Below are 60,948 nucleotides of genomic sequence, written 5' to 3' on the forward strand. Positions count from 1 at the left end.
CTGCCTTCTGGAACGGCCTAGCCGGCCGCATCAAGGACGAGTTAGCAACTCGCGATTCTCCTTCCACCCTGGCTGAACTCATTTCATTATGTAACAAGGTCGATCTGCGACTCCAAGAACGCCAACTTGAGAGGAATCGCTCTGATCGCCTTCGCCCTAGATTCCCTTCCAATGTCGCACCCGCTTCCAGACCAACCCCGCCTCCTGCGGTGTCAACAGATGAGCCCATGCAAATCAACCGCTCCCGTCTTTCTCTCGAAGAGAAGTCCTGAAGACGGCGAGAGAATCTGTGCATGTACTGTGGCTCCTCAGCTCACCTGTTGGCTTCCTGCCCGCTGCGGCCGGGAAACGACCACTCCAAATCTCCACGAGGGAGGTCCGATTAGGAGTCTTGCTTCCATCTCCCTCTTCTGATTCCACCATTCCGGTTACCCTTCTGTGTCCCCAAGGGAGAAAAAGAGTTCAGGCCCTATTGGACTCTGGGGCAGCGGGAAACTTCCTTTCGTCTTCTTTTGTCACCCAACATGCCCTGCCAGTGCAACCCCTGGATCATTCGCTGGTCCTCACTACAGTGGATGGGAGTCGAATTCGTAGTGGACAAATCACCCATCCATCAGACCACCCCGGTGACACTGCTCATAGGAGCTCTACATCAAGAGACCCTCGAATTCTTCATTCTTCCACAGTCCTCACATCCAATGGTCCTGGGCCTTCCCTGGCTCTCTAAACATAACCCACACATCGATTGGACCAATATGGAGTTTAAGGCCTGGGGAACAGATTGCCAGTCTACCTGCATTCCTCAGATCCTTCCGGTCTACCAGACCCATCCACAACGTGAGGATAACTGTCCTTCATCCTCTTCAGCTCCACCCTTGTCTATACCCGCACCATACCGTTCATTTACAGATGTCTTCAGTAAAGGAGGTGCCGACACCCTGCCTCCTCACCGTCCTTGGGACTGCCCGATAGAACTGGTGGCCGGGAAATTCCCTCCTCGTGGCCGCATCTATCCTCTGTCGCTACCCGAGACTGAGGCCATGTCCTCGTACATTCAAGAGAACTTAAACAAAGGTTTCATTCGACCATCTACTTCTCCGGCCGGGGCCGGGTTTTTCTTTGTGAAAAAGAAGGATGGCGGTCTTCGGCCATGTACCGACTATAGGGGCCTGAACGACATCACCATTAAAAACCGCTATCCCTTACCCCTTATCGCAGAACTATTCGACAAGATCAGAGGGGCGGCAATCTTTACTAAATTGGACCTGCGAGGGGCCTACAATTTGATCCGGATCCGTCCAGGTGACGAGTGGAAGACGGCTTTTAATACGCGCGACGGTCACTACGAATACCTGGTGATGCCCTTCGGCCTTTGTAACGCCCCCGCTGTCTTCCAACAGTTTGTAAATGATATCTTTCGGGACTTGCTGTACCACTCCATCGTAGTCTATCTAGACGATATACTCATCTTCTCTTCAAATCTTCAACTTCACAGACAGACAGTGTCCGAAGTCCTACGACGTCTTCGCCAAAATCAACTGTTCTGCAAGTTGGAGAAGTGCGTTTTTGAGGTCACGTCCATTCCATTCTTGGGTCACATTCTCTCCGCCACTGGGATAGAGATGGACCCAGAGAAGGTGAGAGCCATCCAAGACTGGGCAGCCCCCACAACGCTCAAAGGAATTCAGAGATTCCTAGGGTTCTCAAACTATTACCGGCGATTTATCCGGAACTTCTCTACTATCGCTGCTCCCCTCACTGCTCTCACTTGCAAAGGAGCTGATCCAAGCCGATGGTCGCCAGAAGCATCCTCTGCCTTCCAGCAGTTAAAAAGAGCATTCGTGACGGCACCAATCCTCCTCCAACCAGACCTCGACAGGCCCTTCATTCTCGAGGTGGACGCATCCTCGGAAGGGATCGGGGCCATCTTGTCACAAAAAGGTGAGGATCAAGAATTACACCCTTGTGCCTTCCTCTCCAAAAAATTCCTTCCGGCAGAGAAGAATTACCCCATCGGGGAACAGGAGTTGCTTGCAGTCAAAACTGCGTTAGAGGAGTGGCGATACCTTCTGGAGGGGGCACGGCATAAGATCACTGTGTATTCAGACCACAAAAATCTGTCCTTTCTTAAACAGGCTCAATGCCTTACTGCCCGCCAAGCCCGTTGGGCCATGTTTTTTGAACGCTTTGATTTCCAAATTAAATTCCGACCTGGAACCACGAATACTAAGGCGGACGCTCTATCCCGCTCCTTTGAGACGACCTCTGACCTAGAGACACCTCCTCGTCCAATCCTCGATCCGGTGGTCTTCGCCCAAGTAACCATACAGCCATCTCCTCCTCCAGGTAAAACGTTTGTTCCCCCCGAACTCCGCAAGAAAATATTGACATGGGCACATTCTTCCCGCTTCGCAGGGCACGCAGGAGCACAAAAGACCTTGATGTTCCTGTCACGTTCTTATTGGTGGCCAACCATCCGCCACGACGTAACCAACTTCGTCGCCTCTTGTGTGAGATGTGCTCAGCATAAGGTGCCCAGAACAACTCCCGCTGGTCCTCTCCACCCTCTAACCATTCCCACAGAACCATGGACCCATCTGTCAATGGACTTCATTTGTGAACTACCTCCCTCAAAAGGTCATACTGCAATCTGGGTAGTGGTTGACCGATTCTCTAAAATGGTCCATTTTTTCCCACTAAAAGGTCTCCCCTCTGCTCCAGTACTGGCCCAGCTATTTATCTCAACCATTTTTAAACTCCACGGACTGCCCAAAGAGATTGTATCCGACCGCGGAGTACAGTTCGTTGCAAAGTTCTGGAGAGCTCTCTGTGCCGCGGTACAGGTCAAACTCAAGTTTTCCACTGCCTTTCACCCCCAGACCAACGGCCAGACAGAACGGGTGAATCAAGACTTGGAGGCCTTTATCCGACTGTTTGTCTCGTCTTCCCAAGATGACTGGGTGGATCGTCTCCCGTGGGCAGAATATATGCATAACAACTCCTATCACTCCTCCTCCGGAACCACTCCCTTCTTTACAGTATTCGGCAAACATCCACGGTCTCCGGATTTCTCAGAATTATCCTCTTCCGAAGTTCCTGCAGCAACCACTTCATTACAACGCTTTGCTAAAATCTGGTCGGATGTCCACACCGCTCTTCTTAAATCTTCCGCCCGATACAAGAGGATGGCAGACAGAAAAAGAAGGGCCGCGCCCCGATTGAAAGTCGGAGACCGGGTATGGCTGTCTACCCGCCATATACGCCTCCGTCTGCCCTCTATGAAGCTGGCTCCTCGGTTCATTGGGCCATACCCTATCATCCAAGTCATTAATCCGGTCGCTTATAGACTTCAACTTCCTCCTTCCCTAAGGATTTTGAATTCCTTCCATGTGTCCCTCCTCAAGCCTTTAAGGTTGAACTCTTATCAAAATAGGATTCCCAAACCACCCAAGATTAACTCCGAGAGTGGGGCTGAATTCGAGGTAAGACGCATTATAGACTCTCGCTGCCGCAAATCTCGTACCCAGTATCTGGTGGAATGGGTTGGGTTTGGTCCCGAAGAGAACTCTTGGGTAGATTCCATTGATCTACACGCTCCGAAGCTGATAAAGCAATTTCTTCAGAGAAATCCTCACAAGGCCCATAGGCGCCCTGGGGTCACCCTGAAAAGGGGGGGTACTGTCACACGTAGCCGCGATGGAGCGCGGCGGGTACAGTACTCACCCGTCCGCGCCCGCCGCCGGCTAGCGTGTGCAGGTCCCAGGCTGCGGCGTGCGGGTAGGGGCAGCTCCAGGTAGGGATGGCAGCAGGGGAGCGTCGGGTAGCGGCGTCCTTGCAGATAGCGACGCCGGGAGGCCGGCGTCGCCATCTTGGTTGAGGGCAGGAGACAGATTGGTCCAGAGTGGAGGTTCCCTCCTCTTCCTGCGCTGACAGCCAATGGCAGCCGCCCCCTGGGGATATAGGGGATCTGCCTAGGCTGTTCAGTGTCAGTGCAATGAGTCTTTGGAGTCATTCACAACTCCTAGCTGATTCCTGGACGCCGCTACCCGACGCTCCCCTGCTGCCATCCCTACCTGGAGCTGCCCCTACCCGCACGCCGCAGCCTGGGACCTGACTCTGGTGCCTTGCTCCCTGCATCTTTCTACAAGGAAGTTTTCTCCTGACACCAATGCTGCAAGTCCTACCTAGTGCTTGTTCCTGCTTGTGTCCCAGAATTACCCTGCTCAGCTTTCCGCTGTCCTCCTTCATTCAACTCATTCATTCCATCATCTTTCAGTCACCCGGATCCATTTCTTCTATCATCAAATCAACCTCTTTCCGGATCTTCCTCTATGTACTCTGGCTCATCAAGTATACATTTCCAGATTTACCTGCCCGTTATTAGTATTGTGCTGGACTCTATTTAAGTTATCCAACTGTCACTTAAAGAAGTATTTGAGTGAAGTTTATCATTTATGAAATCCATTATTAAACCGGCACGTTTCAATCCTACTCCTCCTGGTCCGTCTCCAGTTCCTGTGCACCACACGACTCCATCCAGCCCTTTATCCGTGACAAGTCCATTGAAATGTGTGTTCCGGGGTGAAGCTTACCAGCTGGGGTTTGACGTGGTACTTTGGGGGTTATTCTAGTTCATTCTTTCTGACAAAATCCTTCTTAGATGGACAAAACCATGTGCACTGCGGGTGGGGCAGATGTAACTTGTGCAGAGAGAATTAGATTTGGGTGGGGTTTTTCTTCAAAGTGAGATCTATATTGCAGTGTAAAATAAAGCAGTCAGTATTTTCCCTGCACAGGAACAAAATAACTCACCCACATCTAATTCTATCTGCACATGTTACATCTGCCCCCCCTGCAGTGCACATGGTTTTGTCCATCTAAGAAGGATTTTGTCAGAAAGAATGATCTAGAATAAACCCCTTTATGTTGAGCACATACAGGACAGGATGCCACAACTTCTTTGACGTCTTTTCTGATTTGTGGCCACCAGTAAGATCGTTGAAGAATCTCGAGAGTACTCTGGACACCGGGATGTCCAGAAAATAATGACTTGTGGGCCCACGACAGTAACTTTGGGCGGAGCTCAGGGGGCACCAGGGTTTTGACAGGAGGAGGCACAGAGGTACTTCGCGGAGAGGACACTAGGGACACTTGTGTAGGAGCGAACGTGATGGGGTCAATGATGGGATGACTCTCTTGTGTTGACTGATCTTCCTCCATGGATCGTGACAAGGCGTCAGCCTTCACATTTTGTGTACCTGGGCGGTACAGGATCTTGAAAGAGAATCTGGAAAAGAATAAAGACCAACGAGCCTGCCGAGGATTCATACACTGGGCTGATTGAAGATACAACAGATTTTTATGATCAGTGAATATTGTCACTGGGAATTTAGCTCCTTCCAAGAGATACCTCCATTCCTCGAGGGCTAATTTTATGGCAAGTAACTCCTGGTCACCTATGGAGTAATTTCTTTCTGCAGGCAGAAACTTGCGGGAGAAGAATTCACAGGGGTGTTTTCCATCACTGGACATCTGGGACAGTACAGCTCCTACCCCGATGTTGGAGGCATCTACCTCTAAGAGGAATGGCAGATCCATATCAGGTTGAAGTAAGATAGGATAGGTGATAAAAGACTGCTTCAGAAACTGGAAGGCTGACGTAGCCTCTGCAGACCAGACGAATGGATTAGCTCCCTTTCGGGTGAGAGCAGTGATTGGAGCAATCAGTGTGGAGAAACCTCGGATAAATTTTCGATAATAGTTGGCGAAGCCAATAAAGCGTTGGACTGCTTTTAGTGTAGTGGGTTGCGACCACCCATTTATGGTTTCTAATTTCTCAGGATCCATGGCTAACTCGGAGCCAGAGATTATGTACCCCAGAAAGGGAACTGAGGGTACCTCGAATGTACACTTGGAAATTTTGCCATAAAGTCTATTCTGCCTGAGGAGGGATAGGACCTCCTTAACTTGAGAACGATGAGAATGCAAATCTTTGGAGAAGATTAAAATGTCGTCTAAATAGACCACGAGACAGACGTACAACATATCTCTGAAGATCTCGGTCACAAATTGTTGAAACACAGCTGGAGCATTGCAGAGGCCGAATTGCATTACTAAATACTCGTAGTGGCCATCTCGTGTATTGAATGCTGTCTTCCACTCATCTCCTTCTCGGATTCTTATCAGGTTGTATGCCCCACGGAGATCCAATTTGGAAAAGACCTTGGCACCTTTTACCCGATTGAACAAATCAGTGATTAACGGGAGTGGATAGCTGTTTTTAACTGTGATGTTATTCAAGCCTCGGTAATCAATACATGGGCGCAGGCCTCCATCTTTTTTCTTCACAAAAAAGAAACCTGCGCCGGCTGGAAATTTTGAGGGTCGAATGAATCCCTTTTGCAGATTTTCCTTAATATAAGCAGACATACCTTGAGTCTTGGGGACTGATAACGGATAAGTTTGACCTTTAGGGGGGGACTTCCCTGGGAGCAGATCAATAGGACAATCCCATTTACGATGGGGCGGCAGGGTATCCGCAGATTGTTCACAGAACACATCCATAAAGTCTTTGTAGACCTCCGGCAAGCCGGGCAAGGACGTAGCATTGGCAGAGCGCATGGGTAGAACAGGACTGTTACAATACTGATGGCAATGGGGACTCCATTGCTCCAATTGCAGAACTGCCCAGTTGATGCTGGGGTTATGGAGCTTCAACCAGGGGAGTCCTAGTACAATGTCATAGGATGCCTTGGGAATGACAAGGAATTCAATCAGTTCCTGATGTAATGTACCCACTCTCAGGTGAATGGGTTTGGTGCGAAAATTAACTTCACTGCCTGGAATCTTGCTGCCATCCACTGCTGTGACAGAAAGATGAGGACTAATGGAGGTCACTGGAATTTGCAGTTTGGTAACAAAACATTGAGAGATGAAGTTTCCTGCTGATCCGGAATCCACCAGGGCCGAACTTGGGTTAGACCCAACAGAGGCCTCCAGGGACACTGGGAGGACAAAATCAGTGCTGGGAGGAGATTTTGCTACACAACCTAACCTAACTCCTCCGTTGCAGGTTAGGCCTTGAAGTTTCCCGACCGCTCGAGACATTCATTAATGAAATGACTGGAAGCAGCACAGTAAAGACACAGTCGATTGCGCTGCCGACGGGTGCGTTCCTCAGGAGTCAGACGTGATCTACCGACTTGCATTGGTTCTTCACGAGCAGGAGACTCTGAACGTACTCTGGGAGTAACCTTGGGAATTAACTTCTTTTGTTTCTCTAGACCTCTCTCTCGGAGGCATAAATCAATCTTGACACACAGGGAGATCAGGTCTTCTAGACCATCTGGGAGATCACGGGTTGCCAATTCATCTTTTATGCGATCTGAGATGCCTAGCCAGAATGCAGCTGTCAGAGCTTCATTGTTCCACTGTAGCTCAGAGGCTAGAGTTTGAAAGTGGATCATGTACTGTCCCATGGATCGGGACCCTTGCTTGATCCGTAATATATCTGTGGATGCTGAAGCTGAGTGTCCTGGTGCATCAAATATGCGACAAAAGGTTTGAATGAATTTGTCATAGTCTGCCAGTAGGGGGTCAGATTTCTCCCACAGAGGGGATACCCAATTGAGGGCGGAGCCAGTCAGTAAAGATATGATGTAGGCTATCTTGATTCTGGCGGTGGGGAAATTGTGAGGTAAAAGTTCAAACTGTATCTGGCACTGATTGACGAATCCTCTACAATTCTTAGGATCACCGTCATATTTTCTGGGCACCGGCAGTTGGAGATGGGAAGGGGAAGCCGGCGGTGAAGTGTTCCTTTGAGTAGTTGACACAGATGTCGACAAGGATTGCTGCAAGGTATCCAATCGATTGGACACATCTTGGAGGAACTTGATCACCTGCTGCTGGGTGGCTTCTTGGTTCTCCATCCTGGCGGTGACATTCTGGATGACTGCTGGTCCCACACTGGGGTCTTGAGCCGAGTCCATCGGTCTTGTACAAACTGTCAGCTCTGGGTTTTTTTGTGTTCCCGGCTGTGACCGTGCTGGACCAGTGGAGGGCGCTGTGTAGCAGAATGCCGGGGGTTTAATGTATGAAATGCACAAGGGGACGAGAGCACAACGTACCAGAGTGTTGGCGGAGACCAGGAACAGGGGCACGGAGTCTAACCTGCCAGCGGTGTTCACCAGGGAGTCCCGCAAGGGACTTTGGACTTAGCTGCGTCTGACAGGCAGGTCGCGGCCCCCTGCCCTGGTCCTCTGGACGCAGGCTGGGACTAGGGATACGGAACCCTGGAATGGCCTTGAGAGACCAGGGTAAGAGATGAGCAGTCTGGGAACTGCAGGACTGACGACTTGGGATGTCGACGGAGATGTTGACGTACTGTATACTCAGGTGTATTGGCTGGATAGGACGGAGGTGTAATAGTCTCTATAGAGCACAATAACTGTGAGTCAACCCAGGTGTTGACGGGGACTGACGACAGGATCAGGATCAGGACCAGCAAGGTGCTCAGCGAGACACCTGATTCTCGACTGCAGGGATGGTATCGCAGGAGTCTTCTGGAGATGGTATGAACCAGGTAAGTATAGCAGATTGGAGAAATGCTGGAGACAAGGACACAGGGGAGCCTGGAATCCTGTAGTCTTGGGAACTTTCACTGAACGCAGGAGAACTCTGGAGCAGGTAAAGCAATTGTATAAGACAACGAGGTAATGCTCAGGCCTGAGCTATATCCCCCTCGCCTGTGTGTGATTGGCTGCCGGGCGTGGCACCAATCAATGCTGGGGAAAGGACAGACACACCTTGATTACTGCACAGGTGTGTAGGTCAGGAGTCAGGCTGATGGTCAGCGAGATTGGTGAAACTGGTCAGGTGAGCAGAAGTGTCATGGCGGTGCCCATGCCGCCCGGAGCCGGCATGTCAGCGTGTCGGCGACAAGGTACAACACCGGCTACCCGGGGGGCATGCAATGGACATCGCGCCAGACAGAAGCGCCAACCAGAGACCTTAACCGCAGTGCGGACCATTGGGAAGGTAAAGACCGCGGTCTTAAACGGGGATGTTTACTGGGGTTTGTGACACAGCCCTTCCTGCCGCTATTCCACCTACACCATCCCCTGCTGCCACAAGCCAACAACCACCTTCATTAGCAGCTTCACCCCTAAACCCACCACCCCGTCGAGGCCGAAGAGCCGCCACCCAGGCCAAAAGAAGCTGCACAAAGTGATGTGGTGACACCTTATTGTTTTTCTCCGTTATTTTAGTCCTATTCTTCTCCTTTTTGGGGGGCTCATCTTTTCTGGCCCAAACTCAATCTGTGCCTGTGTGGAGGGTATCAAGATTTGAAGGACCTTCTCTGTAAATGCCAATTCTTGATTTTGTATTGATGACTCTGGCTGCCATGATTAGTGGGCGCTGCCGGCCTGTCACTTCAGCACCCAGCTATTGTGGGCCAGATAATTCTGATTATGTTATATTTTGTCATGCCTGGGTTGTTGTTGTTGTTTTTTTAAACACTATTATTTTATACAAAAATACTGACTGGTGTGAGATGTAACACCTGAAAATACACAAAATAAACAATGTGTGTCATGTTCAATGTTTTCTATGCAGTTTAGCATATTCATTTAATAATAATGTGTGGGTGAGTACCATATTGTGTAAGGTTTGTAGGGTGATTAAGTTATGGTTTGCTATACTTGTTACAGGAGTAAACACGTGTTCAATTTATCCAAACCTCATTGATGGATGGCGACAGTGAGTGTCATAATGTCCAGGACTCCCTACATGAAATAATTTTCAAGGAAATGTACTGGCAGTCACATGTTTGCAAACACATCAGTGGTATTTGAATACATGATAAGATAGATGTGTGTAATGTAATGACATCATGGTTGTGTTTGCATGCAAGTATGAGAGTTGACACATGTCAAATTCTTCTAATTGTGTGTAATATTGTCCGAACATGACAGGCACACTTGTGTATTAAGGTTGTAGATTTTGAAATGACACATAGGGGGAATTTACTAAAGGAAATTTGTAAAAAATAGGTGTATTTGTATCCAGAAATACACTTATTTTTGACATTTACTATCCCGAAAATACGGCAATTCGTATTCGTATTGATAGCACATCAATACGAAAACGAATTGCCGTATTTTCGGGATAGTAAATGTCAAAAATAAGTGTATTTCTGGATACAAATACACCTATTTTTTTTACAAATTTCCTTTAGTAAATTTCCCCCATAATAGCAGGTATGATTCCTGATGAATCTGGGGGCAAAAACAATTAAATAAATAAGAGCTATGACAATTGAAAATGTTTGAAGTGGAAATGTGTGGTTCCTGTGTGTGTGGCTTGTAGTTAGGTAATTGGTTAATGAGAGAAAATGGACTAGTGCATGGGTTAATATTGTGTACAGGTGCATCTATTTTATCTATTGTGTGTGCTGATTGCCCGAGCGAATGTGGAGCCGCTAAGCTGGCTGGTCTGCGAGGTGTGAAACCTGCTTTTTCAGACCGAAGGGTTTTCAGCTCTAGCGTCCCGTGCGATCGCTCAGTCCCTTGTTGCCACCGCCCAGCACTTGCTGACAACAACCATGTATACACCCTGGTTGAGGCCCAGTTTTAACCAAATTTGTAACCACGCCCTTCCATACACCCACCTTCTTAGCAGCCAAATGACTGTTGAGGTGCTCCCAGAACTCTAGGAAATCCTCCTGGAGCCTGTTGATCCAGTACAGCCTGTGGAGAACATGCCTATAACAACGTTCAAGTCATCATGCCACACTAGCACTTTGCTGGTACACAACAGCAAGCCCCTACAGCTGATGAGCTGGCCCTGTCGCTGGATACTTTCCTTGAAACGCAGGTGACATTCATGCATATACAAACCCAGCAGCTACAAAGTAAGTGCCACCAGTTGTGGAAGATTGCGATTGCACCTACAGTAGTCCAACTGCTGAAATGTCTCCAAAGTCACCATAGCCTTGGGCCAGTGCAATGTTGTGAAGCATGCAGCACGACTGGACTATCTCCCCCACTTTATTGGGATTGTAAAGCAGGATGCCAGCCACCGGTCCAAACAACTAGGTCTGCTTGATTACATTGAGGGTGTCAATATGTGCGTTGTTGTACTGGTACTGTGTAGGGCCATGGGGTCTTAACAAAGGTATCATGAGCCAAGTTTGACACCCATATCCAGAATCACCTGAAAAAGAAAAAGATTTGGTGGTAAGACAGTAGAAACATTCATTCTGGGCCTCTAAAACGTATTTACGATTGGTGAAAAACATGCGATTTTGTACCCCCCCCAAAAAAAAATAATAATAATCACACATTATCATCAATAACCGCACCCTATTACATATGGCCCCATATCTCATGTGGTTTGAGTTTTCACATTCCATAGTACAGATTTAAACTGTGATGATTTGCACTATGCCAAATACATTAGTAAATGTATCTCCAAGAGGCATATTTATCACAAATGCAGACTTTAAGTGAAAATTACACCTCAGTGTACACAGTGCATGTGTTTGTGTTGGGGTGCCTGGCAAAGTTTCTGAGAAAGGCTTGCCTTGGCAAGTATAATGCACATGTGTGGCCCTACTAGTAAGAGCCAAAGCATTTCCTCTATAAACAAAAATGTAGAAGAGTAGTTCTAATGCCATGTAGCTGAGGCTGATCAGGATCAGAGACCAGTTCCTCATATTATTATTTTGGCCACTGTGTAGAATCATTTTAAAGATTAACATATGGTAAGCTTTGATGTATAAGATTTCATCAGGCACACAATGATACAGGAGCCAGCCACATATCAGGCTTTTCAGCATGCCAACAAACTAGTATGTATCAGGTCACACCTCTAGGATTATTGGTGGTACATTTATTTTTAATCTTTATCATTAATCTATCCCATTTAATACATGGTGATGTACCCCGTTTAATGCTTTGTCTGAATAATGTTTAATTGACTCTGATCATAGATTCATGCTTGTAGGATCTATGCCCGACTAATCATAAGACAACTTTGTCCAGAATATAGTAGACTTTTTACCATTGGGCCTAATTCAGACCTGATCGCTGCTGTACGAATTTGCAGAGGTCTGCGGTCAGATAGCTGCCGCCCAGACATAGGGAAATCCTGCCCCGTGCAAGTCTAAGAATTACTTGCTAATGGATTGCAGAGCAGCATATCAATTTGCAATTCACTTACTGTGACTGTTTAGTGTGGTGAATGCGGGCTGCAATCCATACAGTATGATAACAGTTCACTGTGCGTCCTTGTAGAATTCCATAGGAGGCTAACATTAGGGAAGTCAATCGGGATTCCTAATTTTTTTTTAAACGCCCCTGCCCCCTCAAACTGCCTGCCCTGCACATTTACTTACATGGGCGGTACGGCCAGTGTGGGTGGGGCGGGCAGGAGCAGCAGGGCATCTGGGAGCCACTGTACATCGGAGAGGGTCCATTAATCCCCAGCGGTGAGGCTGAATCTGGAGAGCAGCAGTGCCGGGATGCAGATGGTGGGCTGTGCAGCGTGACCTCTGCACATTATGTATATACTCAGCCGCGCCTGATGATAGTGCGGGAATGTTCCTGGTTGTTATGCACTGTTGTTGTTATTGATGTTTCTATAGAGATGACCCGAGTGGGAATGCCTCATTTGAATGTCTACTCGGCTGCATGTGGTGGCTGCACCCGGCACAGGAATATTCTCGCTTTTTGTCACTATGTTTTGGTATATAAGATATGTGGATTTCATGTTTCTTAAGCCTGACGAATATACACAAAGTATTGAAACGCTGCTGTTACTGCTAAAATAAAATAAAAAAACTATTCTCTCAAATGGATGGAGTACTGAGTTTTCGGTTTCTGTATGCCTGATAATTCAGGCATCCTCCCTCATAGCCCCACCGGGATGGCTGATTATTTTGGCAATGGGTCAGTTTTACAACCTTTGGCGGTGTTTGTTGATAATTTTCTGCAGCCGATTGTAAGCAACATGCCAAGCTTCTTACGTGATACATCAGATTTTCTACACAAAATCAATGAGATAGGGCCATTACAAGAAGACGTTTGGCTTGTCTTAATGGATGTAAATTCCCTTTATACTGTCATTACCCATGAAGGAGGCTTAGAGGCAATGCAATTGGCATTGCAGGTTGAAATCCATGGGGGTCCTCTGTCCACTTTTTTGCTGGAATAAGCAACCCTTATACTAGGTCAAAATCACTTTAAGTATAGTAAAGAATACTACCTACTGCAGACTGGGACCACCATGGGTTCAAACCTGGCACCATTATATGCTAATATTTATATGGGCCAATATGAAAACACCCATATATTGCCCATCTTTGGTGACAATATAACATTCTACAAACGATTTATCGACAACATATTTTTATTACGGCGAGGCACTGAGTCTGAATTTGCTGGGATGGTACAACACCTCAATCAGTTGGATAATCCAATACGGTTTAACATCGATAAGAACAAGATGTCAAGAAAATATCATGTGTTCCACACTATACCGCAAAAAAACTGATCGTAATACATTGCTTTATGCCCTATTCATCGCCCTAATTTGCTTAAAGAAAGCTTGCCAATCTCCCAATTTTTAAGGGTACTAAGAAACAATAGCTCTGCTATACTCGCAGAAGAACAATTAGTGGAGATGGAGTCTCATTTTTTGGAACGGGGGTACTAACCAACAGTCATCAAAAGATGTCTATCAAAGGCCAGAGCGCATTACATTAACCCACATGAGGAGAAGAGAAATGATTTGACCCACACCGAATGATCTATACCAGTGGTCACCAACCTTTTTTGGGGTGTGAGCTACTCGAGAAAAATTAAACTGCTTGAAGAGCTACTAAAAATTTTTCTAATTTCTCATGTAGTCCCTGTACCTGTCTGGCCAACTTCCAATTGATCCCCTCTCCATCTCGCAGTGACTCCCTACTAATTTCCCATTTATCTCTGTGGGAGTGTAGGCTGTTCTGCTGTCTCCCACCAGTGGCTGCTGATGGTGTGCATCTTCGTGGGTCCCAGGGGCAGCCTCCAGTCTGCTATGGGACAATGACACTGGATCCCTCTGCAGCTGCCAATGGCTTCCGGGTTCTCTCTTCCTGCCTTGTGGTGGCTTCTGGATTCAGGTCCTGATTTCACTTAACCCCAGTGACAGCAGTAATGAAGGTAGGCAAGCTACCCAAACTATGACCGTAAGTGGTAGCTCGCCAGCTATAGGTTGGAGACCACTGATCTATACCACTACTTATAACACCGAATCACATCACCTTGAGAAGGCAATTAAATGCCATCGGTCGATTATTGCCTCAGATACCAAGCTTAATGACGTTGGGTCTAAACTACCTATGTTGTCTTATCGCCGAGGACATAACTTGAAGCAGCTCTTGATGAGGCAGACATTACAGCCTTTGACTAAGATGTCCACATGGATAACAAGACAGAAAAGGTTGTTTCCGCTGCCCTGATTGTGCTACGTGTAGATCGATTACATCAGGCTCCTCATTTCAACATCCACATAGTGGACGAGTGATACATATCCAGCATCAACTCACATGCTCCTCGAAATTCATCATCTACACTTTGACTTGCCCTTGTGGGCTCGTGTACGTTTGGATGACGACTACTAGCTTCAAAGAATGCATGGCAAATCACTGATGTTCAATACAAGCTGCCGTGGAAACACAGCAAAGCGACAAACCCGTGGCCCTGCATTTTATGCAAAAACATCATTCTGTCGCGAGTGTAAAATGCATGGTGATTGATCAGGTGCCATTGCCAAGGGGAGGCGACAGGACACGTCTGTTAAGACAACTTGAGGCGAGGTGGATCTCTGAATTAGGGACAACCACCCCTCGGGGGTTAAATGAATACAACACATTGGCTGCATTTTTATAAACATTGTTTAACTGGTTTAGTAGAGTCATGAGGGTGATCAAGATTCCCCCTCAATTTTTTAATTATTTTTCAGAAATTCTTGCTCCGAATTTCTCACACAAGGGAGCAGTCATATATGACTGCGACCCTTGGAAATGTTTTAATATATTCACATTATGTTTGTTATGATTATTTTGTGTGTTTATTATTTCTTGTCTTTATATTCTTTGTTTATTTTTTGTCTGTTTTTTTGCTGACAATGCACACTAATTGTGTCTTGATTATGTAAATATATTAGTGCTTTGATGAATGGAAGTGGTTTCCTGACCAGCTATACAGGTTGAGTATCCGGTATCCGGACATCCCTTATCCGAATTATTCCAAAAACCGTGGTTTTTGGAATCATTCAATTTTGCTTTAAAATATATTCCAAAAACCGAAAAATTCCCCTATCCGGAATGCTCGTGGTCCCGAGCATTTCGGATAGGGGATACTCAACCTGTATAATTGAGTAAGTAAAACAAGACATAGTTCCCCCAGCTCACTGAATGGTATTAGTAACCAATCTTGAACACTACATGATAATAGAATTCAGAGATATTGGTTACATATACCTGCGCAGGTGTATGATATGCCCCCAAGCCACGTCAAGGCTTCTCTGTATATTGGGGGTCCCTAGCGCTATATCAAGATGTAGGGTGCGGCACCCCAAAGAACTAGCATGAGCTAGAAAGTCCAGTGCGGCACACCAGTGAAAAACTGTAGTGTTAAATAAATATTAGTGGTAAGAAGCCGAAGCAAAAAAAAAAGAAAGAAAATGAAATGTAATTAAAATATTAAAGAAATAGTGTTAGTGAGGAAAATAAAAAAAAGTGTTAATAGAATGTAAGGGTGTGCTGCACTAGAGCCACCCAGCCCAACCAGTTCAGGGGCACAGCACCCCACACCTGTGTTTTTCTCCAACCCCAACATCGTCCAACATCTCACAATGTTTTGTCATTATATTGACGATATTTGTATATTGTGTTCTGGGGATCGGATATCATTGGAAAATATGCTGTTCAGTATATAAGGACGTGGACACTAAGGTAACTTAAAAGTGAAAGATATGTCACATTCAAGCCCGTCCAGTCAGAATCAACAGGATAGGTTAAAGAACAAAATTATCTTTCCTGCTAATTTTGCCACTGATTGATCAGTTGATAAATAAAGCCAAATATATGGCCTGTAGTTAGCACCGATTCTTCTCTCAAAATCTTCAAAGATAAACAAATAATGCCAGGATATCGCAGAGGTAAAAACTTAAAACAATGGTTGGTGCATAATGATGGGCCTTATTCTAGTTCACTCTTTCTGACAAAATCCTTCTTAGATGGACAAAACCATGTGCACTGCAGGGGGGGCAGATGTAAAATGTGCAGAGAGAATTAGATTTGGGTGAGTTATTTTGTTTTTGTGAAGGGTAAATACTGGCTGCTTTATTTTTACACTGCAATATAGATCTCACTTTGAAGTAAAACCCCACCCAAATCTAATTGTCTCTGCACAAGTAATATCTGCCCCACCTGCAGTGCACATGGTTTTGTCCATCTAAGAAGGAATTTGTCAGAAAGAGTGAACCAAAATAACCCCCGATATCTCTAATTTCAAGAATAAGTAAACTGCCCACTTCCTCTCTCGCAAACCAGGTAACTATCGTTGCCTGGAATGTATCACCTGCAATGCTATGGAAATAGGTAATACCTTTTCTCATCCCTTTTCTTGCAAGAAGTATGAAATTAGTTACCCACTTACTTGTAACAGCACCCATGTGGTTTATTATATTAAGTGCCCATGTGGTAAGTTGTATGTGGGCAAGACCATACGAATGTTCAAAGAACGTTTTGCTTTGCATAGGTCCAACATCAGAAAAGCCTTTGAGGGTACTCTCAATGATCATCCTGTGGCCCGTCATTGCAGGGAATTGAATCATTCCATTTCCTCACTTAGATGTAAAATAATTGATTGGGTCTCCCCATCTATACGTGGTGGTGACCGCAACAAAGCTTTGCTCCACAAAGAAGCACAGTGGATAGACAGATTACAAACTGTCTACCCAGGGGGTATGGAGGAGATCCTTAGCCTGCGCTGTTTCTCCTATGGTACATATCTGTTAAAGGCAATTCTTTTTCAGCAGTAACAGCCCCCGAAACGTTGACACACCTTTTGGCTCACTAAAATTCTTTACTAAAGTCTGCTGAGTGCCGCCTCTTTACGCTGAATATATTATATATATATATATATATATATACACACATATACACACACACACACTTTTGGAGTCCATACTCACATCCAGAAGTGAGTAAAGTAGTGGGGTGCACCATTTAGAGAGATCCCAAGGGGGATAGCCAAATATAACTGAAAAGTCCAGCATTAATAAAACACTGAAGAGGACACTCACCGATCGATGCAAAAAAATTGTGGTTTATTCATATAAAATCCATACTCATAGGTCAAAGGTGACCTATGAGTATGGATTTTATATGAATAAACCACAATTTCTTTGCATCGATCGGTGAGTGCCCTCTTCAGTGTTTTATTAATGCTGGACTGTTCAGTATATATATATATATATATATATATATATATATATATATATATATATATATATATATATATATATCTTCAATTAAGGAGATCCAGGCGGTGCTCAACCCCAAGGTACTGGGTCCAATGTATAAAACAAAAAAAGAGGGCACTCACCATTCAACAGAAAAAAATTTTTTTTACATTTATTGCACCATCTTAAGGTACATCAGTAGTTTGTCAACATTTCGGTCTGCATCTCAGACCTTTTTTAAGACATTAGGCTATGTATTAGCATGAAGTCTCTCAGGGAGTAGGATCTCATACTAATACATGGCCTGATATCTTGCTTCAGGTCTGCTTTCAAAACACCAAACACAGCACAGAAAGAACATCATTTTGAATAGTTTGAATTGGCAGTTGATTGTGATTAAGCTATTTAAAAAAACAAACAAACAAAAAAAAAAAACAGTGAATATTATTTTATTTTAGTATTAGGGACCCACCAGAGATACAAGATAATCTTGATGCTGGTTGGTTGGTAAATATTTCTTGGACAACGAATATACCAAGAACATCGATTATTGAACAATAATGTGAAGAATGCATCTGAACCGTGTCTTTTTATTATTATTATTATTTAGTAATATTATTTAGTCAATTTTATTTGTAACACAAATATATTTTTAATGAACAAAAAGTTTCAATAAATTATTTACTTTACACTATTAACTGCAGATGTTCACATCTCTAACAAGTTCTAATACACATATAGTGCCCTCTACTGTTAGAAGCATTAATTTCACTGTTCACATTGCACTCTTTTTAACTGTTGGTAAGGGAAACAGGTCCTCTGTTCAGAATGTTTAAAATTCCAGAATCAGTGCATTCATTCCCACTAAGGACTAAGAAGAAATATAAAAATACAAAAAAATGCAATAGGGGTGCAGTCAATCCAATAAGAACACTATGAACCCTTGAACCACCATAAGTATCTTTAGGTGACCCGCAGTCCCAGTAAAAGGGGGATTCAAAGGGTACACTGAAGCTGGACCCCGAGGTTCAGAGCGGCCCAGAGGTGCAGTATCAGAAAATGAGTCTGTAGCACTTAATAAGTTATTTATAAACCGAATCTACACCTGGCACCGTACAAATAGGCATTCAAATGATTATCAAGCCCCCCCCACGTTAACCTGTAATTTGGTCTAGCCCATGCTGCTTTTTCTACAAAATAAATTACACTGTGACATTATTATGCATGGTGCTGTGCAAGCTCTTACCTGCTGCTGTGGTTTTGGCTACATAACAGGCATTGGACTCACCACCCACTGTCCTAAGTTAACATTAAACAGCAAGCTGCAGGCCCACAGCACCACCACTGTCCGACTACACTCCCTCTGGTGTCGTCTGTAGATTTTTTCAAATTCCTTTGCTGCAAAATCTCCCGAGACCTAAAATGGGGCGCCAACTCTACCGTCATCATTAGATAGGCACAGCAGAGCCCGTTCTTTCTGAGGCTTCCTGTTGCTCCTCTTTTACTCTGTGATTGTCGAGTCTGTGCTAAGATCCTTTAATCATAGTCTGGTATGGATCCACTCTATCTGAGAATGGCCAATGTCCAACACAGACATTGGACAGAGGAAGATTGGGGAAAAAAGTGTTATAGACAGACAAATCGAAGTTTGAGGTGTTTGGCTCAAACAGAAGAACATTTGTGAGATACAGAAAAGGTAAAAGAGTGCCTGTATATATCAAGAAAAAAGACAGAAACAGTAGCGCTAGGAACAGATATAATGAAAAATTTAAGATAATACTAAATTAATTTTAAAAAGAAAAACAATAATTGATCAACAGTAGAAAGAAATTAGTAATGCCAGTCATAAAAGATATAAGAAAATGAATTTATAATGAATTCTCAATGTATATAAAAACATAATAAATACATATATAAACACATAAGTATAATTACAAATACAAAAAATGTGTTTACCGGCCGATACAATAGATAGGGTATTAAAGAAAATAAGAAAAATACTTAAAAATTGTGGATAAGATGATTTTCCTGATTATTATAGAGCATTAAATGGCTTCTCAGGTGGGAGACAGTGTTGATTTTCTATATAAAATCCCAGCAGTGCAGTGCACTAGTTGTTCCAATGCTTATGCATATTAAAGCAAAGTCCAGATGAAGGAGAGATATGTGTGCAGCTGTAACAGCTGATGAGCAGCCAGAGTACCTTGGTCTGTCGATCGCTCCGGTCAAAGTGTGCTAATCCAGGCTCCCGTGTGCCGGCCGGACACTTGGATGGATAAGTAGGTGAGATCTGACGCGTTTCCCCGCCTACGTCTGTCGGCGGCTTTTTCAAAGATCAAGTACTGGGTCTGGTTGTCTATATGGAATCTGCTGAAAAAGTTCCTCCAAAAATGGCTGCCGCCTTGGGGCTAGAGGTCCTACTGGACAGATGGATAGATGCTAGAGGTCCTATCGCTACCTGGAAGTTACAGATTGCAGGTAGTGACAGATTATATATTGCCCCTGGCATGGGGACCCAAGAAAATCCTCGGTGTCCTCATGCGAATGCAGGAGTGCAGCTGCCTGCCAGGGGCGGATGGCTGACATCACAGGTCAGCTGCCCACCCTGTTCTCGGACCAGATGGAGCAACTATAGATCAATCAAGGGGAAAAGGGGAAAAATCATTCGCCCAACAAAGGATTTTGCCCCCGTACGCTACCCTGCAAATGGATGTTTATGCTAAACATCTATTCGCAAAGCGTCGGGGATGTTCATACTGTGGTGGGGAGGCGGCATTCACTTGCCTGGTGGGCGGCGTTAGATGGTTTGCTAAGCAGCGATTTTGCGCTGCATAGCGAGTCAACCAGAATCACCCCCAATATGTAGAAGCCTCTCATAAGTCTTCTCATGCTTCTTAGGCGGTTTAAGATTTTGTTGAAAAGTCCCTATACTGTAGCACTCCTCTGAAATATACATGGAGCAAGAATGGAATTTATATATCATTATATAATAAAATACAATAGCAGTCCTGTGCAGCCTATTACAAATTAATTGACACTCCATACTCGATTGAGTAAGGCACCTGGCCAATTCTAGTCTATGAAAGTATATATATTTTTCCCTTCCTATAAATAAGTGGTACCAGTACTCACCTTAGCCTTTCTCTTTCTCTTCGTAACAAGTACGTTCTATTACCTCCTTAAGGGTCATTTTACACGATTTGATCAGATTTTGATGTTTTAGGCCGATACATATCTTTTGAAAAGGGTCAAATAGTTTATATTTTTCACCCAATCCAATCCGCGGCCCAGTGAGTATCGGATAGGAGCCCCTACATTGGTCGTACTGCACCAGTGATTTATCGGAAAAGGATGGAAAAAGTAGTGCTTTTTGTGCATGCGATATATCGTATGCGATACATTGCAGGAAGTTTGACTAATGTTTCCAGTTTCTCCAGCCCCTAATCCAGTCCACCAGATAGATATTATGGTACAATTGTATACCATAAAATATTTCTCATGTGATTTATCCTGGCTTGATTAATCGCATGAGATATATCTTATGTAAAAATTACACCTAAGTACAAAATCGGAGGGAGCACACCCAGGATCATCCAAGGGGCGTTCAAGGGAAATTCCATCCAACTTTAGGGTCGGACATATTGTTGTAGTGTATGGGGCCCTTGAGATTTTCTCATTCTTTACTTGTTTCATTTTCTTTTGTAACCTACCAGTATCATTCCTACACAGTCACGTTTGGTTCATTACCTTAAATATTACAACTATAATATATTCTCCTTACCTGTTTGACTAACACCCCATCTCTCTTACTGTCTGTTTATAAATCCCCACGTCCTGCCCCCACAATGTCTCCCCCTTCCCAAAAATCCATGTACCCCTCTGTGTCCCAACCTTATTCTCATTATCCCCACCTCGCTCTATTACATTACAATAATTTCTCTCCACTACGCCCCTTCTCAGCAAACTCCCAGTCCTGTCTTCCACAATGTACTCTGGCAGAGTGTCACGTTTTACGTCTCCCATTACCAGTAGTTTCACAAGAGGCGCATACCACATAAATCCCATCTTTCCCTCATACTGACCTGTGATTGGCTGCTGTGCGTAAAATAAATGAAAATGTACAGAACTATACATAATATGATATGAGGTACTGCAATTATAAACTACATGAGGTGAGAGTTCTGGGAATCATTACATTGTACTGTACATGCGAGTACTTGTTTGGTAATTCTCTTCACAGCTCAAAATAACACGAGATAAAGGGGCCAATTCAGGATCGCTCATTCCGAACCGAATTCGTCCCCAGCCCCAATTGTTGTGCTTTGCGTATGTAACTCGCCAGGCTGTTCGCTGTGGGGAGAAAGGGCCGGGGTCGTGCAGGGCAATGCCGAGCATTTTCTGGGCATCCCTATAAAAACGCTGGTTGTTCCCCTCTAGAAGCAGGCATGGAGATGCTTGCTTGGGGCGGGCAGCTGATGTCACATGAAGCCAGCGCCCACCCCGTCTTTGGCGAACAGCTACAGAAATAAAAGTCAGACAGGCATTTAGCTGGGCGTGATTTATGGGCTCCCCAGGCAGCGAATGTACACTGCCTAGCGAGCCAACCTGAATCAATTTTAATAAAATAAAAGGCTTTACAATACAAATTCTGTGATCATGTAATGTTAGGGAACACCTGACTTGTGCTCGTTATATACAAAAACAAATGGCTGCTATATACACAACATCTATAAATATAGAGAAGCGGCTGATTTTACAGATGTAGAAGATTTGCGGAGGTCTGGGAAGCTGCAATATTAGTCAAATAAATAATGCATTGTGTTTGCAGCCTACTGTGGTTAACCTTGTGTTCCTGTCTCCCTACATGGCAGTATGGCAGCTCTAGGCTAATATCCAGGAAGGAAATGAATGTTATTCTGAGACAGCTGCATAGATTCTCTGGCAGGAAAAGGAAAAGCTCAGCTGGGATGATAGTGGCTGCTTATCAGATACACAAAGAGATGTCTGCATTGTCACCAAGGGTATCTCTGTTTGTACAGAGACGTCTCTACAGCTTCTTGTTCTCCGCTAAAGGAGCAAGTGCACTGAAAGAACACTGCAGATGCCTACAATATACTACAACACAAAACGAACCACAGAAACTATCATGTCTGGCTTCTATAGCTTCTGTGACTGACTGAAAATGCAATGTAAAATGATTGCCAGTGTTCCTAGATACTAATACCCCTTTCACACTGGAAAGTGCTTGCAAGCCGGGTACAAAATCCGGACTGCGACCCTGCTTGCAAGTGCTGTCACACTAGTCACCTGACCCCGCCTAAAGCCGGGGGGGTAACATAATCGGGAGGTGGGCGGCACTGGGAGATGTCAGCATCTCCCAGCGGCGCCTTTAGGGCTATTTCACACGCTCCGGCTCCTGCCGGGCGGCAAAGCCCCGCACGGCGAAAAGCCGTGCTGCACACCATAGTTAATAATGGACACAATTGTGTCCATTCACACAGGACGGCCCGGCCGCCCGGTTGCAGCCAGATCCCACCACTGGAAGGGATGGCTGCTGGGCTGTGGCCATCCCCACCATTCTAAACTCCAGAGTGCGGCACGGCTTCTTGGCCGTGCGGGACTTCGCCACCCGGCAGGAGCCGGAGCGTGTGAAATAGCCCTTACACTGCAATGAAAAAGACCCAGGTCACATCAACCTGGGATACACTTTCACACACTGCCCCTAAACCCACGTTTGTTCCAGGTCCAACCCTGGTCAAGACCGGGATGAAATCCCAGAACGTTGGACCAGGGACAGTCTTCCAGAACCCTTTCACACTGAACAGTTTCCTGGGTTGTTGCACTTTCATGTGCAATAACCCAGGAAATATTTGTCAGTGTGAAAAGGGTATTAGGGGCTTCTGCAGAGTTGAAACCATATGCATACATAACAAAAATATCTATAAACAACAGATATAAATTAGCATACATATACCCATGTACTGAGTTGGGAACAGTAGCACATGTGTCAATTTTGTCAGGAGTCCTAAGAAACTTAAAAAAAAAAATTGTTTTACATTTTGATAGTCAAAAACCCATTTGCTATTAGGGTACGTTACGTTAAAACCCCTAATACAGAGGACAAAATCTTCCTTCATTTTTTTTGAATGAAAGTACTGTAGCAAAAAAATAAAGAACAGACAAAACCCCATATCCTAAAACGTGGCATGATCATTGAAGAGAGGGGCCAATCAAAAACAATCCAATGCTAACAACAGTTATCAGTGTATTTTGCAGCAACCCCCAGGACAGAGCCAGCCTTAGGCATAGCCAAACTAGGCAATTGCCTAGGGCATTTGGAATGCCTAGGGGCATCAGCAGCTTCTGCTGATTAAAATGATATGCAGCATGCCTATATTCTGTGTGTGAGTGAGGCTGTATCTGCATATGAAATAGTGTATTCATGAAAATCACTGTAACATAGCATTCCGTATGCAGGTACAGCCACAGTCGCACACAGAATATATTCATACCACATATAATTTTAATCATCGGAAGCTCCTTGTGTGTCTTGGTCACATAGCAATGCAAATAAGACAAATTTTCAGCAAAAAAAGGCACCCAACGTTAGCAGAACTGGCCAGGAGCTTCATGGCCTATTGAGGCAAGATGTATGAGGAAACATCTGTATCCAAGCAGAGGCAGAGGTCACAGTGTTAGCGGCCGGGCGAGTGCTGTCTGCGGGTGGGTTGGTTGTGCAATAGCGTTCGGCATATGTGTAAGGGGCATTATGTGTGTCATGTATAAATGCATTAATAATGTGCAACATATGTGTAACATGCATTATGTGTGTCATGTGTATAAGGGCATTAATAAAGGGGCATTATGGTTATAAGGACATTAATAATGTGTGTCATGTGTAAGGGGCATTACTGTGTAGTACTATCAGGGTTGCAGAGAGAAAGGGGTAGGGGGTACAAATTACCCAGGCCAAAGTCTGAGGTAAGGGCCCAGTGGGGGCCCCGGGTCCCCTCCCCCTAAGTGACAGCAGCAGTGGCAGCTCTTCTCCTCTGCCCAGCGCACACTGCTTTGTGCTGGGTTGCAGTGTGGCCATGGAGGTGCTTAAAATACAGTATTTTCTCAGGATTTTTGTCTAAGGGTATAATGTGAATAATGTGAGGAGTAATGTACATAAGGTAAAGTGGTACTACTGTGTGATGTAACGTGAATAAGGGACACCATCGCATGATATAATGTGAATAAAGTTGCACTACTGTGTGGCATAATTTGAATTGGGGGTACTATTGTGTGGCCATGCCCCTTCCCAGCCCTGTTTGGGCAGCGCAGCGAATGTGTACACTGTTTCTATTTAAAATATTGCGGGTAGGAGCACCAAAATGATGACTGCTATGATGAGGGTTAATGGTGCTGGGAAAGGGGAGCAGGGTCAGAGGCGGAACTAGTGGCAGTGCTAGGGGGCACCAGCCAAAATCTTGCCTAGGGCGTCATTTAGGCTAGGGCTGGCTCTGCCCCAGGATGCCACAAATAAAATGGCTACTCAGAGGCGTATCTGCATCTCAGATGAACATGCCTCTACTGTACATGGCTCTCCCCTTCCACCTCTCCAAGACGTAAATTTACTACAGCTTCAAAAAAATGAAAAGAGCTGATGTTGCCCATAGCAACCAATCAGATGTTTATAATTTCTCTATTGCATTATATTATAGAAAATGACTATAGTAAGTGCAAGAAACATCATCACGTGTTGCATTTAGGGCAGTTCGGACCAGTTCTGCCAATAATTTTGAGCAGGCGAATAGGTGTACTATATACAGTATATGGTTGTTAGGTCGACATGCATTGGGTCAACCACTGAAGGTCAACTTAGGCTAGTTCGACACAAGCATTAGGTCGACAGTGAAAAGGTCAAACTGTTTACGTGCCGAAAGCCTGTATTTCCTGCCCTACCATCCACTAGGGCATGGAGGGAGAATAGAATAGTGTACCGAGCATAGTGAGGCACCGTGTCCGAAGCATGGTGAGTGCAGTGAGCCATGTGAGGGGACGCGGTGCACCAATACGGTGTCCATGACGTCCATGTTGACATTCGGGACAAGAAAAAGTGAAAAACCCATGTCGACCTTTTGACTATCGACCTAGCCATTGTCTACCTAATGCTTGTATCGACCTGCCATCCATGTCGACCATAGGCATGTTAACCTATTTCAGGTGTCGTCCTAAGCCATGTCAACCTTCAGTGGTTGACCCAATGCATGTCGACCTTTGGTTGGGAGCGTGCATCGCCTCACACGGTACAAAACGTACCGGCACCTTTAGGCTGCAGGAAGGGAGGGTTAGGGTGGCAGGGGGAGGAATTCCCTCCATTAGGATGCTGGTGTCAGTATTCTGACCCCTGGCATTCCAACCACCAACATACATATGCAACATATACTGTACTTACACACATATAAACAAACATACCATATATACTCGAGTATAAGCCTACTTTTTCAGAACATTTTTTATGCTGAAAAAACCCCCCTCGGCTTATACTCGAGTGAGGGTCCCAATTGAGTCAATACGTTTTCCCAATTTTTTGTTGTAAAATTAGGTGCCTCGGCTTATATTTGGGTCGACTTATACTCGAGTATATACGGTATATACCCACACACATATATACTCATACATATATACCTACACACATAAATATGCTTACATGAATATACATATACATGTATACATGTGACCCAAATTAAGATTGTTAAAATGGTGAGAAAGGGGTTATAGGACCCAGAAGTAACTCTGTCAGTAGAGTCAGCTCAGTATGTCTCTCTTCTGTATGGACAGTTCAGCGGTGGGGTTGCAGGACGTTCAAATCAGCTTCTGCCACTGCCTTCTTTACACTTGTACCCGGCGTAGGCAGGAGACTGGGCTGGAGATTGGCCACGCTGGAGCCGCTGCACGCTCGCCCATCCGATGCCACTGCAAGAGGTTGGTCACCACTCTATCACTCTGGCTGCAGTCCATAATACCTGTCACCCCTAGGCCCGTGCCTCACAAATCCAGCCCTGCTAATACTCAGAGGTGATACAGATGCCCAACTTGTTTTGCTGTCACGACTGTTCAACCACACATTTTAAGACTTTTTATAGTATCAAACAAGCCAAAGGTAATGTAAGATGTAATGATCTAGTCAAAAATGTGGCTAGATCAGAAATGAAGTAAGTCTAATCATTTAAAACCCTTTTATCATTAGGCCTAAATAGCAAAATTAAGTGTTTTTTTTTTGTATTCAAATAAATCATCACAGATTGTGTAAGTTACACACATTGCTATACTCAACTAGAGGAGGGTCTTCCTTCTACCAGCAAGCTACAATGGAGTAATTAGCTGCATTGAGTATGTGACTAATTAGAGCTGAAGTGTTTTTGTCACGAGATGCCCGTAAGGGAGTGTATTAAGTGACATACAATATCCCAAAAGAGCTTAATGTTAGGACAGAGCCACCGGAGCACTCTTCTCCAGTATCTATCAGGCGATAGAGATGAAAAGCTTGGTTACTAAATGTTATGTGTATATATGACTAGCAATTTGCGCTCGCTTCGCTCTCGTGGATGTCTGTTATTTCTCGGCTGAACTAACAGGCGCAGAGGGTAAAGTATCTGGATTGCTTTTATTGTTACGATTTATAGAACATATGTTTCTAGAGAATCAATATGAGAGTAAATTTGGATTTACAAACGTTAAAGTATTTATTGTGTTTCAGCGGGTTGGGATCATTTGGTCTACAGCATGATGGTCGACATTCATTAGGTCGACGTGGTTCTAGGTCGCCAGGTCATTCATTCGACAGTCAAAAGGTCAACGGGGTTTTTCACAGTTTTTTTACCTAAATGTCAACACAGTCGACATGGACACAGTTTAAAGTGCACCGCATACGCTCGCTATGCGTCGGGCACGGTGCCTTGCTATGCATCGGGCACACTATTTTATTCTCCCATCACGCCCTAGTGGATGGTAAGGCATAAAATACCACCTGTCGGCACATGTCGGCTCAAAAAACAGTGAAAAACCCCATGTCGACCTTTTGACTGTCGACCTAGACACTGTCAAACTAATGACCATCATGCTGTAGACCAAATGACCACATCCCATTTCAGCTATTAATTTAATTTAATCCATCAGCTACAGAGATTCCTGGCTAATTACAGTAGGCAAAAACATAAAAACAACCTTATTTTCTTACCGATTTCAATGTGCTGAACACTAATATGATGTTTAAAATTGTTTATAAGTTCAAGTTTTGAAGATCCTTAGCGATGAACTAAATTTTAGATCAATGCTGTGGTCACATATTGCAAACATTTTCCCATTTTTAAAATATTATCTTTATTGACATTTCTCATTTCAATCATGTAAATGGGAAATGGGTTATGATTGTTTAACTTTCTGGTTAATATATTTTCAAAAGGTCACATTGGTATGATTTGTAGCTACACACAATTTGACCTTGTTACACATTTAATAGCCACTGCTATATTAAATATAGTTGGATACTTGTCAGAGATGCCCCGGAAATAGTGTACAAGTGACTTGCAAAACAAAAGCGGCATTAAAAACAAAGATTTGTATTATTGTTGATGTGTATTTTGGTCGCCTGGCTGCCTAATGATTCCTGATTGGCAGCTAGGTGGCCAATATCGCTATTCAGGGGGAGGAGCTACAGGATGTCAACACACATTCTCCGGCTTCTCCCCAGTTCGTGCTGGCATCGGGTACTCATTTTTTTTGTTTTGCCAAGTACGCTGGATGCCTACTGGGAATGCAGAGGACGTGATCTATGCCAGAGGACCCTGGTGAGTATGGTTTCCTTCCAGTGGCGTAAATATTAATTATGCCCCCCCGTGCGGCCGGTGCTCTCTTGCGGCTCCCGGCTCCTGCTGCTTATAAAAAAAGTGACATCCAGAAAATGGCTGCCCCCATACTGCAGACCATTTTTAAAGTTGCTAGAGGAGGCCGCCAAACTTTCTTTCGTATGGGGGCAGCCAGAAAACGGACCAGAATAAGGGCCATTGTGGGGGAAGGATGTGAGGTGCGATTAACAAAAACATGAAGGGGGAAATTTACTAAGATGTGTATTCTACTTCACATGTGATGTTGCTATGGGCAACCAATCAGATCCTGTCTACTATCTTCTAGAGCAGTGGTGTCAAACTCATTGCCCTCCAGCTGTTGCGGAACTACACATCCCAGCATGTCCTGCCACAATTTTAGCAATCCAGTATATAAAATCTGTGGCAGGGCATGCTGGGATGTATAGTTCCACAACAGCTGGAAGGCCATGAGTTTGACACCACTGTTCTAGAGGGTGCTAAATAAATAAGAAGTAGATATGTATGAATGACTACTTCCCTATAGATTGTAAGCTTGCGAGCAGGGCCCTCCTACATTTTGACTGTCTGTAAATACCCTGTTTTGTTGTATCACTGTCCCCTTTGTAAAGCGCAACGGAATATGCTGCGCTATATAAGAAACTGTTAATAAATAATAAAAAAATAAATTCTGTTTGGTTCCCCATAGCAACATCCCATGAAGTAGAATACACATCTTAGTAAATGTCCCCCTAAGAGTACTACGGTAGAAAGGACAGACAGATGGAGTCAGTGTTTGGGCAACAGGTAAGAAGAATATAACATAGATGTAGTATTTCAGGGAATGAGATCTAACGTGACACAGTGTATGAATGATAACGGTAGGTTACAAAAGAATATGAAACAAGAGTAAATAATGAGACATACTAAGGGCAGTATTCAATGCTCTGGATTCACCGCTTTTTTCAGCCGATTTTTTCAGCGAATCGGGCTGTTTTCACGGTCTGCGTTGAATCTTTTCACAGAAAATCTTATTAGCCCTATTCAACATTCACTGTTCGACAAAAGCGAACAGTGAATGCCGGCCAATTCTCTGTTTCATGCTTGCTGCAATTCGCTGGTGTATTTCAATGGAGTTTTGACTCTAATTCGCCGAGAATGTATTCAATGATAGGATGGAGAGCTGCTTTCACCGTGATTTTCAACGTGTTTTACCGTTTTGCATTCAACATCTTTTTAAGGTGAACTGGAATGTGTTAAAAAATAAGTGTTTTTTTTTGGTGTCAAGAATCATTAATTTTATTATGTGAAGGGTGTTGCTATGTGGATTTCATTTACACCCCACGTAGGCTTAGATGCCAACCGTGGCACTCCAAAACAACAAGACAACTAATAAATCAGTCACGTAAAGTAGAACGTCAATGGCATAAATCTTGTAATATGACTGATTTCCTCACATATAAGACTAGCTACTACGCCTAATGCAATGCTTTGGACACTGCCAAACAAACATAATACCAATCTCTCATGTCTTCTCATGCCACCAACCCTAAGTGACTTTTTAACACATTTAAGTCTCTTTTGTACCCTCCCTCTCCTCCCCCACCGGCTACCATCAGTGCACAAGAACTTGCCTCCTACTTTACGGACAAGATTGATAACATCCGAGATGAAATGGTATGCTCTTCCACAACCTCTAACCCACTTTTTTCCCCTGCTGAACCCTCTGGAACTTTCTCTTCATTTGAGCCCACAAATAAAAAGGAAGTATTCACACTCTTCTTATCCTTCTACTCTACTGCCTATGCTCTTGATCCTATACCTGCACAAGTCATTAAAAATCTATATCCTGTGCTTATTCCAACCTTAACTAAAATCTGCAATCTCTCTCTTGCTACTGGTACTTTTCCTTCTCTGCTCAAACATTCAGTGATTACCCCCATTCTGAAAAAAAAACACAATTCTGACCCCAACTCTCTCTCAGCTCCCATGCCTCTCTAAGCTACTCGACAGACTTGTCTACTCTCGCCTCGCACACTTTCTTAACTCTCACACCCTATTAGACCCACTTCAGTCAGGCTTTCACTCCCAACACCACTGAGACAGCACTGACTAAAGTGGTGAATGATCTGGTAACTGTTAAGTCCAAAGGCCATTACTCACTACTTATTCTTCTAGATCTTTCTGCTGCTTTCTTACCTATCTGATCGCTCTTTCAGTGTTCGCTTCTCTGACTCTACTTCCTCTTCACTACCTCTGTCAGTTGGAGTTCTGCAAGGCTCATTTTTAGGTCCTCTGTTTTTCTCAATCTATACTTCCTCTCTTGGCAAACTAATCAGCTCTTTCGGATTTCAGTATCACTTATATGAGGATGATACTCAAATCTATCTATCAACCCCAGAGTTGTCACCAGTGGTTTTGGGCTGAGTCCCTGAATGTCTCTCTGCCATATCTTGGATGTCTTCTCGCCACCTCAAACTCAATATTTCCAAAATGGAATTACTTATATTCCCACCAACCAAGAATAATTACCATCCTGGTATCTTTATCACTGTTGACAACTCGACAATCTACCCTACTCAACAAGCTCGTTGCTTAGGGGTCATCCTCGACTCTGAACTGTCCTTTCTTCCCCACATTCAATCTTTCTCCAAATCATGTTACATGCATCTAAAAAACATATCCAAAATATGACTCTATCTCACACAAGACACTACTAAATCAGTGTGATTTACACTCTAGTATATTATTTAAATCTCCTACATATCAGATCCAGGGCCGGTGCAAGGCACCAGAGCGCCCCAGGCAAGTCGGGGTGGGGGCGCCCCGGTGTCTGCCGTCCGGGTACCTGTCCTGCGGTGCTGTAAAGCTGGCGGCGGCAACGGGGGGTCCCTGCAGTTAATAAGAAATAACGAGCGCTATCCGCCGGGCTATGCGGAAGCGCTTCTGTTTTGGAAACACTGGCCGCACGGCGCACGCTGATTGGCTGAATCTCAGCCAATCAGCGTGCGGCCAGTGTTTCCAAAACAGAAGCGCTTCCGCATAGCCCGGCGGATAGCGCTCGTTATTTCTTATTGACTGCAGGGTGTCACACCAGGGGTCTGAGTCGCAGAGACTGAGACCTCTGGTGGGGACCTGGACCGGTACCTGAACCGGGGAGGTTGTAGAGGACCCTTTCGCATGTGACAGTGCACCCAGAGCCAGTAATCAGACAGAGGTAAAAGTACAACCAGATTTATTATGCAGATGGTTGTCACGGTACAGGCAGTAAAGTATGCAATGATGGAATATATACAGTCACTGTAGATAGCGATACTTTACAGCTGGGTGGAATGATGGAATCGATGGTGGAACATCGGATCCGGAATATCGGATTGAAGATGGAGCTGTGGGTCCGGAATGACGGACTGTAGTTGAGACTGTAGGTCCGGAACAACGGACGGAAGCTGTAGACTGTGGGTCCGGAATATCGGACTTCAGGGCCGATGGTGGAACATCGAATAGGACCAAGGTCCTGGAGCTAGGCTTGGATTGCTGGGCAGCGGATAGTGGATCACGGAGATGGAATACCCGGACTTCTCAGGAGATGGAATACCTGGAACACACTGCAGCAATGGAGAACATGCACCAGCAGGTAACACTTGCATAGACAAATGACAACTGAAGCACTAGCATTGATCTGAGAGCTCCCAGCATACTTATACCCACTGGGTGGCCAGGATTGGCCGGGCAGGTATGACAGGGAGATCAGATCAAACAGGATTGGACGGGAATGACATGTGACTGGGAAAACATGGCAGCCCCCATGTCAGGCTATGGCGGTAAAGACTGTTTGTATGCGCCATGCTCATGGCTGGGAGCAATGGCGGCGGACAGGCGGATTGCCGCGCACTGGACACTGTCTCTGCGGGTGGAGGAAGCGGTGCGCCGTGCAGCCGTAGACTCAGCAGCGCTGAGAGGACTGGAGGATGACAGCGGTGATGGCGCACGGCAGCCAGGACACCGGCTGTGATGAGATCTGAATCGCAAGCTGAGCCTGCGGAGGCACTTATCCGGTAAGATGACCTGACGTAATACCCGGATCGTGACACAGGGATACCCCCGCTGCCGCCGCCAGCTTTTACGCACATATATGCCGCAGGACAGGTACCCGGGCGGCATGGGGGGGGGGGGCGAAATACCGCCCTCCAGTGGCCAGCGCCCTAGGCAAATGCCTAGATTTGCCTAGTGGTGGCACCGGCCCTGATCAGATCTCATATTTCATTATTCCATAAGAACTTTGGAAAAAAATTATAAAACTTGAAAACACATTTTAATTCCTTGTTGCCATGGCATATTTCTTAATCATGTGATATTACCACTTTCTTCTTGTGTCTTTAAATGCAGTCACTTCAGGACTCCCAGCAGTTATCCTTTAAAATTAGAAAGCCATAACTGGTCTCTATGTAGTGAAAAATGTCCCAAGGGCATAGATAAACCAGCTGGTATTTGATTATGTCATAAAGCAATTAAAACACTTTTCTCCTGTAAGCTTATCAGCGGCTTGCTAAGTCAGTAAAGGCCCCCATACATTAGCCTGACGTCCTAGGACAAGTCGGACCTGATTTCCCCGGCAGCTCCCCGGGAGGGGTCACACATGATTAGGCACTTGATGTGCCAAGTTTTGCATATGATAAATCGCCATGCAATTTATCACATGCAACTCCCGGGGAGCTGCAGTGGGAGATGAGGGCAGGGTCAGCAGGTGAGGGACACTGTGGAGCTGCAGGGGGAGAGCCGGCCATGGTAAGCTGTCAAATAGGCAGCGGGGGGGTGAATCAGCCGGTGAACCGGCGAGGGAAACGAGGGAGCTGGGCAGGAGGATCAGGGCGGGGAGGGGGTGCTCTCCGGCACCGCTGCCTATTTGACAGCTTACCATGCCCGGGTCTCCCTCTGAAGCTCCCCAGCATCTGCTGCGGCTGACCCAGCCCGGCTCTCCTCCTGCAGCTACACAGCGCCCCCCGCCCGCATTTCCCCCTGCTCGGCTCTTCTCCTGCAGATCCCCATCATCTGCCTCCGCTGACCCTGCCCGGCCCTCCGGCATCCCCCGCTCGCTGCTACTGCCCGCCTCTCTCACTGCCCTTGCAGTGTCCACCGCCCAAAGGCTGCACATAAGATTTAGGAAATATTATGTGCAGCCGGTCCGACTGCCCGACTCCGATGTCTAAACAAGCGATTTGGGCCGATTTCATGGCCCGATTCATCCGAATCGGGTGAAATCGGGCCCAAATCGCAAATGGACAAGTCGGCCTTTGCTCCCTCTAATGCAATTCCTATATTGTATGTAGGTGTCTTGTAAAGACTAATAATAATAATAATAATAAATGAATGTTATTTTATATCTTAATACAAATGCTGGTGGAAATACATGCACGCTAGCCTTATGGCTTTTCACAAGAAAAATAGTATATAGGGACATAAAGTGGCTGCTACCTGTTGCAGTCAATTATAGAGATTGGCTGCTCGCCCATTAGCTACGAAACAATTTGCCCTGTGTGTACGTGGCGCTGAGCGCTAAAATATCTCACAGGGATAACCCCCCTATTGCTGGACTGGCCGACAAATGAGACTCACGGGAAAAGCAGCAGTACTGTATATAACACGATTGATGCGGCCACCAACAGATCGGCTACTGTACCGGGCCATAACACCGCCACACACACCTGATTTCCGCCGCCGCGGTTCAGTCACTATGGTAACAGGGGACACTTCCGGCATCGAGATTCCGTTATTGGTTGCGCCGAACCCGGAAGAAGGCAATCAGCAGTGACCTGGGCATGTGACACATCGGTGACAAGTACGCGCAGCCAGTGACCCTCAGGGTATCTATCCGGGTGATTGCCCCATGGGGTGGGTAGATAAAACATCACATCCCAGGTGTCCGACAACCGGGATTTAGTGTCAGGTGATCCCCGCATCCATCTTACTCAGTGGCATTGCTGCAATTTGCCTCGTTAGACGCTAACGCCTCAGTGTGCAGATGTTTAGTAAGAGAGGTTTTTTTAAAAAAAAAATATGGCTACACACCACAGCGACACTGCGTTATTTTACGTAAAAACATTTTACAGTTTGACTGCAGATAACCTCTTGGCCCAGCGATCCAGCCCTAAACACATGTACACACTGGGGTTATTATTATTTTGGGGAACCAATTAACCTACCAGTATATTTTTGGATTGTGGGAAGAAAGCTGAGTACCTGGAGGAAATTCACGTTTGCACAGGGATAATATACAAACTCCACACAGTTAGGGATATAATGGAAATTGACCGCAGTGCTGTGAGTTGGTAATGCTAACCATTACACCATCCATATTACTGTATGACCTCAATGCACTGTGTCGCATGGCCTCGCAATCTATCGTTTCATGTAATTACAATGTGTTATAAGTCATATAGTCCCATCTAACGTGCAACACATCACATTTCATCACACAATTCATTCAACTATAAATTGCATGCACACACTTCATCATGTTTGTGCTGAATGGTCCTGTAGTGCAGGCTTTCCCAACCACGTCCACAAGGCACACTTGCAGGTTTGTAGATATTCAGGCTTGAGCACAGTGCAGGTGCAGGTTTTGTAGATATCCAGGCTTGAGCACAGGTGACTTATACCGTGTTCTCACTGCGAGTGAGAAATACACGGCTTTTCCCCGGCATTTCGACTGCCGCGCTGGACCCCCGTTGTCACTGCAAGGCAAATTCCCGGGTGAAGAAGTTCTACCCAGGAATTTGTCTATTAACACGGGTTTTTCGTGTGATCGGGTCAACCCGTGTCTGCATACCCGGATCTCAGACACAGGTAAAAAGAAGGGTTTTACCCGTGTCTAAGATCCGGGTATGCGACCCGTTCACACTGCCAAAAATTCCGTGTTAAAAGGAAAATTTCCGGGTCTACATGCTAGACCCGGGAATTTGGCTGCAGTGAGAACGGGGTATAAATTAGTACCTGAGTGATTCTGATTAAACCATCTGTGCTGAAGCCTGGATATCACTAAAACCTGCACTGTTGGTGTGCCTTGAGGACCGTGGTTGGGAAAGCCTGCTGTAGTGTGTACATACTCTGCTTTATACTGGGTGTGAGAAGATGCAGTATTATTGACCAGAATGTGCATATTTTTAGCTTTTTAACTTCTCATGTCTGACATTTCCTGCCCCGGTGTGATAAAAAAAGTTATATAATAAAAAGACTATTGTTCAAACCAGTGGGATGCATTGGTGTGTGTTTTAGTATAAAGTGGCCCACTATATAATCAGCAACCCATGAAAAACATTGAGACTGATGCACATTGGGCCTAATGCAGGCCTAAATGCACGCCTGCGAATTCACAGGCCGGGCGATTATCGATAGATTGCGCATGCATCCTGCAATAAAATCTTCCAACATTTTTTTTGCTGGCTGTACGCAAGGTGATTGACAGGAAGCTGGCATTTGTGGGTGGTATCCGGACATTTTCTGGGAGTTAAGGGAAGGTGTGTGAAGTCAGCCCTGGCCCTGATCAGCCTGTTTCTATTGCAGCCACTGACTAAAAGTCCTGGGCTACACACAGACTGCACTCAGTGAAAAAAATCATTTGATGGTGAGCGGTTTGGGAAAGGATTTGCGGCTAATCACTGATCCAGCTTATTTTCACAAACCCTGCTAATCAATTCACCGGCTTGCACGGGGCAGGATTTTACTTTGGCGGGCAGTGTATACCTGGTCACAGGGCTCCAAGAATTAGCAGCGCAGCGATCAGGTCTGAACCATGCCCATTGTGAGGATATCTTTTTAGTACTAAAAATTCTCTGTGACTGAGTGTACACAATTTAGTCACTTAAGCGCTCATCATTAACCATATTGAGCATACACACTAAAGTTTTTGTTTGGTCTTTCTGAGTGATATCGTTTAAAAAAATCTTGTAGTGTGTATGGGGCTTAAATAATGTATGCCTGCTTTTGAAAATGTACTTATATTCAGTAATTCAAATTAAATTTAAATGTTTAGTCAATTATTAAAAGTGTTAAACTATAACTCAGTTTATATAAGTGTTGTAGTTGATAGTGATTGGCGAAGGCGGAACATGAAAAAGGTGGAGTTATGTATGTTGTCCATTGACAATGATTGGTACACCAAGGTTCACAGCTAATCTTGTGTTGCCTTCTTTGAAACAAACACTAATTTAAATTAAAGGTGGGAATTCATTTATGGGTGAAGGCTGTGAATTGCTGTTGCCATGGCATGTAAATCCCTCAATGGCATCACATCTTGTGCCCTTTGCCCACAGACCTATCCCAAATTAGAACAAAACTGTTTGCAACACTATAGAGGTGTGAGTAGTTTTGTGCAAGGTAGGGCTGTGTAAATTGTGACTAGCAGGATTCGGCCTGACAAAATAATCTCTCCTTAATTAAATTGCCCATAATTGTTTCCAAAGCCATTCAAATTACAAAAATGAACCATAAAAAATTAAGTTAAATGACAAATATATTGGGGACTTGGCTACATAACAGTTAAGTCTTCTATTCTATAACTAATATATAATTGTTTTCATTTCCACTTGTCGAGTGCAATAGAAATTGGTAGTGTTCCATATAAACTATGTTTCCATATACTGTATAACGCTGTTTCTTATCCTTACAGATTATGAGTTTTGCATCACCTGGTCAGGACCAGATATCATTTCATCATGGACAGAATCTTCCCCATTTTCATTCTGACCATGTATCTATACAACTCCAAGGATTTCTCTACCACCCAGAGATGTGCAGAAGGAACTGTGGATTCTATGGAAATCCAGCATGGCATGGTTATTGTTCTAGGTGCTGGATCCAGAAGAGACAGCAGGCTCAGTCTCTTACAAACAGGTATGAACAATCCTTGCCATAAAATTATAATATACTTAAAAAGAAGAGAAACGGTGGTCCACAGACAGTGGGCAACCGTTCGCAGAAAGGATTCCTTTTTGGAGGCACACTTTTGAATTATCAGAGATGATGTGTAATGAATGAGTTAAAACTTAACTTTTAATTCCAATTAATCTAAAATAGTAATAACTCTATAGAATCATATGAAGCATAATTAGCCATGAAGAGTTAAACAATAATTAAATATATTAAATCTTTTTTGTGTGAACAAAAAAATATAATAATAAACAACCACTGACATTAATCATATGACAATATCTAAATCAGTGGCAGTTGGTGGTGTTGTTTTTGAAAAACGTGTAACATTGATATGTAAGCTTAATTTTTAAATCCTTAAATAGGATATCAAATTATAGTAGTCAGCTGAGTATAGACCGAAGACTTTGACATGGGACAGTGTGGTTTGACTTGCAATGGAGCATGGTTTAGAAAATACAAATGTGGACGAATTTGTTGATGCCCCTCCCATGTTATTCAATTATTTGAAAGTGACAAAAGGAATTGCCATTTATTATTTAGCCCATATTAGAAATCAGACTTTGCATTACACAACTGGAAATGAACTAAAATAATGGCCTAATATATTCTTGCACAATCGAACACTGCAATTAACAATTTCTGTAGTACTCACTTTGTCTGTCTTAAAGGGATTTCCTCTCTGGTAAAGATAATCTCTGCTGCCGAGAAGAACTAAGATGAGCTGGCACATAAACTCCCTGATAATAAGATACAAGAGTAGTCCAACACCTTAAATTACTTACCTATGAACTATGCTTCTCCTAGCATTTGGCCTCTGACAGTTTTGAAGTGCAACTACTATTTCACGCGCAGAGCATTTACAACCGGGACACCTAACATCAACACAGTCAGGAACATTGTTCTCCAATCTCACAGAGATTCAGGAAATTGTGTCCAAGCCTACATAAACTTGGCTAAATAGACCCAATTCCATAGTCAAGCAATGAAACCTCAGAGAAATTAACCCAATATGTTAGGATCAATGGTATCCTTAACAACTGAGGTTTTCTTTCCACTTCCAAAATTACTTTAAATGCAGAAACCATGTGTTAAATTTTTATTACAAATACATCAATAGTTGTGTGAGATAATGGCCGCTGTCAAACTGGTACAAGGTTGCCAGTGAATGAACAATAGACATCAATAGATAACCAGGAAGTTATGATATCCAGCATAGGTGTAGTGTTGCCATAGAACCAATCAATGCCCATCCAGCAAATATTCTGAAGCAGTATAAAGTGAAAGGACAGAAGCTTCTCACAACGCCTATAACACAAAAGTCTGCTTCCTTAGCTCTTTATGATGCAGTTGTCTCTTGATCCTAAACAGATGTAAATTACCATCTTTTCAATTTCCCCCATGCACTAGGCCTGAGTAGCGTAGCACAAGAATAAGTAATACTATGATTTTTTTCCGCTTCATAGGGTTGTTTCTTGCCAGCTTGCACACATAAATACTGCTTTCACATCGCTCTAACCCTGTATTTGAAAACGTATATGAAATGTGTCTGAGCAATCTAATCCACTTTCTCATCGCATTGTGGAGCCAGTTTATTATTGGGTTGTTACTGGGTTGGTGCCTTTGACACTCAACCTGATTCACCCATAGAAAACAGTGTAATGTCATTTGTAATGGACTTTTATGGCTCACATGTTTGTGTTATAGCTAAAAAGAAACCTTTTTGTTGATGTTTATGTACTGTACCAATTACAAATGTTTTTATATATTACAGTGCCAGTGATTTGCCTGGCAATGTCTGCTTCCCCTCTTAATCTAACATACTCCCTCCCCCTCCTCATCAGTCCATGTTGCTATAACTGTGGGGGTTATTCTAGTTCACTCTTTCTGACAAATTCCTTCTTAGATGGACAAAACCATGTGCACTGCAGGTGGGGCAGATGTAACTTGTGCAGAGAGAATTCGATTTGGGTGGGGTTTTACTACAAAGTGAGATCTATATTGCAGTGTAAAAATAAAGCAGTCATTATTTACCCTGCACAGAAACAAAATAACTCACCCAAATCGAATTATCTCTGCACAAGTTACAACTGCCCCCCTGCAGTGCACATGGATTTGTCCATCTAAGAAGGATTTTGTCAGAAAGAGTGAACTAGAATAATGCCCTGTATGCTCTGTAGTGTAGAAATATGCCAGCAATGCTTCTCCCCTACTTCCAATGCTATTTCTCTTGTTTCCTGATTCAGGATTGTGCCATCAAGGCAGGGAGACAGCCTATCACCTTCTGTGGCACAGTCATGTGTTCAAAATACCGGGTCTGAGACTTTCCCTGCAAAATGGGTTGGCTTTGAACCGTGTAGGATCCTTCTTTAACACAGTTTGAATTACTGGGTTTTTTGACCCGGTATTTTGACTATGGAACTTTACACTGCACCTAGAACTGGATTGACACACATAAAATCGGCAATATACCGTGTTATAGCTGTAGTGTGAAAGGGGTAATAAACTCCTCATTCATTCATTTTACTACCTTCCAAAAAAAGGAGTCAATACAAGTTTTTCAACTAGGAGCCTCACTTCCCAGCATTACAAATGCCTCATTGGCAAAGTAACAATATGCAGTAGGGCCATTGTATACCAAGATTGGAGTATACTGCCCAGTTTCTGAAACAATGGCAAAGAATTAAGGCTACACATCTATGTAATCTAAATGATAACATATTTTACAGTCTGTCACTTTCTGGGAAAGTGTGCTATCCTTACTTACCCAAATTATGGCATGCTCTCTGTTTAAGGTGTAACCTATCCCAATCTTAACTAAATCTGAATTTACTGGTCACAAACATCCTACTGTCAGAGAAATGCCTTATAGACTCTTGTTTTAAACAAATTGCCCCCTGACCCCTTCTCAAGTAGTTAGACCCAATTGGTACTTCCTTTAAATTGAGATATTCACTGGCTTTCTAAATGATTCAGTAAGTTAATTTGAAAGGATTTTATTGCCGTAGATGGAGACTATGAAGTGCCTCGGTGTCCAGTAAGGTTAATAAATCTGTTGTAAAGGAGTTCTGTGGGTTACACAGTATGTTTGGGGGCTTCTTAGTTACCAAATGGCCCCCTACCTCTTGCAGTTGTCTGTGGATGGTCAATGCTCTGGAGTTAATATTATTGTTTCTTTACATTCCTTTATGTCATTTTTGTACTAATACTATTTTATTTGTTTTTTATTCCATATACCCAAAATTTCTACAAACTCTTTATTTTCAAATTACTTCACGTGGTTTCAATATATTGTAATTAATCTGACAATAAATACAGTTTTAAAATAAAAAAAAAAATGCCTGCACTATATGTATTGGGAGGAATGTGGCCTACTGTAAGGAAATGTTTTTCCATGTAAAGGAAGCATGTAGTTCTACATGATTAGCTATACAGCTGTGCACTCAATCATGGACATCTAGTGAGGTTTTTATTTCCAATTTTGCTTAAAAAAAATAACTGGTACATTTCCCATGGGGCCTCTCATAGTCTGGTCTGATGTCATCCTCACTTCACTTTTAGGAATCAAACAGAAAATCTACAACTGAAACCAGATATTATAGTGAACACGCAGAACCTGAGCAGAAAAGATCATTTTCAAGATGGCACCTATGACATTAATGTCAAGAGCGAGCAGCAGCATCCCCCGAATAACAATACTTGCCAAACTGTAACCAGTAAGTGGTTTTTTTAATTGGGTCACAATTGCAACCATGTAAGTAGTGGTCCAATCCTCTGTACACTAAGGGGTGTATTAATTCCTGCCCAAATTTTACGCCAGGTGAAAAAAGGCAAAGATTCGCCTATCAGTATTCAATCACAGGCGTTTTAGACCGTTTTTGAGTAATTGGCAAATCGGCATGGGCAAAAACAGATGCAAATTCACCAAAACCACTTGCATTTGTGGCAATTGCGCTGGCTTAAGCGGTTTTCGGCGATGCTGGATTTTGCACCCAGGCAAAAAATCGGCACAGGGATTGAATAAGGCAAGTCAAATTTGCCCTAAGAGCTTGAAAAGTGACAAATTTTTGGCTGGCGAAAAATTTGTCTGGGATTGAATACCCTCCTTAAACCCAATAACCAAACCTGTTTGGTAAGTAGTACTTCCATGAAACTATGCAGAGCTAGAGTTGTAGTAACTAACCGTAGTTAGGATAAAAGTCATATGCAACTTATTTTCACTACATATGAATGTCTTCAGAGTTGCATTGTGATCAACTATATGATGTATTTTTTCTTAGATAATGTAACATAATGCAAGGCTCAAGTGTAGTGTCTTTGTTATACTGCAGACCCTGTTTGCCCTCTTTCCCGGACAAGCCTTCTCTCACTGACTAAAGGAGACTTTTCAGATTTCCTCAAAGCCCTTTCCAGACCTGATGCCCAACCGTTATGGACTCACTGCACCAATTTCATTCAAGGGATACAAAAGGCTGAGGTCAGTCTTGTGCATCAAAGAGGCTATCAAGCTGTAAAAGGTTGCATATGAATAAATCCCTGCAAGTGTTTGTATGCGTTTAGGAAAACTTTCACTGTTTGACAAAAATAATTCAATGCAATTAGACAGAATAGAGCCTTAATATGTCGCAATACAAGATGTCAGCACGGACAGGACCAAACGGGGATGTAAATTGGAAGCAAGAATATCTGACATTTAATGCACTGTTTCTCAGATTGAATGATTCCTTCCAGTAGGCTTCTGTCTTCTGTCATCTGAGTGCACAAGTGTGAAATGTTCGTAGAACAAGTCATTGTGTGATACAGTGACAAGCTATTTAGCCTATCCTAGTATAAATCAAATGAAGTACATTCACTCAGGGAACTTTCTACTGAAGCAGATGGGACATAATTCAGGAAAGGCCACAGAGTGGAAAGTGCTGAAGAGCCTAATTTCACAGGTTATGATTGATGCAACATATGTGATAGACATAATCATACATAATTTAGTAATGCTGGTAATCACAACGCACATACACAGCTGAACCAAATCTACTCTTTCATATTAAAGTCACAGAATAGCAGAGGGCTGGGGATAAATAAGCGTTATTCCCTCATCTCAATGACACTTAAAAGCATCAATCTGTGTTACAGCACTGGCACATGTGACATTTCTACACATCATTTTGTGTTCAAGGGCAAAAATATGACCGGTTGTGTGAACCAGAGGACTATGTTACAGATGGAACCCCACATAGTTTAAGTGTCTTTACACTCATTTTCATCCTTTAATCGGTGCTGCCACACTTCTTATGTTACACCCAAGCATTAAACCTAATCACTACTTCAAAGGCCAACACTGTCCTGTGATGTCAAGATCAGGCTGAGCTTCAGGACTTACAAATCAATCATATATGTCTTTCAGAATCTAACTGTGGATGAGAAGGCAGAAGAAGTGCAGACGTTCTACCAGCAGATTGTGGCCCACTACCCTGGTGAGAGGGTCAATTTTTTTCCTTTATACCACCTACAAATCTGATATGCCAACATTGTGTTCCCAGTAACTGGATATCGTTCATCTGCTTATAGCATAGCATTTGCTGTTTTTGGGCTGAGCAAATTGTGAATTCAGCAGGAGTTTTGTGCATTAGTAATATCCAAAGTTTTAATTAATTGAATACTAGTGTTCTCATAAAGATTGGTGTAACTGATAAATTCCCTGTCTTGACATTGTGCAAGTGCTACAGATTTGTCCTCATGTTGTATCTGTATACAGAGCTCGATGGAACTTTGCATAAAAAGAAAAGCCGCAGCCACTGTATTGTAACTTTGTATGCATATACGGACTCAGGGATAGATGTATTATACAGACACCTAACGTGCCGGTATAATGCTACCTGCTTTTCCTCTTTACTGAGGTGAAGTAGGAGGAGTCAGTGATGAGATGTATTAATATCTTCAATGCCAGACAGGGAGTGAAAACTCCCCCTACAGCGATACCTGTCAGCCCTCCCACAGCGCATCAGCCCACTGCATCCTCCTGGATTAGTGTTTCTCGCATCCCATTGCAGCTAAGATGCACATTCACACGAAACACATGAAAAAGATGCTTGGAAGACAAGTCCCATTGTAACTGCTGCACTGGAAAGGGATGTTTTGCACAACAGCAGCAATAGTGTATTAGGACACATCTGTAAATACCAAGGGGCAGATTTAAAACAAGTGATATTCTTGTTTTCACATGTTACTAAAGATAAATGGCTCTAATCCATCTGATTGGCTGGAGCGCCATTTAACTCTTAGCTGCTCTTACAGTAGCTGCACTGCAATGCGAGAACCCACTCCATGAGACTACACTGATTAGTGTTCATTCTAGCACCCGCCAACTTTGAAAACCCATGCAGTTCCTCTTCTCTGCCTGGGGTGTCACTGTCTGATGTAGTGCTTCTAGCAAAGTATGGTCTGTATATCAGCACTGATATGCAAACCAGACCTGTGCTAGAAACACCACAGCAGACAGCGACACCCCAGGCAGGGTAGAGGAACTACATGGGTTTTCAAAGTTGGCGGGTGCTAGAATGAACACTAACTGATGAATTTGATATGCATCACTTCATTTATCAATCACTTTCTATATACTTTCAGTTTACATAGCCCACCACCTAAGTGTTGCTCACAATTGAATTCCACCCAGCATCATCCAGGGGATTGACAGCCAAAATCAGAAATGCAGAAGGAGTAGACAGAGGGACTTATTCAATGCGGTCGGCGAGGGGGTTAAACGGCAGGGATCACTGAAAACAGGACACCTGCCCCATTTAACACCGGCCAATCACCCTATTCATTCCCCAAACGGCGAGGTTCGTGGCTAATGCAGGGAGCCTGCTGCATTTAGCCGCAAGCCTCCCTGTTTCGGCGGCCCCATGCGCCGTTTCCACCTCGCTGTAAAAACCCAGCGAGGTGGAAACGGTGGGTGCAGGGGGGTCAGTTGGATACTGACCCACGAGCTGTGACGGCTGGCAATCGGCACTGCTCGCTGTCACAGCTTGCAAAATTGAATACGGCCCATTGAGTGCAGAGCTGCACTGTGTTTTAGCGGAATTACTGGGCACAATTCTATCTGTGTCCTGCCAACAAGAGGGCACTATCTACTGTACAAGTCGGTTTTATTTATTTATTTTTTAAATTGTGATTTTCCAGTTCAAATCAATACAAGGATTTCATTTTTTTTTATTATTATAACCGGATTATTGCTACCCATCCAGCCAAATTTTCTGGAGAGAACACTGAATTATTTGTATAGAGGTTGGACTTTTGGAAAATGTAACAGCTTCCTTATCTCCTGTAGATCACATGTCAGAGGAAAAAGATCGATTGCTGGACAACATTGAGAAACTGGTTATGACGCGACTGTATAAGTCTGTATTTTGTTTGGATGGTTCACAAGATGAACAGAAAGATCTCTCTTTCCAAAAGCGGATCAGGTAAGTGATCGTCATTTTTTCTGTAAAGCTCTGGACCTAATGGGTATTGATTTTTATTTTGTTTTTGCTGGAGAGCACAACATATGTTGCAATAAGAGATGTGTATATATAGAGATCTTTATGTAAAATGTGAGTAAGAAACAGTAACTTGAGACTGTCTATGATTTAGTGCATGTGTCTGAGGAATAATATTTCATTTTGTGAAGAGTACAAAACCTTTGCTGATGATGATGATGACGACGAATGGCCACTTCCCCACATACAGTGCAAATACGGTAGTGTTCCACCTTCTCTTCTGTAGGTCACTGAGTTGGGTCACGTCCAAGATGCTTCAGCTCCCGCTGGTGGAGGAAAATGAAGATGTCAAAGAGGGGATCCCCTGTGCTGTCACTGGTAAGATGGAAACTTATCTAAAGGCAAAATAGAGATGCATCATTGTTCTATCTATCTGTCCCATCTGCTAAGGTCTGTCTGATGTCCTACAGACATGCTAATGACTGTCTAGCAATGGGGCTGGTTTTATTTTTTTATTTATGCAAATGTGCCCTAGTCACCTTTTTTATCTTATTACAATTATCCTGCAAATTCAACTTTTGGTTCTGCACTGCTCCATGCCATGCACTGTGCACACAGATTCTGTAGTGGGGGATGCGGTCAATATGCCGGGGGCCGGAATCCCAACGGACGAAATACCGACGCCGGAATCCCGACCGCCGCAATGCCGGCACTTTGTCCCTCTATGGGTGTCCACGACACCCATATAGAGGGAGAATAACATAGTGTCACGAAGCGTAGCGAGACACCGGGCTCGCTGCGTGGGGAGTGCAGCTAGCCCGCAAGGGGAGGGCGATCCACGGCCTCCCATTTCGGCTGTCGGGATTAGGGCGTCAGTATTTCGACCGTCGGGATTCCGACCGCCGGCGTTTCATACCGAATCTGTGGAATACGCCAATTAGGTGGACCCTATTAAGGTCAACCACTGGAGGTCGATAGGCCTTAGGTTGACACCTGAAATAGGTCGACATGGGTAAGATCGACACAATCATTATGTTGGCAATGTAAAGATCAACAGTCAAAAGGTCGACATGAGTTTTTCATGGGTTTTTTTTTTTTCAGCTGAACTGTGCCGACAGGAGGTATTTCGTGCCCTAACATCCACTATGGAGTGGCAGGAGAGTAAATAGTGTACCAAGTGTAGTGAGGCACCATGCCCGAAGAATAGCAAGTGCAGTGGTACACTTAGACCAGGGCTGGGCAACACCGGCCCTCCAGATGTTGATGAACTACACATCCCAGCATGCCTTGCATCACTTTCAGCATGGCCACATAGCAAAACTAATGCAAAGCATCCTGGGAAGTGTAGTTCATCAACATCTGGAGGGCCGGTGTTGCCCAGCCCTGACTTAGACGGTGTCCATGCGAACTGTGTCGACATTCGGGACCAAATAAAATATAAAACTCATGTCAACCTTTTGACTGTCGACCTTCCCATTGTCGACCTGTTTGTGTTGAACTTCTGACCCTGTTGACCTTACCCATGTCAACCTATTTCAGGTGTCGCCCCTATGGCCTGTCAACCTTCAGTACTCGACCCAATGCATGTTGGCCTAAATTGGGTCGACCCAATGACCCATACCCGCTGTAGTTGTGCTTGGTAAACTGATGCACCACTATGGATCTCTAGGCACATTTGCACAAATTCATGCAAACAGCAGATCCAAACCTGTACTTGTGCTATTTAAGGAGGTGCAGAGGTTTGCACAAGTAGAGGTGTGAAGTCAGTCCCCAATGAAGTGTGAAATGAAAGAGAGAAAAACTGTCCCATGAGCAGAGTGTTTAATTATGAAGCAATAATTGCAAAACAGGCAGAATACCTTCCATTAGTCCCTACTTCCTCACCCTACCCCATGTCTAGATGGCTTCTTAATTGTCTACTACTGTAACTGGGAGAACATGAGTGCGGAATCCTCTTGGTAAAACTCCCCTCCTTTATTTACAAAGAAGCAATGGCAAATCATGCAGTTAGCCAGGACAATGGCCCTTATTCTGATCGGTGCGGCCCGATCAGGAATATGCGGCCGCGACCGTGCAGGCGAATCCCCGCCTTCCATACGGATCGCCACCTCCGTCCGTACGTGGATATGTGGCGATCCGCATGAAATTGGACGGGGATACGCCTCCTCCGTCTAGGGAGCAGCCCCTGCATTCGATGGTCGCCGAACATCGAATGCAGGGCCGCACGCTCCACCAGGTCCCGCCAAACAAGACCACACGGACACTTGTCCGTGTGAAATCATGTATGGGGGCGGGCAGCTGACATCCGGCGATGTCAGATGCCCGCCCCCTACACACGCGTCACGGCCGCATTACCATGCATACGCTCCGCGTTTGCATGGGAACGCCCATGAAACGCGGGGCGTATGCATAGGGTAATGAGGCTAAGTAGCCCCTCACGCCCCTCTACGCCCCCTGTGCGGCGTGTCAAGAATACGTGCGGCGAAATCGCCTGCACGTGCGCAGAGTGACCTCTGCACATGCGCAGACGATCACCATCGGCGGCCCGTACGCATGCGGAGAAATCCGCACCGATCAGAATAAGGGCCAATGTAAGACTTATGGTTTAGAGTACCGATGGATAAATCTTAATGCATGGACTTTATGATAGTGTCAAACAATCTTAATGCTGGCTGATATCGCTGCCGTCTTCTTTTTACCTCTGAAGAATGGACCCAATGTAAGTAAAAATATGTTTCTCCTTGGCTCAAGAATATGGCCCAGTGGTCCGCAAAGGAGGCTGGGCCAGTGGTCCACAGGGCCCGGAGAGTGGGCCAGTGTTCTGCTAGGGATGCTGGGCCAGGGATCTGCAGAGGAAGTCTCTAAGTACAAACACAAAGGATGTGAGATTGTCCTATCTCCTCTAATATAACAATTCCTTGGGGAAGTTCCCCTGTATATTTTATTTCAAAAGGGAGGTGCCACCTACTACTTAGAACAAGACACACATTTTTACAAGAAAAGTAAGTATATTGTAAGTGCACTGACAATCACAATGTTTATTTTTAAGATTTAACTTTTATTTTGTTCATTAAAAGGTGAAATATTTAAAATATAGAAAGATAAAGAAAGAAATAAAGTTTAAAATATCAATGACCCCTGCTCCCCAAACAAAATTATTATAGGGTTCTTTTATCCCTGTATGCCTCTTATATGCTTTATATTAGCACTTTTCTCCCTATTCAGTTTTAGGAAGAGATATTTTGTGCTTAGATGTTGCGAATTTCTATTATGCAATAGATCTTTATGTATCGGATCTTGTTCTCTCTGAGTCTCTCAGACTGATGTGTATGTTTTGAATTATATTTCGTTACATTCAGTTGATATAATCAAACTGACCTCTTATATTTTCTGCAGACAGATTTTGTCAAATATTTTTGCAGAGAGAGGTACAGTTTTTTTCTCTGTTGTTTATTATATATCTCTTAAATGCAGCTGTACTCTACTTTATCGATCATAATGGATTATATCTTGTGGGCTGACAGAAGCTGTGGGTTAGCTGTCAGAAATTATATTGATGTTATTTATAGTTTTATTTCTATTAACAGTATTTCATATAACCGCAAATTATACCCACTGTATTTGTATATTACAGTGCTTGAGATTTAATTTTTACCGACTGCACAGAGGTAATAGATAATTAATAACCTCTTTATTCCGTGCTCCTGTATTGAATGGGCATTTATTTGTATTATGGTTCTCTGTCTTCGTATTTGTCTCCAAAGCCAAACATTTGTCTATTTATTACACAGATTATTGTTTTGTAATGTACAGACACTTGAGCTATATCTGGTATATGTGCTATTCAATTGGCAATTATATAACCCAGCTCATAAATCACAGAGGCGTCTGACAGCCTTTCTGCCTTGTACAAAGTGGCTTCTTGGAGTATTTTTGCTGACAGCTATTTTAATACACGGTATTTATGCCTGCTGCATTGTGTTATAATACCCAATGCTTAGGTTCTTCTTCTCACGGATTGTGTAGTTGTAGTGTATAAGAAATAACCATTCTGCACTTGTTTGTTGGCGTGCAGATATTGCTTTTCAGACATACATATACTGAGCTATATCTGGTATATATGTTCTATAAATGATAGTCATACAACCCAGCTCATAGGAGCTGAGGTCATTGCTAGCCAATGACCGTTTCACCAAGCTTCCTCAGGATGCCCTGAGGAAGCTTGGTGAAACGGTCGTTGGCTAGCAATGACCTCAGCTCCCAATCATATGCCTCTTAAAAATGCAATTTATGTTGTAGAAATGTAATGAAATTAAATGTATGTGTCATGTTAAGCAGTCTGCACTAGTAGCTGGGATATAGCGACAGAAGCAGCGTGGGTGCGTGTCTGGCTGACAGGAGCCGGCTCACAGCTTCCGTGCAGTCCGTGAGATACAGAGCTGCTCTGATATACATAGTAGACAGCAGCGGTATAAGTGTATTTTTTGGCTTTCTATAGCCGACTCATAACCGCGGGGATGCTGTCTAATAAGCCTATAACACGGCAACAATAAACGCTGTGAGCAATAACAGCATCTGTGAAATAACTGTCAGTGGCAGCTGCCCTGGTATTTATAATAGACGGCAGTGTCACTGGAGATCTGTTTAATAAAACCAGAATACGGCAGTAAACATAACGCTGTGGGCAGCAATAATATTTATCAATTAACTGTCAGCGGCAGTACTTTCATACAGACAGGGGCGGTATGAGTATACTCTCTGGCTTCTTATAGCCAACTCATAGCCGCCGGAGAACTGTCTTATAAAGCCCATAATACGACAATAACATAACGCTGAGGGCAACAATAATATTTGCAAAGTAACTGTCAGTAGCAGTCTTTTCACACAGACAGCGGCGGTATGAGTATACTCTCTGGCTTACTATAGCCGACTCATAGCCGCCGGAGAACTGTCCTATAAGCCCACGATACAGCAATAATAAACGCTGTGGGCAGTAATCATATTTGTGAAATAACTGTCAATAGCAGTATCTACACAACTACCGCAATATACCAAATATAAAAATAACCATCCATTTTTACCTTATGAGCTGGGTTGTATGACTATCATTTATAGAACATATATACCAGATATAGCTCAGTATATGTATGTCTGAAAAGCAATATCTGCACGCCAACAAACAATTGCAGAATGGTTATTTCTTATACACTACAACTACACAATCCGTGAGAAGAAGAACCTAAGCATTGGGTATTATAACACAATGCAGCAGGCATAAATACCGTGTATTAAAATAGCTGTCAGCAAAAATACTCCAAGAAGCCACTTTGTACAAGGCAGAAAGGCTGTCAGACGCCTCTGTGATTTATGAGCTGGGTTATATAATTGCCAATTGAATAGCACATATACCAGATATAGCTCAAGTGTCTGTACATTACAAAACAATAATCTGTGTAATAAATAGACAAATGTTTGGCTTTGGAGACAAATACAAAGACAGAGAACCATAATACAAATAAATGTCCATTCAATACAGGAGCACGGAATAAAGAGGTTATTAATTATCTATTACCTCTGTGCAGTCGGTAAAAATTAAATCTCAAGCACTGTAATATACAAATACAGTGGGTATAATTTGCGGTTATATGAAATACTGTTAATAGAAATAAAACTATAAATAACATCAATATAATTTCTGACAGCTAACCCACAGCTTCTGTCAGCCCACAAGATATAATCCATTATGATCGATAAAGTAGAGTACAGCTGCATTTAAGAGATATATAATAAACAACAGAGAAAAAAACTGTACCTCTCTCTGCAAAAATATTTGACAAAATCTGTCTGCAGAAAATATAAGAGGTCAGTTTGATTATATCAACTGAATGTAACGAAATATAATTCAAAACATACACATCAGTCTGAGAGACTCAGAGAGAACAAGATCCGATACATAAAGATCTATTGCATAATAGAAATTCGCAACATCTAAGCACAAAATATCTCTTCCTAAAACTGAATAGGGAGAAAAGTGCTAATATAAAGCATATAAGAGGCATACAGGGATAAAAGAACCCTATAATAATTTTGTTTGGGGAGCAGGGGTCATTGATATTTTAAACTTTATTTCTTTCTTTATCTTTCTATATTTTAAATATTTCACCTTTTAATGAACAAAATAAAAGTTAAATCTTAAAAATAAACATTGTGATTGTCAGTGCACTTACAATATACTTACTTTTCTTGTAAAAATGGAAGTCTCTAAGTAACCTTTATATGGCGTATTACTAAATTCTTTATTTTCAGGTAATAAAACATTATATGAATATATGCGTGGTCTGATTCATTTTTTTTTTCTTTGGCTGACTAAATGTAAATTCTGAAAGGTGTTCTGTTTCTGTTCATGTCAAAAGAAAACGCAGTTAAAACTCAAGAATGAATAAAGATACTTTTAAATTAGAGTTGCATCCAAAATAGTCAACTTCAAAATGGCCACTATACTTGTGACATAGCCTAAAAACCTTTTCCCCATATCATATGTGTAGACACTGGATCAATATTTCCTTACACACTTGCTTTTTATTTGTTTTGCTTCTGTTTTATGTGGCTCACCCAGCAACGAAATTCACTGTTACCATTAAGTGCTGGGATTTGGATTATAGATCGATAGGTGATTAGAAGCAAAAACTCTTCTAATCATGTCAAGTAATATACTAAATTATCTTTGTTGCAGCTCTTATAGAAGTGGATTCTAAGCGAGCTCCCCAGGACAAGCTTTCGTGTGTGTCTAAGGCTTGTAACTACCTGTTCAAAGCCATACAGAGCTCTAAGAAGGAGCCAGCAACAGCTGATGATGTTCTATCCTGCCTAATATATACAACACTCAAGGCAAACCCACCCCGTCTGTTGTCTAACTTGGAGTACATCACCAGGTTCTGCAATCCAAAGCGACTGATGACAGGGGAGTGTGGGTACTGCTTTACCAACCTTGTGAGTATAACAAAATGTTTGTCTATGTAAGTAATGTATCTGGAATTATTTTTGTATGTCTCCAATTCTTGTTGAGGTTAATGAAATGCTGAAGTATATAGGCTTAGCTGGCACTTAAAATTTAGCTTTAGCACTCTAAACACCACCCTCTCTGTACCCCTGCAGCTTACTGGGGCTCTAGAGATGGTGAGCCAGTGATACACAGCTGGATTTCAGTATGAAAATTCATTATGACATACCGACGCCGGAATCCCGACCACTGAAGTAACGACCCCCCCTTGGGGCTCGCAACGCAGCGGGCCTGGTGCCTCGCTGTGCTCGGCACACAATTTTATTCTGCCTCTATGAGTGTCGTGGACACCCATAGATGGAGAAATTGCCGGCACTGCGACGGTTGGGATTCTGGCATCGGTATTTCGGCAGCCGGGATTTTGACGCCATCCGGCTGGAGGCACCACTGGTGGGCACCTACTACATAGCGGTATGCCTGGAATTTTCCGGGACAGCCCGCTGCGGCAGCACACGCGAAAGGTTAAGGTTCTTGTTTGAGCTGTCGCTTTATTGCTATACTGCCATTTGCAACTGATTCCTTTCAAAATAGTCTTTTTGGTACTGCTTTCCTAGCACGGCGCCCACAATCTAGATTGTATGTGTGGGGCTGATATCTCAAGCATCTCATGTGTTTGTGCGGCATAAGATGCATGAGATGAGGCAATCGACGCGATTGACGAGATTTTTACATTGCAAGCATCTCATGCATCTTATGTGTTTGTGCGACATAAGATGCATGAGATGATGCAATCGACGAGATTTTTACATTGGAATCAATGTAAAAAGGCCCCAAAACCCCAATTTTAATTGCTAACCCCCCCTCATGGGTAAAATGGCCCCCCCATTGTTAACGCCACCCCACTATTGAGGTACGCGTCCTCCGACCTTTTCATACCCGCACTATCCACGTCGGTGTGGAGTTGATTTTATATAGTGTGGCGAGCCACCGAGCCCGAAGCGTGGCGAGCGGATGCGGAATACATGTAAAGTAGTCCGCGTCCCCTCGCGGGGCTCGCTACGCTCGCCACACTATATAAGATCAACTCCACGCCGACGTGGATAGTTGGGGTATGAAAAGGTCGGAGGACGTGTACCGCCGCCTCTCGCAGCGCTGCGCTCGCCACGATCTTATGGATGCATGAGATTAAAAAATCGGGTCCATCGCGTTGATTGTATGCCTTAAGTACCTTCAACTTAAAGCATACAATCAATGAGACGGGCGCCGTGCTAGGAAAGCAGTACCGTCTTTTTTTTGTTTCCACATTTGCCAGTATGGTTCGGAATCGAGAGGTTGGGGGAAGAAGGAAGTTCTCATGCCTCTAGTGCCATTTTACTCATTTCTGTGTTATTCCCATAGTGTTCCATAAACCATATAGACAGAAGCTTTTCTGTACACAAAACCTTGCCTTTCTGAAGAACACCTACTTTCCTTCGTGCAGGTTTTGTTTTTCATCCATTAGAAAATCGTCCCCATTAATGATTTTGAAAGCATCAATTTTTAATTACTGAACAAATGTCCTTCATAAACGTAAAGAATAATTTGCTATGTTGCAGATGGAATCTCCTTGATTTTAATCTCAAGGGATATCCGTATGTCATCTGCACAGACTTCAGGGACACTTATAATGGCCTTAAATGAAGTAACCATGTATACCACTATTAGGTTTTCTTGAACTGAAACGATTTGTAAGATTCTTAAATGACTATAATGGTTGTACTTATGTTAAGTGTATCTATTTGTAATTAAGTCTGGATTGTCATTCAAGTTTTTCCTTTGAGAGAAGAATCCTTGGCCAATGTGATCATGTGACACATGTAGAGATTACAATTTAACAATAGTTTGATTGGTGTCTCCTCCTTTCTAGTGCTGTGCGGCTTCTTTCATTGAGACGCTGGATGCCTCCTCTCTAGGTCTGACTCAGGAAGAGTTTAATTGTTTAATGCGGCAGCAGGCATCAGAAGCGAGCCCCGTTACTTTGTGCATTGGACAGAGTACAGTGCAGCAAATACAGCGGAACAAGAACCTTCTAGCTGCATTGCAGCATCGGCAGGATATTCTGATCCAAAAGACAGAGTGCCTGGAAAGAGAGGTGAAAGCCTGGCCTTTGTCTGTACAGGGAGAAGTCCAGGAAATCATCCGCAAGTTTCCTTTGGAAACTAAACAAAGTTCAACCAAAAGCTGTGTTTGATATATATATCTATTTATACCTTATGTGAGAGGGAAGTGTGGCACGTTCTACAGACATTCTAAGCTGCTATTGACCTACTTTAATGTGAGCATGTGATGAAGGAAATTTCTTAAAACATTTATTAAATTGTATGTAATATTGTAATTATGTGCCTTTTATCATTGTGGTACTAAGATACTTTTCTAACAATCCTGAAACAGCAATAATGTATTGTTTTAAGCACAATTGTAGTATTTTTTTAAATTATAAATACAATTATAAAAAATCTAATATTTATAATTTCAGCATAATCCAAATAATTTGGGATTTCTTAAATAAAGTTGAATAAAGTAATTTGTGAATGTACCTCCAAAGTGATATTACCCCAGGAGACCTGTAGCAAGCACATGTATTTGTGCTCTGGCTAGTTTGAGGCTGCTTTTATGAAAGGGAACTCCATCCAAATCTGAGTGAGTTGTTATAGGTGAAGTTTGGTCATTTATTATAAGGTAAAAACGTGATGAAGAAATCCTCTTAGCAGCCAGTACAGATTGAGTATTCCTTATCCAAATTATTCCGAAAACCTTAGTTTCCGCAATTGCTTTTTTGTTTTGCTAAAAGCACTGCTGGGGACATCTGTTATACCCCTTTCACACTAGAAAATGCAGGGACCCACCCGGGAATTCGGCTCAGGGATCACGCCGGGGCATACCCGGGGGTGGCCATTTCACAACAGTCCCTGCATTTTCTGGTTTGGGGAGGAGGCCAGGAGGTGGGCAGGAGCTGGGATGGTGGTTGACAATACTCACCCTGGGTTGCTGATCGTCGGTGCAGGCCGGTAATCCACACAGGCGGCGAGTGTAGATGACGGGTCAGGCGGCGGGTGCAGATGACGCAGTGAGGGCGCCGGAGAGCTGCGTCATCTTCATATGCCGCCTGTCCTGTCATTTGTGCCCGCCGCCTGTGTGGATCCCCGGCCTGACAGCACACCAAGGACCGGCAACCGGGGTAAGTACCCCCTTTTACACCGGCGAGGTCCCTGGGTTGAACCCGGGAACAACCCTGCTCCATAGCAGGGCTGAAATCCCAGCAAATTTTGCCGGGATTTTGTCCCAACCCAGGAAATTAGGCTGTTCTGAAAAGGTTATAACTGACACTAAATATGTGCAAGAAAAGGATTGCTTGGCATTCAAGTTTCAGTTTGGAGCACACCTTGTTTCCTGCACAAACAAAATATATTTGTGTGTACTTGTGTTGGTATGTTTATACAGCATAAATGCAAGATACCACATTGAAATATACAAATATTCTGAAATGCAGAATAATATGTTATCCAAAATGCTTCTTTTCCTAAGCATTTTAGATAAGGAATACTCAACTTATACCAACAGCATGCTGTGCAGCACTACTCTCCTCTCTGCCACTAAGGCAGGCCTGTTTTTCACACCTATGGGATAGATGTGTGAAGCATTGATAAGAGTAATAAAATGTCCCATGGCAATCAATCAAGTGGTACATATAATTTTACAGCATGCACTTGATATATGTTACTTCAAAGCTGATTGGTGGCCAGGGCACATTTCTTCACTGGTACATATTTACACTCTTCGTGCTTCTATACGATTGCTACATCAACCCCATAGTTGGGTGGTTGATGTCTTTTGTTCGTGAATTTCTACTTGCATGAACAGAAATATATTACAACCCTACATCAACAACATGCAAACTAGGAAAGCCATTCCTGTCCTATCAGTGACTGAGAGCAACTGCATCATTGGACTCCCATCTATTATACGGGCAACTGGGAGAGCCTGAAAAGGTCTCACGAGCGAGGGTTTGTGAACTTGGTCATGACCGGAGTGGTCTGGTGGTGATTGCTGAGGTGTCAGAGGTAGGCAGGAATAGATACCTATGCAGCAAATGATAGGACTAGAATGGACTGGATTGGATTAGATCCGGGTTGGCTGCAGAAGAAAAGGCCGTGAATATAGCTGATTGATAGAAATACTTGAGCATAGACCAGCTACAGTGGGTGTTGGCAGAACTCCTGGACAGATGAGCGGAGTCTAACTGTCCAGCAGTTTTCACCAGGGACCCACAAAGAGGTTTTGGCTTAGCTGTGTCTGGACAGCAGGTCGCAGCCCTCTGCCAGGAGCACCAACCAACAGACTGGATGGTGGAGGAGATGACTGTACCCTAGTTTCTGGAACAGATGAATAACAGATCCGGAACTGGAGCAGTTCACAGTACAGGATCCGGGGATTCTGGAATAATACTGGAGGCAGAATCAAAATCCATGAATGCCAGAAAAGTCTCAGAATCCAGGGATGCTGGAAAAGGATAATAATTTCTAAGGATAGCCGACTTGGCAATATGTACAAGATAACAAAACAGAAGTATGCCTCCTTGGAGAAAAAACTGAAAATGAAGACTTGGTACAGATAGGCACACTGACAGAATCCTAACAGCTGGACTCTGCTGGAAGGCCAAAGTACTTGCTGGTACCCGGGAACTGAATAGCATCAGACACTCAGTGGCTGCATATGAGACTGCGTCCTCGGCAATAGCAGAGGACACGCTGGTAGGCTTGAATCCGGATAACTGACCATACGCTGAATAGTGGCTATAGCGGATAACGCGCTGGTAGGCTGGAATCCAGATGACAGGCAATATGCTGGTTCGCAGCCGATACAGGTTAGCGGATGACATGCTGGGAGTGGCTGGACTGGAAGCGACTGTGAAGCCGGGCAGCTGAATAGCGCTGGATTGCCAGCCAGCTGGACAGACTATATAGCGCTTGGTTCAGGTAAGGCTTGGAGAGGAAAGGTCTGGAACAGATGTCCGGTAGTATCAGGTCTGATCAGCGACTTTGCTCAAGGCAACTTTCAGTTCCTTGAGCAGGATATTTAGCCCCCTTGCCTTGCATGGATTGGTTGGCAAGTCAAATGGCAACTGTAATCCCAGGACTTAATTGAGGAACTACAATGAGTGTTTACACAGAGAACATGGAACCACAACTAGCAGGAAACAGGTGTTACAGCTGGTTTGAGCACTTGGCTGGAGTTTTCACAGATGCCTAATCAAGAGCTGAGCACAGTATCACACACCATGATTGACAGCATAGGTGCAGACTGAGCTGATCCAAGCTGTAAATGCTCTGAGAAAACATGTAGAGGCTGATAGAGCAACAAATAACCAGGTTCGTGACAAAAGGACCAGAACTGAAAAAGTACATATCCCACTGCTCACCGCCCAGTTGGTTTTGAATCCTAGGCATATTTGGGACTCAAAAACATCTAGGATCCTGGGATTTACTTAAAAAAATATGGAGATGAGCTGTCCTGGATCAATGAGTCCTTCGGTGTAGCTCCTGAATCAGAGGGATATTGCACCATACTTTTTTTAATACATCATTGGTGAATTGCAAGTCTTGTTTATAGCTGTTCAATAGATTTTTTGGGGGGGAGGTATGGGAAGTGAAATTTTCAAGATCTCACTGGAAAATGAGGATAAATATATTATCCATTTCAAAATCCACATTTACAATTTATTATAGCTTTACTAATTAAGTATTTGTACTTTTTATATGCAATACACAGTAAGTTCTGGAATAATTGTGGCTTTTCCCACTAGAAATCAGAATGTTGATGTTTGTAAGACTATTTTTTTTTTTTTTAAATCTATTACTATCCTGTAGGCAGGCTTTGACACCCAAATGGAAGTGTTAAATTGACTGTGATATGATTACTCTGTATTGTATACATAGGAGATATGCTCATGGGCGTAAATATATAGGGGGTGCAATTGCTATGGAGCCCAGAGGCTTAAGGGGGCCTGGATGGGATCTGATCCCTGGCCCAGCCTGCTTTGTGTGACATTACATTTTCAGTGAGAGGAGTATGTAGAGGACTTTATAATGGTAATGGGAGAACTGTAATGTGGCATAATCTGATCTGTTCAGTGTGATGAAAAGGGGACTATAATTTTTCATAATAAGAACTAGGGCCCTGTAATGTTGCACTGTATGAAATGGAGGCACGGGTGTGTGTCATAATATGAACTGGGGCAATGAAATGTGGCATAATTTGAACTGGATGTCACTCTAATATAGCACTATGTGAACACAGGGCATTGTAATGTGGGGTAATATGAACATTGTATATCATTTAAATTGGGTACACAGTGTGGCATATTGTATATTGGGACATACATACAGTACATGGTGACATAAGGTAAACTAGGGAACTATGATGGTTCATATAACAAACCAAGGCATTGGGATTTAATATTAACTAGGGCACTCCTGTGGTTTAGAAAATGAACTAATGCAGGGCAATTCTAACGTAACGGATGTAACTCTCAGATACAATATTTGTGGTAAACATCCAGATTGCTACAAATTCAAAATGCACACAAAGCAGCACATTTTACCACAATTGTATCTACCACTGGTGAATAAAAATATGACGTGTGAACAAGCCTCACCATTGTTGTCTGCTATAAATCAATACATTTTTTAAATGTAATGGATAGAGACAGGATTATATGCAACATAAAAAGCTTGAAATATGCATGCAAATATGAATGAAAAATACTTAAAATATGCATGAAAAGTGTTAAAATATGCTACATTACATAATAATAAAAAGTAATTTTGAACTTATTTATTTAAAAATCAGCATAAAATTAGTTGCAAATAAACCTCAAAAATAGGCCCACATCTGCAGATGTCTAGCGCTATACACAGGTATTTTTTCTTCCTGGCTGCTACAGCAGACTGCAGCGTCCAAAGCTCTTCTTGCATCAACTACACGGACCCTCATCTCCAGCGCCGATGATTCAAATGTCAGCATAGCATGCGTGGGCAGCGCAGTGGATGACTTCCTCTCTGTGCCGTATACTCACTGTGACACAGCATTTCCTCTGTGCCGCGTGATGTCACAACCCTTCTGCCCGCCTCCTCTGCTGCAGAAGTCTGTCTCTTGGTGTAAAGTCCCAGGCCAGGGCAGGCAAAGGTTCTGGAGCTTCGTAATGGCATCCCCCCCAACTGACTTTTATCAACATGGATTGGCAGCCTAGAGCAGTGTCAGACATAGCGCACATCCAAGGTTCCCCACACTGTGCACATATTGCCCCAGCCTGCACACTCTACCACTACCTGTCTAGCAGCAGCAGGGCAAAACAGTGCTATGACTCGTGGGTGGAAAGGGGGCAGGGCCTAAAATATGCACCATCACTAGATTTGAGGTAAAATATGCAATAACCAGTGAGAATGGGCAAAATATGCATATGCAAATATGCAAATGCATATAATCCTGTCTCTAGTAATGGATGTAACCAGGATAGGACATGGTAATTTCTGAAATAAAATACATGTCTGAATTCTCTGAAACTACAACAAATATTTATTCCATGCTTTTTAACAATAAAGCATACACCACACAGATTGTTTTAGTAAAATTTTCAGGAAAGTTTTTCTGGTACTTGTGAGTTATCTGGACGCCCGATTTTTTGATTGTATGCCTTAAGTTAAGGCATACAATCAGATGCGATGCGATGCGATATCGCATCGCATGCGACCATCGGATGCGATGACCCGATTTTTCCATAGGAATCAATGTTAAAATGGACTGAGTCCATTTTAACATGGAATTCAATGGGAAAAAGGGGTCCTTTTCATACCCCTACTATCCAAGTGGGCATGGAGTTGGATATAAACCTGTGGCGAGCGTAGCGAGCCACCGAGCCCGAAGCGTGGCGAGCGAAGCGAGCCCCGCGAGGGGACGGTATTCCGTGTCCCCTCGCGGGGCTCGCTACGCTCGCCACGCTTCGGGCTCGGTGGCTCGCTACGCTCGCCACAGGTTTATATCCAACTCCATGCCCACTTGGATAGTAGGGGTATGAAAAGGACCCCTTTTTCCCATTGAATTCCATGTTAAAATGGACTCAGTCCATTTTAACATTGATTCCTATGGAAAAATCGGGTCATCGCATCGCATCCGATGGTCGCATGCGATGCGATGCGATGTCCCGATCCGACCCGATTTAGAAATCGGGCGTCCGGATAACTCACAAGTACCGTTTTTCTTATTACCTTGACAATATTTAAAGGAATGTATGCGTAACGGATGTAAAAAAAAATTGTGACTATTCAAAATATAAATTTCCCAGTCCATCAGTCATAGGGGGGTATGCAATTGTCCGCTGCTATTTGTGACGGGAATTAGCGGAGGGGTCCTATTCAATGCTGTCTTTACCGACAGCATTGAAGAGGGTTCATGGCAGAATGAGCCCGACTTTAAAAGCTGTCGGGCATGTTCTGCCGATATGGACCATGGATTGTCACGATTCTGAACGTAGATCGACATTACAACCATTTTTGCGGCCACGCCCCCTTTCGCCTGTCGGCAGGCAGGACATTGAATCCCGCCTGCCGATTTGTTGTCGGGCAAACAGAAAATGGGCCAGGATCAAGGCTGTCGGGAGGGATCGAGAGCCATGATCCTGTATTGCATACCCCCCATAGTCTATAGTTCTAGTCTATAGTAATTTTAAAAAATTCGGTTGGTAACAGTTTGTCACATGACATGCTGCCATTTTCTCTTATTTCAGTAATGGTTATCAGGCAGACACTGATTGTGACCACATGTATCTACTGTGGTTTTCTGAAAACAAGGGTAAGAAACCTGGATAATTGTAGTATATAACACAAGTTGCAGTGGCATAACTATAGAGGGTGCAGGGGATGCAGCTGCTATGGGGCCCAGCAGGTTGGGGGGCCCCAAAGCAATCCCACTTCACCCTCTTAAAAAATATTTATTTAGATTTTAGTTTTTCTTATTACTGGAGTCGTGGAACTTTGGATAGACAGCAGGGACAGTTTCCAGCAGTCACGCAGAGTGAGGAGGAGAGAGGGAGGCAGGGTACAGTCCACAGACCCAGGAGTTACCTGGAAGCAAGGAAGCGGAAGGA

General features: G+C 43.7%; 1 protein-coding gene and 1 long non-coding RNA gene across 7 annotated transcripts; one reads left to right on the forward strand and one right to left on the reverse strand.

Moving 5' to 3' along the window:
• Positions 1 to 31,585: 31,585 nt before the first annotated feature.
• Positions 31,586 to 34,067, reverse strand: LOC146006221 (uncharacterized). The gene is made up of 2 exons (XR_014444107.1): positions 33,981 to 34,067; positions 31,586 to 32,779 (listed from the first exon to the last, which is right to left on the reverse strand). It is a non-coding gene; the product is annotated as an uncharacterized LOC146006221 (long non-coding RNA).
• Positions 34,063 to 54,620, forward strand: LOC146006155 (rab5 GDP/GTP exchange factor-like). Of its 6 annotated transcripts, none has more exons than XM_083145292.1 (9): positions 34,063 to 34,311; positions 37,033 to 37,256; positions 40,854 to 41,008; positions 41,624 to 41,769; positions 42,694 to 42,763; positions 44,617 to 44,752; positions 45,054 to 45,145; positions 51,501 to 51,757; positions 53,674 to 54,620. In XM_083145292.1, the coding sequence occupies exons 2-9, from the start codon at positions 37,036 to 37,038 to the stop codon at positions 53,995 to 53,997; spliced, it is 1,401 nt and encodes a 466-aa protein (XP_083001418.1). In that variant the 5' UTR covers positions 34,063 to 34,311; positions 37,033 to 37,035; the 3' UTR covers positions 53,998 to 54,620. The 6 variants fall into 6 exon arrangements, with proteins under 6 accessions (XP_083001418.1, XP_083001419.1, XP_083001417.1 ...); XM_083145293.1 differs by having other exon boundaries at positions 34,063 to 34,256; XM_083145291.1 differs by having other exon boundaries at positions 34,064 to 34,228.
• The last annotated feature ends 6,328 nt before the right edge of the window (positions 54,621 to 60,948 follow it).

Source organism: Crinia signifera, chromosome 1 (assembly GCF_055691185.1).
Source record: "Crinia signifera chromosome 1, ASM5569118v1, whole genome shotgun sequence".
NCBI lineage: Eukaryota > Metazoa > Chordata > Amphibia > Anura > Myobatrachidae > Crinia > Crinia signifera.

Coding starts and splice junctions, on each gene's coding strand:
- LOC146006155 (XM_083145290.1), top strand. CDS start 34,665: ATGGAAATTGACCGCAGTGCT. Junction 37,257..40,853: donor GCTCAGTCTCTTACAAACAG/GTATGAACAATC, acceptor CTTCACTTTTAG/GAATCAAACAGAAAATCTAC. Junction 42,764..44,616: donor GATTGTGGCCCACTACCCTG/GTGAGAGGGTCA, acceptor TATCTCCTGTAG/ATCACATGTCAGAGGAAAAA.